Source organism: Sander lucioperca, chromosome 19, assembly GCF_008315115.2.
Source record: "Sander lucioperca isolate FBNREF2018 chromosome 19, SLUC_FBN_1.2, whole genome shotgun sequence".
Lineage (NCBI taxonomy): Eukaryota > Metazoa > Chordata > Actinopteri > Perciformes > Percidae > Sander > Sander lucioperca.
The window spans coordinates 11,746,298-11,807,245 of NC_050191.1; the positions used below are offsets into that span (position 1 = coordinate 11,746,298).

Sequence of the window (60,948 nt, forward strand, 5' to 3'; positions counted from 1 at the left end):
AAGACATTGTTAATAAAAAGTGAAAGCATGCAGATTATCCATTAAAAAGCCTTGATGAGGCAGGTTTACCCTATAATATGTAATATGCACGTGAAGGCCACATGATCATCTCCTCTATCACCTACAGTGTCAGTAGAACAGCCTGCAGACTAAAACACTGCAGATAATGTAAAGTGATAACACAACTGTTCTCTGCTTCCTCCTCGTAGGTAGAGTTGATATTTGGATATTCACAAGTTGAAATCGACAGTTGAAATTTTGAAATTGACGCGAAATGTCAAACGATGAGTTTTGTTGTTGAAATTTTTGGTTGTTGTTGTTTAGAGTATACAAATTAACACACACACACACACACACACACACACACACACACACACACACACACACACACACACACACACACACACACACACACACACACGGCAGGATCTGAACCCGCGTCTCAATGTTGACGGTCTGTATCCTTAACCACTGGACCATCTTAACACAAAGAACCAGAGAGAGAAAGAAGATCAGACTGAAGCTGCAGAAAATTAATCTCCATCAACATACAGAAACTAAGTTTACAGACTGAAACATGTTTCAACAGATTTAGAGTAAAACAGATTCACACTGACACATGTTCACACTGACACGCTCACACAACAAAGATCTAATTCCATTTAGTTTCAAATTTGCTTAATCTTGATAACCTAGCTGGTAGAAAATATGTTTTACAGTCTGAAGGTTGTGGGTTCAATTCCACCTGTTTTTCTTTGTGTTTTCCTTTGTCAACCCTCAGAGGACTGTTTCATAAAGGTGTCTCTTATTTTGAAAAGCCTGTCTTGAATGAGCCTGACAAACTAAACCAGGATCAATCTGTTTCATAAAGAACCTCAGAGCTGATCAGAGCCTTAGACATCTCAGAACAGGAAATCAGTCCAAACTAGACAAAAGCTCTGAAAGTGGCACGTTGAAGGTGACTTTACTTGAAGGCCGAAGAGTAAAAGCACTGTATCAACTTTCCTAACTTGTAAAATGACTCATATCTCAGCTCAGCCAAAATGTATGTCAGCTTGAACCTGTCAGCAGCTGCTGCTGGAGCTCACACAATGTTTATGGAACGCTCGATCACATTAAACTTATTAAAAGATCTTTTGGACAAAAAGCAAAATTACTCTCACTAAAACAGATTCACACTAATTCTTCTCTATTTGACACACAGACACCAGCTGGTAGAGAAGGTGCTTTACAGTCTAAAGATTGGGGGTTCAACTCCTACCTGGAATCCACAGAGGGCTGTTGCATAATGTTGTCTCTTGTTATTTTCTCTTATGTCACACCAAATGCATGATTTTAGGGGAATTGTTGGGTCTCTGTAAATATAGTGTGGTTTAGACCTACTCTATCTGTAAAGTGTCCTGAGATAACATCTGTTATGAATTGACACTAAAAATAAATGGAATTGAAATTAAAATATTGGGAAAAGCCTGTCTTGAAATTCAATTTCAAAAGGCAAAAACGATGCTACCATGCCGATATAATGCAGTTTTGTGGTTGATGATGACCTCAAAAGATTTCTGTAAAGTTTCATGAGATATAGTGGAAGATAGTCTGCAGTAGATTGTCAGGAGCCTGTCTGGGATTGGCACATGATTGCTGCTTGATTTGGAAAGTAAGCGGCTGGTGGCGGCACTCTATTCCTGTTTAAAAAAATAACTTATAGGACGTTTTCATATTGGCAGACATTCTCAACTTTTATGTATTCTTTTTTTTAAACATTTGACTGAAAGACACTCCCTAGACGATAGAAAACATAGTAGAAATGCTTTGTGTTTGAATTTGTGCTGCTGTTGAACATCACCACCACACAACGACACTAAAGGTTTACATTCATGCCTACACATGTACATTCATTTGACGTGATTCTGATGTTCTTATATAATGTAATTATTCATCTCATCCTTCTGGCACTGAGTTCACTAGTGAGCTGGAGCCATATTTATTAAGAGCAAAGTTAAATAACTAGGTAAGGTAAGGATAAGTGACTGTGCACTAGTATCCAATAGGAGCAATAATGTCTAAAGAAACAAGGAGATGCAATCAAGAACAATCACACAAACATGCTTTATTGGCCAGTATTTTCTAACCAAAGACTTTAGCCTTGAACATCACTTTTGAGTAGCTTTATAATCATTTATGAAAAATCAGAAACTGTCAGTTATGCTTTTTACAGTTATCCCTTGACTGCAGTATGGCCTTCTCTGTTTAAACAGTGGCTCACCATTACTGGCACTGTTTATATACTGATTTACTGCATCGAAATGTATTGCATGAGCTTTCCATACTAGGATAGCATAAACAACAGTTACCCTGAACTCTGCAGACACACAGCAAGACTTCCAGGATGAGCTATTGTTTAAATATCATTCTTTCTATTCTGGAAATTTGTCAGTGAAAGGTGAGATTAAGAGAGCAAGGGACTTCTTTCAGGAATGAAAGTAAAATTAGGATTGCAAATCTGTAGCCAAACTTTATTTTTATAAGTCTTTTATTGAATTGGTTCTTACTTTTGCCATGATTGCTCGGTACGGTAACCTGAACATCAGGGACAAAAACCCTCTCAGCCATATTGTAAAGGTGGCTGGCAAGGTGATAGGTTTCCCACAGTCCCCCTTGATGGTTATTTTGACCAGCAAGTACTCCAGCAAGCACTCCTGACTGCATATCAAGTTTACCATTTGGGTTAATAAAGTGACTGAACTGAACTGAAACTATAGAAAACTCAAATTTTTAAGATGTTTGAAATTCAAATGATTGAAATATTATTTACCATTGGTTCATGACAGCAGGTCTTGTAGAAACACGAGTAAGGGCAGAAGCTGGAGTCCATATTTGGTCTCAGTAACACAAGGACAGATTTTCTTTGTGTGAGGATGAGACTTTGCCTGGTCCTACCAGGTTCTCATACATTTCATTTGTACAGAGAGTCTGGCCACTCTCCATTGACAAGTGTTAACTTCCTTCAAGGCGGGTACTCTGTTGAAGTTTAAAACTATTGGATCTGCTCAGAGCCACTCTGGATCTGCCATAACCAATTGCCAACGTTTGGTCGTGACGTCGGCTTAGCATCGCTAACTTTCGCTTTAGCTAACTCCTTCACCACTAACGGAGTGAACTGGAAAATCAAACTTTGCCTGAAATAAAACTATCAGATGAGAATCATAATAGAAAAAGGCATGACAATCAGTCTGTGTGACAAGAAAATAAATTTAGATTTTGCTTAATTGCATGTTTTTTCATCTGGGACACAAACGGCACGTTGCAACCTTTTATCTCATGCAGCAACTTCACTGTTGGCACAATGCTATAAGGCAAATTTGATATGCTGTGCATGTTAAAATATGACGCAGACGCGCCTGACCTGCGACCCACTGTCTCCTTTGTCCACTCGTCTCCTCTCTAATTATTATCCACTGTATCAGCAACACACCAGGACAGTTGTCGTGATTATGCATCAGCCGCTGAGGGCTGTCATTGGTTATGCAAGCGCTCTGCAGCGGTGCTGAGTGTGCTAGTAGCTGGAGCCGGAGCTCCTTAAGGCCCTGCGTGGCCTGAAGAGGCTTTCAAACACACGTGGCTTTAGAAGAATTATTAAGTACTTTGTCCCTTTGAGAGATGTTATTTGAGTAGGCTTGTAATGGAAAGTATTCTTGAGACGGAAGAGAAAACCCACCTGGGGATTGTACGTTTGTTATTAACTTTTCTTTCACATTGAGCCCGCTTATTATTAACGTGAAGACCTCAGAAGTGTGGTAATAGTGAAAGAAAGTTTACATTAATCACATACAGACAATATGATCAGCCTTTTCTAAGAGCAGAAAATCACTTGTGTATATTGATTTGTACTTGTTTCATTGTATTGTTTGTTTAAGATTGTTAGGACAAAGTGCTGCGATACATAAGGAGGCCAGAAAAGGAGGAGAGTATTGTAATTTTCATTTCTGCTGAAGGGAGGGTCTGACTGTTTTCGAAAAGCATGGGAGGGGATGTTTTTCTTTCCCTATATTCATCATACTTTAATTTATCCTTCCCTTGTGAGATTTATTCAAAAAAGATATCAAAATTGTAACATAGAAATGACTATATGTCTGCCAGTTCTGCACATTTTCAATACATGGGTGATTTGAACTTAAAGCTTTGGTAATATATATTATCTTGCACACAAAACCAAATTCTTTTATGAATGAAGCAAGAACCTATAGGCAGCGTAGTGTTCTTTTGTTTCAAACATAAAAAGTAGGTGGAATATTTTGTGTAACGTGACAATGTTTCCCATAGTGAATATGAATGTTCTGTTTTAATCGAGTATATCATTTAAATGCTTTTCCTCTTTTACTTATGGTCTAAAGAAAATATAAAAAAATTATAGTTGGGGAGAGTCTTGCTTTATAAAAAAAAGTGAAACATAATGTTCAGATCTTCTTCCCACCCCAATCATTTTCATACAGTCGCTCTTTATTTTTCTTTTGCAACTTTACTGTGTAAATGTTTTGAGCTAATTTGTATTGTCGCCTAAATAAACAACATGATGAGAAGAAATCCTTCCAATTACAGAACACATTTATGTGTTTTTAAATGCAAAAGTGTACTTTTTTTCTACTGCTACTTCTCATGCTTCATTATATGCATCATCAGGGCTATTTCAGGATCTTCCCACAGTTGCCACTGGCTGTAATCTTTGCTAAAAATCTTGAGACTCCGACTGCCCATTTATCACTGAGTATTTTTTCTTATTGGAGCTATTATTATAATATGAATACCCTGTATGATTAAAGTGGTTTTGTTTTTTAAGAAATCTTGTTGCATAATTATGATTTTGAGTACAATCACAATATCATCAGCAGTGTTAATGTCATTAATAATCCCTCTACATTTCACTGTCCAGAATGTTACATGGCTGGTTGTGTATGGATTTCACAGCAATCACTCCAGCTCATATCTGGGCTGATTATCTAACCGTCGTGGAGCTTTGCGACATGGCCGGGGTGTGCGGGGGCATGGAGAGCCTGGCAAATTTTCCTGCAGATCTTCTTGGAGGACACCTAATCACAAGTGACACAGGAGCAGCACTGCAGATTTGATGTTAATCCATCCTGAAGTCAGAAACATTTCTAAGGCTCTCAGCGGTTCTTTCTAGATAAAAGGGCACAATTGAAATTGTGCCATGAAGGCTGCGATGGGATACCTATTTCAATTATTTACACTCACCTTAGGCTAGGAGTAAGGAGTAAAAAAACTGGACTTTAAGCATCCAAATAATTTACTGTCAAGCTTTAAGATCTGCCACAACACACAGCAGCTTGTGTCTGTGCAGGGTTTCCCTGTTGCTCTACTTGGTATTGAATATACTGTATGAGCTTGTTCTGTTATGATATGCATGTTACAATATTAGACCCTTTTTAGGGGGGGGCTCAATTTCTGTGCTTCAAGTGAGAGTTTGCGAACTTGTCTGTCAGTGACAGAGGACAAACAATAACAGGTTCAAAGGGCTTGAAACAGGTTTAATATCCTGTGTGGCTGTCGCCAATGCTATGCACCTGTAACCCAGTCAAGGAAAGCGTAAACAGAAACGTAGTTTTAGCCAATCGGAGGTGGTTGTGCCACTCTCCCACCTTTGGCTGAATCTAATCTGTCAGAGGGAGAGCGGGAGTGCGGGAGGTCAGGTTTAGTTCCATCACAGTGTTAATAGTGTCAAAAAAAGTTAGCTGACATTGTTGTTCAGTAGCTAGCTCCGAGATTATCAGCTAATGAAATAACGGATTTAGCAGGGGGGGTTAACACTTGCACTGTATCCGTGTCACATTCTCATTAGGGGCTGAGTCCCCCTAAAGGTTTGATAAAAAGAGAATGAAAAAAATCCACACCGACCTCTTTTTTTTGGCTGTCAAAGCAGAGTTGAGGCTCCAAGGTTGACATACACTGTATGACAGAGCTTTCCTGAAGCCCTGTCTACTCTGGTATAAGTGAGTGTTGCTTTTTCAGCTTTGAACTCAATGTGCTGTGACGTTGCAGAAATAAAAAAGTCTCAGAAGGACTAGGTAAGAATAACATTTAATATTAGTGAACGGCCCGATTGCTTGTCCACCGATAGCTTATTGCTGCTTGCTCATCCAAATGACTTCACACTTGACACTTCCTTAGGTCCTGAGCAATACACCTGCCATGACATAGTTGCATCCCCTAGCATTGCTACATTATATGCGTCATTTGCTAACAGCTAGCTTTTTGGGACCAGGCTATTTCCGGGACCGAAGTGTTTATTCTGACGATTACATCGCTGTAGTTTAAAATGTTCGGGTTTGCTACAATAGAACATCTCCGGTCTCTCTTTCTTCATCGGTTCTTAAATGTACGGCAGCGAGCGACGGAGAGCAAGGTGTGACCAACAAGCTGTTGTACATTACACACTACTAATAAATATTCCCCATAGATCTCTAGAGCTCACACTCAACACTGAACTTCTTTTGGTTCTAGGCAATACACGCGCCAAGAGTGAAGTTGATCGGATGAACGGCAGTTGAGATAATCGAAAGACAGGCAGACAGACAGACAGAGACTCCTTCCATTTTTAGCTAGATTAAGATGGTGTGCATAAAATATGGAAAAGAAAGATTTTTGATCAACCACTTCAATTCTTCCTTAAAGCCTGAACGAAGATATTAAGTGATTGAATGACTGTAAGGCTTCTGAACTCTACTCTTCTCTGACGTACGTGTTTTTTGATGTCTAATGGCTGTGACGCTCTCTTTTGATTGTCTCTCTGCAGTGCAGCTCTATTAAATCAGCCTGGCAAACCTCCCCATTAGTCATTATTATTACGTTGATTATACACTGATGGTCCAACACCAGATACTCTAATCAGCAAAAGTCTCACATGAAGACCTGCTGTTACATATATATTTTCCATAGCTTTTATTCACCAGGTTTGGTGTGTTGAGACTAAGGATGTCTTACTTGGCAGCACATTTACAGACAGTTTATAGTTTAAATAAAAGATTATTGAACAAGGAGAAAAGAGAGCAGCAGCACGCACACTCATTTAACGGTTGTTCCCTGGTGAGTACACATTTTTAGTCTGTTGAGAAATTAAAAAAAAAATCATCTGCAGTTGCATTCATTTTTCAAGACCTTCCAAGACTGCCTCACCGACACTGTAGGATGACGTTGCAAACAGAAAGTCAGTGAGTTATACATTCAGTTAACCATAAAATAGAGTTCAGCTGCATTGACAAGTTCAGATAATCCTTTACTATATTATACTATAGTCCCCTTTTGTCAGTATTAGACTATGGTGAAGTAATTTATACGCATCTTCATCTCTTTTGGAAAAACTGGATGTAGTCGATCATGCTGCCTTGTGGTTCGTAACTGGTGCAAACACATCATCGTAACTTATATGAAATGGTTCGAGAGATCACTGTGTTTAAGGAGAATAAACCCATATGTTAATTCTTATTGCAAAAGCTTTACTGGGTAAATTACCGCAGTGCATATCCAGTTAACTGACTTATCACTAATGGTCCCTATCACTTGAACAGAGCTGGGTAAATCTGCCTTTAAAGTCAGTTTTTACAGAACAATTTATTGCTTTCAACAGTTGCCATTATTTGCCACGATTCCATAAACCTCTGATTTCTGTATGTTTTGCGTCTGTTGTTATGTTTTGGTAGGCAAATTAAGGGTGATTGGGACATTTTTTGAATTTCCACCTTGTGTATGCTTTCTTGCCATCAATTAAAAAAAATGGATGACACATGATACATTTCTGTAATACTGAAGATGTTGCCTAACAATTTGAGGAGGAAAAAAGGTTATTCTATTCCAAGGAGACAAGCATACCCTTTTGTGTAAACTGACCTAAAACCCTATCTTTTTGTAACATTTGGGTGAATGGGAAAGCCCCTATCATTGATTTAGGCTAGTGTTAGAATATTTATTGCACAATTTAATTAATACTTTGATATAATGTCTCACGCACATTTTCCTTTTCCTGTTCATCATTATGAATTAAGACTCCATGTTCATTTCTGTTAACCATTAATACTAAAGGTTTAAAAATCCATCCACAATTCATATAGCTGTTTATTTGTTTTTTCCCTGTGTCTCCCTTTTGCTGTCTTCCTGCATCTCTCTTCCTGTTTCACTGGTACCATTCTAATCTGCAGTAGATCAATCAGTTAGGGATGGGTTAAGAGGTCTAGGCTAAACTTAGTGTTATGTTTGGTTTGGAAAGTGTATAGGATAGCTGGTCCAGCAAGCAAAAACACAAAACGGCGAGCAAAATCCAGCTACAGTAGTCTATGAATATGTTAGTGGTTAAGTAGGGGTCTGCACACATGAAGAGTTTGGGAATCACTAATCTAGAGCATACACAATGGTTCTCTATTGCAAGGTTGATCATATTTTTCATTAGCAAAGCCTTTTAGCACTGTAGCATCCACCCATAATAAAAATAACCTAATTCCAAAAGTAGAAACATGATATTGACAAATTGTTTACTGATTTTGTTGCAGTAGTACATCATATTCATGTTTCCATCAAAGACTTGTGCAATATATTAGCTACATGACAATTTTATGACCTTATGATGAAAACTCCTTACCTGCATTGCACATGGATGTATTAAGAGAACAGCATTGCATGGTCAACTTCCTGTTTGACGCTTGCTCCGCCCACCTATGGGATGTCACACAAATGAGGGCATGCAATTTTGATTATGTAGTTTCACAGCTGAGCTGAGTAAAAAGGTTTTCATCAGGCGAGAAAATTAACCCTGTATAGTTGTACTGTCCCATTTGACTTTATGTCCAAACACCTTTTATTCACTATGTTTTTTTTGTAATGGAATCTGTTCCCGTTTGTAAGTAAGTAAGTAAGTAAGTAAGTAAGTAAGTAAAGTTTATTTATATACCACTTATCACAGACTAAGACACAAATTAGCAGTGCTTCACAGGCCAAATAAAAAAAATACATTAAAACAAATCGATAGTCAATTAAAATCACAATAAATCACAATAAATCACAATATATCACAAAGGCAAAAGAATACAGCCAATGTGGCTAAACGAACGCCTGACTAAAGAGATGCGTCTTTAGATGCTTTTTAAAAATATCAACAGAGACCGCCACTCTTAAAACATGTGGCAAAGCCTTCCACAGTCTAGGAACCACTGTTTCAAAAGCTCTGTCATCTTTAGTTTTCAGCTTTGTACGGGGAACAGCCAGTAAGCCCTGGTCTGAGGACCTTAATGATCTGCTGACAACATAAGGGTGCAGCAGATGTTGTTATACTTGTATATGAAACTTTTTAGTTTGCTGCCAATCTTGACCAGAACTTTCTGGTAGAAGAGACATTGTATCTCAATGGGACCTTTCTGGTTATATAAAATGTAGTCTCACATTGCCAGACCTTCCTCTACAGCGCTGCGGAGGAGGGTCTGGCCTAGTCCACGCAGCATTCTGGGATGGGTAAAAACATGTTCTGGTTTATTGACATTTCTTTAAACCAATCTCAATTGTCATGGGCGGTGCTAAGCACTGGACGGAGCAACGGTGCCTCTGCAAAATAGCCTCGGGAAGGAACTTGTTTTGGTGGAACGTGCTCGTTCAAAAGATGTTTTAGTAGTACAACAGAAAACTCAGATTGGACAGATAGTCTATCTAGCTGTCTGGATTTACCCTGCAGAGATCTGAGGAGCAGTTAGTCCTCACAAATCAACCACAGTTTAGAATGCCAATACAAAGAAAGCAGAAGCTGAGGGACATCTGGCCAAAATGAGGGACATCCGACGGAATTTCCGGCGGCACCTGAACAATCCTGGAAATGACGATGTCGTCGATATAGACTAAATAAAATGAAGACCAGTGCATGGGTCATCAATTTCAGGTTCCATTGTTCAATCCATAACTCCTCCTGTCCAAGTGTCCTTCAGCTAAACACTGAACCCCATCTTCTGGCTCAGTGAATGTGACACGTATGATTTAAAACAAAGAATTGAAAAAATATATATACCAGTAACAGCCCTAGGGAAATGAATCATCCAGCATGTTCTGTACCAAACATCAACTCTTACAATTCTGTATAATAGTAAGTGCTTCATGTTGTTCATAAACAGTAGATAATAGTTCTCCCAGCTTTACAGTTTCTCTGCAGCACATCAGTGATTGTAGTGAAATCAGTAACATGGCTCCCGGTCGGATTCTGCATGCTGTCGCCAGTGTTCCCACTTGTTCTTGTCTCAGCTGACGGCATCAGCTGATCAGAAAAACATCTCGCCAACTGCCAACAGCTTGTTTGGCCACAAAGCTGGGTTCATGTCTGAAGCCATGCGAGCAGAATGACTACAGAGGAGATGGTAGGTGGGGGGGGAAGGAGTCGACGGCTGCAGAGCCGGAGGTCACAGTTATGTAACACCACTAATGTCAGACCATCACATAAGATGAGACCCTCCCCAGCATCCCTGTTGCTGGATGCCATTTTCTCTTTACATCAGTTAAAATAATCACAGTACAGCCAATCTGAAACTTTGAAGCCAGCCGCTTCAAACCAGCGTGTCCAGCGGATTCAGGTGTAAAATATAGATGGAACAAGGTCAATGTGTCCTGACTTCTATGGAAACGGTTTTTGTGTGCAATTAAATCCTATCTATCATCTCTGAAGTGCCTATTTCTGATTGATTTTGATTCCTCCTGTGATGGCTCACTTTTCACAAATACCACAAAAATAGCAAAAAGAAAATGAAAGAAGCGTCAATCTTAGTCTTTAAATGCCACCAACTAGGAAATAAATGATCCCCACTGAGAATAGGTGTGCAGATTTTGCCTCATTTTTGTCCTAAAAAAACACACCACCATCCCTTCTAACATCCTATATTGTTATATATGGATTTCAGTTGTAATGGATGTGGTTGATGGCATGCAAGTCCATTAACTGCTTTATTTTGGGTACATTATTACTCAATTGTTTGATTTTATTCTTAGAAATCATGTTTTGGCCATCTAAACGATATAGAACTGAATTTCAAAGACAGACAGACAAACAACAAAGAGCTACGGAGCTTTTTGGCTTCATCTCTTTTTGTTGAAAAAGTAATTGTTCAGTGAGTTAGCAGCAGCTACTGTTCTGAACTGAAACTGATCAGCAACAGAAAATATTCATGTCCTGATTTCACAAAAAGACACAAGGAGAATGATTATGAAACTGAGTGCCACCATACATATAGGGCAGGAGGAATAATGTAGAATAAACTGCTCATCTTTAGTTAAAGAAATAGTTCAACATTTTCGTAAGTATGTGTATTCGCTTTCTTGCCTAGAGTTAGATACCACTCTCACGTATGTACAATAAATATGGAGCTACAGCCAGCAGCTGGTTAGCTTAGCTTAGCATAAAGACTGGAAAGGGGGGAAGCAGTGACCATGGCTCTGTATTTTTAATAGACAGACATTAAAATTACATAAATCGTCTCATAAAAAACCCTCAAGTATATATATATATATATATAGGAGTATGTATGACGGTCGTATATGTTGCATTGGAAATCGACTTATAATGTTGTTTAGATATGAGGATGTGTTGGTTTCGGAGGTCAAGGATGAATCTTCAAATTAAATGAATTAATAAAAATGTAAACAGGGACCTGGTTCGTGCTGTGAGGAAGGACTGTGATAGAAACATGTCAGCAGTGATATTTCAATGAGACAAAGCTCTACAGGCATTGACTGCTTTGATAATGTGTTACTTATTTCTACTTTTGAAGTGGTTTATGCAACATCTTATAAATGCTGCAATGTTTATGTGAGACAGAGAAGACTCAATAAAGAGAATAACTTTTTTTTTTTTAAGTATAACACTTTCCAGCAAAGGAGAAATAATAAGAAGACAGAAGGACACAGAGAAAGAAAAATTCCCATTTTACAGAGTGGGATTGATGTGTGATGTGTCTGTTTGATGACTTACATCTTGATGGGTTTTTCTTTCATGAGTGGCAATGATTATTGTGACATAAGTGTTACTTTGCTGTCAATCTCAAGAAAGCAAATAGTGAAAGGAAAGAGTAATTTTGACATGCCAGTTAGTAATACACACCATCTTGCTTTCTTCAGAAGAGATGGTTTTCGGCACATAAAAAGACATTTCCTCTTTATGTGATTTACAACAGAGAGTGGAGCAGGCCATTAATGGTATTCTCCGCTTGTGAAATCAAGGTCCTGGCAGTAATTTCAGTTTCCTGTGAAAAATGACTTGGCTTAATGCAATGCAATGGGAATGAGGTATGAGAGGATCTGAATCTTGGACATTCAGAAGTGAGGCTCTGGAAATATAAAAAACCCATCACCCACTAAACAAACATTGTAATCCTCTCCACTTTCATTTATTCCTGTGAATATGCTCTGCTCCCTCTGAAAAGGACTCACCCAGAGATTATTATGTGGAATAATGACAGCGTATTCTACAAGTTCCCAATCTTAAGAGACAAAAGCGTGACAGGAAAAGCTTAAATGAAATGAAGGATGAGGTGGTTGTGTTTTTGCAAATTTGGTAGAAAAAAAAAAAAAAAAAAATGTCAAATGCCCCCTGGTTATTCAGAGTGTAGTGTTTCTTCTCCTCCCAGCCCCCTTTTAACCTTCTTGTTCTGTTACAAACACTTAAACAAAGTAAAGATGACCCTTTCCATCTAGTTTCTTGGTGATAGAAATGGCTTTGTACGTGTGATTAACAGCCATACTGTAGCAGAGAGTGCTTCATATACTGGAACTATACAACCCAGGCTGCACTATAATTACACAGGAGAACATTTAGTCTACATGTGGCCTTGCATATTATTTTTCCACTCATCGGTCACCTCTAAAGAATCTTTAATTTTATCTGAAGTGAAGAAAAGCCTTACATAAGAAGACAAACATTTACATATGTCTTTAAATGTTATATTAATGTGTCATTAACCTTTTCTTGTGTTTATACAAGGCAAAAACGGAGCAAAATGGTTAAACATAAGCATCACTTCAGATTGAATTTTTCTTCAGTTCATTTTGTAACGCTTGGCCGTCCAAGCATGAAGAACTGCAGCCTGTCAGATGTCATTTGTGTCTTAAACTCATAGATCCATGCTTTGTCTGTAGTTTGCTGAGATTACACAGCTCTAAGAAGAGCTCATCAGTGGGTTTTTAAACAAGACTGAGAATGTGTTTGGATGGCATTGTAACACTTGGATAGATAACACATAACCAAAAGACTATATGCATCAGAGAATAAAAATAAACTAACAAAAACACGCAGGGCTGTAGCTATAGAGGACAGGATGTTCTCAGTGTTGTTTCAGAGAATTTGGTAAAGGGGGAGTAGTTTAAATTATATTACACAAAACAATGGTCAAAGTTAAAGTTGCCTGTTTTTAGGCTAAAAAAAATAAATATACCAGTTTCTCCACTATAATTATATGATGATTATTATGCTTATTTGGTGGCTTAAAAACTATGATAGGGTTATACTGGGGGACTTTGAACACTTAACCTCAGTATTTCCAAAATCCTGGACACAGCCCTGCTTATGATGCCTCATAAAAGAATTAAAAAAGACCATCTTGTGATGGGATCACACAAGCCACAACGCAAAATTGGGCCAGGGGTGTAAAGTGGGGGGACTCCTTCCATACTTCCTATCCCTATACTTTCAGCAGCCCTGCTCAGACCACAAACATTTTCGAACTCTGCGACAGTGACAAAATCTGGTTGCAGACAAACACCTGGAAAGAGCTCATAACTGCCTAGGTGCCTCCAGGACCACATTTTGATAACACATACACACACACACACACACACACACACACACACACACACACACACACACACACACACACACACACACACACACACAGTGAAAGGTGAAAACTATACCAGCATCGCTTTCGCGGCTGGTAAAAGGCTCTCACATTTTTTTCACTAGTACTACCCATGTTGTGAGAATATACAGTATACGATTGGAGGTTTATTATTGAGGTCTATGTTATTTATTTATGTTTTTATCATGTTATAGTAACTGAAAATACAAGCAGTTTACAAAAAAAAGTTTTACAGCACCAGTGGAGCATTTATTACAGTATTTGTTTACATCTGGATCACAGATGTGCAGATAATCAGGACTCAGATTCAGGTTCGGAGCATCCAGCAGGAGTGTGTTCTTTGGTCATATGTTCACACTTTGAGTCAGAATATGTGCAGAACAGAACATGTAACAGAATATTATTGGGGTTGTCTTATGAAACTGGGATATACAATTGTTGTTCATCTGCATGATAGTGGTAATTGAAAATCTGAAGCATGATATTGCTGACGAGAATGCACAAGAACTTTTGTCCTGCAAGACATGAACAAAACTAATCAAGCTCTCTAGAAATCCGTACATGTTAAACATTTATATTGTTATTATGTGTTTGTGGTTATCGTATAAACCAGAACGACAGGTGATGTAAAGATAAAGATGAGCTGTAGAGGAACACTGTGTCTGTAGCCTATGTCAGGCCTCGCAGGGTGGATGAAAGGTAATGAAGGACATCAAGATCTCAGCTGATTGTTTCTCCTTCGTGGTGGAGCGGAAGAGTTTATGGTTTGCAGCTATAAAGGTGCAAATGTGACAGTTATAAAAAAATGTAACAGGGGTGAGTAAATTTAGTCATGTCGCCCTAGCTTTAGTTATGTAATAAAGGCCACGCTAAAAAGTTAGTCATGATGAAAGCAGTGGTGACACAGTCACCAGAGATTTGCTGCAACGGTGTCCGAACAGGCCAGTCTACATGGTAGGTGTGTGTCTTTGTGTATCATTGTTTTCTCCTGTTTTGAATTCCACAGAGCTCCTATTTACAGCAGAATGAATGTTAGTAACACTTGTGGTTGTTGAAGGCATCTCTATTTGTCCAATATATATTCCCGGGTGGTACATGTGCTCATTTCACCTGCAATCTGTACAGCATTAAATGTGGACTGTATCAAGAATGACACACATACAATCAGCTGTCTGTAATATTGTATGCTATTACTGAACCACTGGAACGCTTACAGTATTGGCTGCATTCAGTATCAGGTACAGTACAGCAAATCTCTTGTTGGTCTAACCTTGACTGACTTCTAGCTTTTCCATCTGTGATGTTCAACACTGTGTATGTATGTGTAAAACAAGGGAATGAGTCTCTTCATTGCTAAAGCCAGAGGAGAGCTAGACATGTTTAAAGTGCTGTTTACTTTGTATAATATGGAACACTTTTTCTAGAGAACTGCACTCTCAATGCTTTAACATGCTAATTTTGAGCCACCTGCTTTTGATCTTATTCAGGACATGATGCTTACATGGAACAAGAGGAACCTGGTTATTCATATCCCTGTATACATGTAAACATACTGTATGTACCCTGTATACAGGTTCATGGTCAATTGTTTGCAGGTGTGTCTGATTTTTTTCACCATCTCAAGGATTCTGTTCAGAGACCTGGATACGGTGTTTACATGCCACAATATCCTGGTTTCTTTTGGAGTACTACAAGGTAGAATATGAAGGTTTCTCAAAACCAGGATAAGGCCTTATTCACATTTCTGAAATTAGGACATAATGTTCTCATTCACTGTTCGTATTTATACCCATGAAAAGTAATGCACTGCAATGTAATTTGTATATAACCCACGTACAGTAATCATGAGCCAGGACGTGCAGCGCTGACGTACTATAAAGAGCGACAAAATCTGTGTAGGGTTTGTGGTCGAGGTGGATGGATGGTTCAAACAAACAAACACAGGATTTGAATAGAGGAGACCACTGTTCGTGTACTGTGTGAAAGCAAAAGTCATGTTTATTTTTTAATTTTGTTACCTAACTTACATACTTAACCTACACCACGCACATAAGTTATGTAACAAACGTACTGTTTTCTACCCAAACCACCATCTTTTCCTAAACCTCACCAAGTAGTTTTGTTGCCTAAACAGGTCCTGCACTGCAGGTGATTGCGCACTGATCGCTCATCTTGCTGGACATCGGCAGGATAACACACGTACTATTGTGAATACTGTAACTTCGTAAGATATCAGAACTGTTGTATGAGAATACGTTGGATGTTTACATCAATCAAAAAACCCGGTTATAACCAGGATATGAGAGCACACACTGTAAATACACTAATTGACACCATTATGGCCACTTTGTGTAGAATGTTTGTGATTATAGCATCTTGATAGCATCAAATTATTCTGATGCCATGAGTTTGTGTTTGTAGAAAAATACTGGAGAAATTTGAAACGAGATTAACAGCTATTGTGCAATCAATAATTAAAAATATATTTCGCGGTATTTTGCTGATTTAAATCCAGCTTTGTGTCATGGCGCCACAGAGGGAAGCCACACACTGTTCATCTAAACAAACTGCGCACACTGCCATGACACAGAGCTGGATTAAATCAGCAAAATATCTCTTTAAGTTATGTTTTTTTTTAACTAACAGAAGACAGAATGAGGAATTATTTCAACACATATAATTATTGAGTATTAAAATGACTGCAAAATGTCTGCTGAATTATTTTGGTGTCTTCTTATTTTTCATGAAGTTTTCAGCAGGTCTTGGCTCATTTGAACACTTATTACAGTAGATTTCTCAACAAAGTGAATGTTTTATACACCAGCAGTACAGTATGCCATGATGGAAAGTTAACACTAATAATTTCAAATAACTGACTGAATATTAACATACAACAATAACAACAATATCATAGTTAGAGTTGACACTCAAATGAATACATTAATGAACATTTTTTAATTAAATCATATTTTATTATGATTGAAAAAAAAAAAAACATACTGTAAATGTGAAGACACACACAGAGCCAACTGCAGTCCCTCTTTCAATGCATGAGAGATGCCGAACAATGTTCAAATGAGAAGCCGCCTAGGCCAAAATTGAATACTTGACATGCACATACATGCATACACTCATGGATATACATACACATGCATGCATAACATGAGAATGAGTATGAGGGTATATGAGTGTGAGTATGTACTGTATGTATGTGCATGTTTGAGTATGTAGAATGTGAAGTGTTTGTACCAGTATATCCAGTATGTATGTGCAAGTCAACCATTCAATTGTGGTGGCTTCTCATATTTACATACATTTATAAGAATGTTCCAGTCGAAAAAGAAAAGATGAAAATGTGATTGGAAGTGTTGTGATATGACTAAAATATTGAGACACTGTAACATAAAACTACAAAAAATAAAACAATGACCATGTAAGAAAATGACTAAAACAAGAACAAAAATTAACACTGCATAAAGACCTTAGTTGGCTGAATCAAGTGTGTTTAGGTAGGGCTGGAGCAAAGACCCCCTAAGTGAATGAGGTGCAAACTCTGAGGTCATTTATTAGTGAGATGTACTGCTATTACTCTCAATCATTAATAACAGAGTATCGAGTCAAACATCTCAGAACACAAGAATGAATTAATTAGGGCGTATCATTTACATAACATGTGATGCCATTAAATAAAAAATAAAATAGTGCCCTAATGCAACAGTCTTCCAAGGTGCAGTAGTGAATACGATATGACTCTCTCTACTATGCACAAAGTCAGCTTACATGTTCCAAGTTAAACTATCAGAATATAGTTGTTCTATAAGAAAACATATGCTGAGCAACAAGCACATAACACTGTGTGATGCACAGGAAGAAACTATGAAAAAGAAATTCATAGTGATGAGGTCTGAAAGGGTGGGCAGGGAGGCCTAGTGGTTACAGACACTGTCACAGGTTTGATCTCCACAACAGCTACAAGTGTCCCGTCCTTTAGCAAGACATTTAAGCCAAACTTGCTCGATCATTCTTCACCAATCATTTATTAAATGCCGTCAATATGAGTTTTCTCATGGGAGGAAAAAAAGATGAAACAGACCAGAAAGTTTGGCATGAACCTGCACTTTAGTTACAGACACACAGGAGAAGACACTGAGAATGTATATATTTAAATATTTCACTGTAAAAATAAGCTTTCCCTCAACCCTCAACACCTACAAGTTAAGTGTCCAAATATATACACCTTTCAATTTCACTGCAGTGAGTATAATTCTTACAACCAAAGATTAAGAGTCTTTTTGGAAAAAGTGGATTATTCAATAAAATAGTTCTTCATAGCGGGGCATTATATACAATCCCTCTTAAAAACATGTCTCACAGTGTACTTTGTCCCTTTTTATATATATATATATATATATATATTAGAACATGAAATTCTGTCTTAACAAAGAAAATACTGAATTCAATATTATGACATTTAATATTGGAATTCAGAAGTGCACAGAGAGCTGCACACGTGTGTTTTTCCCCTGTCTTCTAACAGCAACAGTCTCAGAGTTTGTGTAATGAATGCTTCTCAAACAACCATTAGAATTATTTCTCAGTGACATCAGTTACTATGTTAGTCCTACATGGTTTGTGCTGAGATAATGGAAGTTAAATACATGAATCTGGAGACAGCAGCAGACTCTTGCCAGAAAGAAGCACAGATCAGGAGTACTGCAGCTCTTTAGGGCTGGAGTTGCGTTCCCCTGATGTCCTCAGATAATCTAGTACCACAGTAGAAGGGCCCTCTTTTGGGACTTGACTAAAGCATGAAGTCCTCCAGGTTTAGATGGAACTTCTGCGTTTCTTGAGTCTTCTGTAGGTGTTGATGCTGTGCAGACCAGTGGAAACTGAGCTGATGCCTGAGTGGCGTTGCATGCTGCACACGCAGCCATTAGAGTGCAGGGTGTTGGAAAAAGCCTCTCCCTGCTCCATGTAGGTGTCCGAAGTGGAGAGGTCACGTGGGATGATCATGGGTATGGAATATTGCAGCTTCTCTCTACTCTTGTACCAAAGGCAAGAGCACATGGATTGGAAGTGGAGCACTTCGGAGTAAACGTTACGTAGACCCCGGCTCCCCGACCCACCCCCACTACCTTCAACTGCAGTTCCTCCGCCGCACACAGATGGTGTGGAGGAGGAGGATGCCTGGTCTACGGAACAGTGAATGTGTCCACCCGCCTGACCGTTATGAGCGAGGAGAGCCCTCTGCTCAGCATCCCTCTTCTCGTCCTCGGCGTTCATGGTCATGAACCGCAGCACTGCCAAGTTGAGGAAGGCTCCGATCACAGCCAGGCCCGTCAGGATGTAGATGAAGCTAAAGACCACATACTCCGGCTTGTTCTGCAGAGCGTGCTCATTCTGCAGCGCTACATAATCCCCGAAGCCGATGGTGGTGAGCGTGATGAAGCAATAGTAGTAAGCATGAAAGAAGCTCCATCCCTCAAAGTGTGAGAAGGCCAGCGCCCCCAAGCACAGTGTGCTCATGCAGGATATGAAGCCGATGATCACCATGTTGACCATGGAGACCTCAGTGCGCCTCATGCCAAGGCACTTCTTCAGGCGGTGGAGCAGGTACCTGACGAAGGTGTTGATCCGCTCACCCACGCTCTGGAACATGACCAAGGTGAGCGGGATGCCCAGGACGGCGTAAAGCATGCAGAACACCTTCCCTCCATCTGTGCTGGGGGCTGCATGGCCATATCCTGATGGAAAGAAGGAGAAAGGAGCAGGGTTACTAGGGCAGAACTAATTAAATCTACACTGCAGAGGACAGGGGTCTGAGAAAAGAAGGCTGGAGGCTGGGAAAGATAGTCAAACCCAGAGTAGACCAATATAAATGATTTGTATTTTTTGAGCAGCACTTCTTATAAATTCAGAGACTCTTCATTTCACAGCAGCAGCATGCAATTGAAGATGAGAATGCACAGCAGTGTAGCGGAAAGGGACATGTATTGATGTTGTGTATGGGAGAGAGAGCCTGAATAATTTATTGACAATTGGTCTCTGCAGAATGACTTCAGCTAATGAGTAGATTTGCACCTAATTAGTCCTTACATTTTCCAGATCAAATAGACAGTCCTTTTATTTTGTAAATCACTCTTTGTCATGCAGTCCTTTGAATCGTTGGATTATCAGAGGCCTACAGCAAAATAAAATAAGTTAACAGTGTGGTTTGTGTGTGCGCTTCACTGAGTCTTCTGGACACAGCCCGATAAAAAACAAGAATCCAAATGGGCCCACAAAACTCAAAGTTAATTAAGCAACTCCATTGGACAAAACATGTCATGTCAAAGTTTAAAGAAGGAGCTTTTCAGTAATTTGTTTGCCATGAAACAGAGAATAGCTAATAAATCATTTACTATATAGACATATTGTCGTATAGTCAGTGATTGAAATGGCTGCTTGGAGAATACTAGCAAATGCTCACTATCAGCCAATTTAAGATACGGCATAACTCATACTGACTGAGTCATTCTGAATGCACTCACATTGTGGAGCTCGTGAATTTCAAGATGGATTTAAAATCCCTTTTCAGGTTCACCTCCATTTCAGGTTAAGCGTCAACCTTTTGTCCCATAACGTCATCCTCTCACTCCTATTGTCCCACAGGATATGGCGCCCTTGCATGCAACATTATTACCCGCTAAGATATATTCCACACATGTGGACCTGTTGCACATGGGAGCTGAGAGATGATGGCCCTGATAACAATGGGATCAGCAAATAGAAAAAGGTTGACCAACAGTTTGAATGTAATTACTCTTGGGGTTGATTTAATTCTTTTGGCTCTGGTTTTATTGTCACACTGATCCGTGCGGTTGAGCCATCTGTCTGTCTGGTGCCAAATCTGTTTAAAGCTTTTCCAGTTGGGCCGCCAAAATGAGAGCCATTACAACTGATGTATCTCCTCGTGGAAGGAAAAACCTGGCCCGCTCCCTGAGCGAAGAGACATTTTGCTTTTTTCAAATCTCATCCCCTACAAAGACATTTATCCCATTTTGTGATGACAGAGAGATGACTGACAAATACTTTACTCTGAATAGTTATTGACCTATTGCAGTCTATTTTACCACAGAGACTTGTTCTCTGGCCAGTTGATGACCTTAAAGATGAAGTGTTCCTAATTTGTTAATTTAAATAGATTTTAAACTACATGATATTTTACACAAGTATGTTAAAATGATGCAACTGTTTTCTCATACAATTGAACTCTCAAAAGTTAGGTCAGATTGGTCGGGTTTGCATTCGTACCTTTATGACATGGAAAGGCAGAACCTGATCATTTGAACCATTTATATTCGGTTTATTCAATAGTTTTAGCTATCGTTTCATTCCTATTTTTCAAATTATTTGCGAAATGCACAATCGTTCCACGTCCCCCTGCCACAACTGCAGAGTACCCATTTATGTGAATCACTGCTGTCCTATACAATATGTTAAACTCTTACAACATATGCACTACAATGCACTACCTTTAGTAGTGCATTTCAGAGGATCTTTGACGTTATTAATGTTGCTGTACCCAAACTGCCGGCTATCGGCTAGTAGCTAACATCAGCGGTAGCTAGTAGCACGACATAATGATTACATCTCCTTGGTTCTCTTAATATATTCAGCATTTATTTTGCATTTAAACAATGAGGAACAGCAAAAACACGATGTTTAACGTTAGTAAATATTTTAGACAATGAACGGCGAGTTCTCCATGTATGCTTGTTTCTATAGCTATATAGAGAAGCTCATGAACGAGTGTTGCTACGTCAACTCAACCAAACTGTCGCTAGTGCGCATGTCAATCGTGATGTCATTGGCCGAACAATGCGGAAGATCCAGGTATTTTGTATTAATTTTTTGGGGCATTTTTAGGCCTTTATTGACAGGACAGCTGAAGAAATAAAAGGGGAGAGAGAGGGGGAATTGCATGCAGCAAAGGGCCGCAGGTGGGAGTCAAACCCGGGCACGCTGCGTCGAGGAGTAAACCTCTATATATGGGCGCCCACTCTACCAACTGAGCTATCTGGGCGCCCGATCCAGGTATTGTTTGAGCTCCATGAGTGCTTCATGCGCCATTGAGCAACTCTCATTGGAATGAACGGGGCTTTGCACCGAATGCTGTATTCTTTTAATACATCCATGAGTGGGGAGAGACAGTTGGAGCATGCACAGATGCTTAACACGATCTGACCCCGGTTAAGGTGTATAGATTCAGGAATACCCCGGTTACTAAGGAAGTTCTCTAGGTCTGTTAACCAGGTTATGAGAACTCAGATTGTAACCGGGGTAAGGTGTTTAGATGGCACCTTCCATTTATTTTGTGTTGGCATTCTAAACTCCAGTGGATTTATGAAGACTATGGTTAACTGCTCCTCAGATCTCTGCAGGATAAATCCAGACAGCTAGCTAGTCTGTCTAATCTGAGTTTTCTGTTGCACGACTAAAACAACTTTTGAACGTACACATTCCACCAAAACAAGTTCCTTCCTAAGGCTATTTTGCAGCGGCACAGTGGCTCTGTCCGGCGCATAGAGCCACCCATGACAATTGTGATTGGTTTAAAGAAATGCCAATAAACCAGAGCACGTTTTTCTCCCATCCTGGAATGCTGTGTGGACTAGCCAGACCCTCCTCCGCAGCGCTGTGGAGGAAGGTCTGGCAATGCGAGACTAAACATTGGTTAACCCTAGCTACCTTAAAATGGACCATGAGTGAGTTTTATTTACTATGAATACATTTTAAAAGAGAAAGAATGTGTTACTTCTTATTTAAAAGGTTACTCTTGTCTCATTTTATAAAGTATATTGTATGTCAGAGGCTATGAGTAAATAATGTAAATCCACTCATTGACCATTCATCAAAGAGCAGGACAGTGTGTTCAGGTGAGCACAGAGGCTGAGCTGCAGGCCTGTTAGGAGCTGTCAACAGCAGCAAGCAGCTTATTGAGACACGGAGACGACCAGAGTGACAGTGGTGCTCGTCAAAAGCAGACGCAGGAGCTGGAGGCGACAAGGCCAGCAGTCCCGCGTGGAGAGAGTGGAGAGGCCCGCATGACAAGATCACCCTCCCCTGTCCTCCCCCGCTCCCCCACAGGAGTGACAAAGTTATCATGAGACAGGACGTCTCCGCGGGTTGTCCTGGTACGCAGCGGAAAGCCACCAGGGCCACGCGCTCTGTTTACATGGATTCCAGTCATTGCCACTGGGAGAGGAAAAAGTGTAGCCTCACCGCTCTAAAAGGTGAAAAAAACAGAGGTACAATTGACATCTGAAGAACCCCACACTCTTGCACAGTCTGAAACTGAGGCATTAATACTGAGCAGGTTTGGCTGCAACTATTGGCACATATTTCATGGCTAGACAGGGAGAAACACAGAGGAGACATCTGGGAAATTACAGGCTTTAGGTTTTTCCTAAGGAGACAGTAATTCCCTCTAAAATTAGCTCAGTTTCTCAATTTGTAAGGATTGTTGCAAAATATAAAAAGGAGAATCAAAGACTTTACTGCAACTTGGGGCTGATTGTCTCATAACCTAATTTCTATAATTATCATGTGAAAGAAAATATGGAAATTGCATAACAATGAAAGGGCGATAAGAGCTTATAGAAGACTTATTAGGCAAAACTAACAAGCAGCAGAGGCTTGGGCTAATAAATGTCAACAAAACACAGGTGCACCATAATTTAAACTCTCATTCTCATCTCGCTGCTGCCTCTCATTACATAATCATAATTTACAGCCAATCGTTTAAAGCCTCTAGCAACAGGTTCATTTAAATGTTTCAAAACAAATCATTTCACAGAAAGGATAAATATTCCCCTATGATATCCTTTGCCATTCTAAAATACTACCAATATAATTTAATATGATATAATATAATTTAATTTCAAGTCTTGAACACATTTTATGCCCTCTAAATCATTTCACAATTTTGAATCCTCTTGTTCATTTTAGCAAAGGGGCGTACAGCTTTATTCAGTGCTGTGCCATATAAACCCTCTCAGATTTTCTAATTAAATATTGTCTTCCAACACTGCTCATCTGTAAGAATGCAAATAATACCATTGATGCTGGCTGTTTGACCTTTTGGTCCTGGGAGTGCTAGTTTGTCTCCAAAGATGACAGCTCAGTGCATACAGTTCCTTTCTCGTAGTATTTGCCTCTAAAACACATCGCCCACTGCATCCAAAGTCCTCATTATACTGATTAATTAGGCAGGGATAAAACAGGCTTTGGAAATACATCAAAGAATGGCATAATGTGCCTGTCAGGGCTCCGGTTCTCTGTCACTCAATTCAATTTTCATTGATTACCAGGCACAATTTGTTCTCGCCAACATGATGAGGAGCACCTATTCATCAAGCACATCACCTCAGCTAATGGGACAGGATTGTGAAAGAGATGGCACATATATCACAGGCTAATTTATCAAGAATTTTTAAAAGAATGAAGAAGCTGTTGAAATCCATCTGTGAGTAAAAAAATATATATAACATGCAAGCAAAAAACCTCAAAGGTGAAATTTTAAATCATGAAATACAAATATGTGCACACCAGTGGGGCCAGGATTACAAATTACGCAATGAAACATGACATGTTATATACACATACATCTAACAAAAAGTTTCCACAGAGTCTCTGGAGAGGCGACTTCAGGATGTGGATTCGGTAACTGAAATGCTGGTGGCAGCGTTGCTCTCTGGGGTTCAGTGGTGACTGATAATGTCCTCAGACATCTCTGCACCCTGGAGACTGGCCAGTGTCACACTGTATAATACACTCATCAGTGTGTGTGTGTGTGTGTGTGTGTGTGTGTGTGTGTGTGTGTTTGTGTGTGTGTGTGTCTATGGGGCAGGGTTTCACTCCAGACAGAGTTAAAGGTGAAAACAGTAGCTGACTGGATACTGTTTTATTTGCGTAGTGGCACAGGTATAATGAACAGATAGCATCTCATGTGTTGATTCCTTTGGTTGCGTATTTGCTGTTATGCATTTGGTCTTTTTTTTTAAGGGCTCTTGTTACTGCTTTAAAACAAATGTATTGTATGTAAAGCTTTTTGACATATATGATCTATCTTTTTAACAATCATTTAAGTGTAAATGTGTCTTTTATTCATCTGCTTTTAACTTATTAACTATTATTATTTTAACGGATTTTAAATCTTTCCAAAGACACCAAATATTTTAGAATTATGGGGGAATTTGTATAAATGATTAGCAATTTATCTAGACGATTTCCATTTGATTGAATGCTGCAACCATTGCAAACCATGGAGTCTCGGGTTTGAATATGTGTCACTAAGTGAACATCATAGAGCTTCTTGTGATTGGTTCCTGCAAATGTGTAACGGAAGCAGGATAGATAAACGTACAGGTTTCCAGCCTGAGCTGCAGGGCAAAATCAAATCGCCGGCAGATCGTGCTGGGTTTACCCAGTCTAACCTACTGTAGGAGCAAAATAAGGTCAAAACTGTATGTTTGATTGCTTATATGTTGGATCATAAAATGAAAAAAAAAGTATAAGAAATTATGATGAAATAGTTTTCTGTGCTTTTGGTTATTAAAAAGCATCTGCTGCTGCTTGTAAAGCGTATTGCTGTAAGTGCATAACTGAAGGTGATTCAGAAATTTTGATTAACTCAGAGCTTCTCTCATCTGGATTATGGCAGTTACATACTGTGAGGATACTGTTTAAAGAGATTTAAGGGGGGGAAAAATCAAACAAAAAAAGTGTAAAAGTAAGCAGGATAAAAGAGGAAACTATGTCCTTGAGAAAAAAAACTGATGTTTAACAGATTTGAGAACCAAGACACTTATTCATATTATAAAATACACATATTCAAGAGGAATTCTGACTGTTTTTGATAGATTAGACACCAGGGTTGAATGACATTTAAATGTCAAAAAAACCCACTGACAACTTAAATTTGAAAAACTGTACAGGCACAAATCCACCCGTCAGCAGTTAGTTAAAAACTCCTATTGAAGCTGAGGAACTGGAGTAGACGTAATCATTTACAGCTCTACTAAGAGGACATTACTGACAGTATGTATCACTGTAGTGGTCAGTAAACAAATTCCTTCTGCAATGCTGATGTGTGCTCAGAGGTGTTACACAGAATCACAATATTCAGCCGTATATGGCTAGCCTAGTTCTTCACCGTACAGGTGGCCCGAGCAGCCGTCCCGGTATGACGTCACTCTTATCAGCATTTACACCATCCCCTAAAATGTTGCGCAGATTGGGGAATGTTCTGTACAACTGTGCAAATAAACACAGATCATGTCATCCATTTGGTACAGGCCGTCTTTGAGCAGCAACCCACTCTGCTTCCCAGCATGCCTTCTCCACAGCTGGCTTTCATCTCCAGCTGTGTCTGGCCAAAGATAACATTACACGACCTGACAAAGTGTAACTCTTGTCCACTTGTAAGCATCCAGGATTTCCACACCCAAAAAAATGTTACATTAAAAGTCGACTATGATCCTGTATTTCCCACGACTGATGTCCAGTCTCTATCTGAAAGGTGGACCTGCAGACCCCTATTAATTCTCAGTCACAGACACCTCAAACTCCAGATGACCCCGTCATTGTTTATTCAGGCACTCAAACACAAGCTCTGGTCCTCCCGCCTCCCTCCATTACTCCGTCCGGCTTTTGACCCACAAGGCATTGCTGACAGCTGCTGTGTAATGTCTGTGTGTGTGTGTGTGTGTGTGTGTGTGTGTGTGTGTGTGTGTGTGTGTGTGTGTGTGTGTGTATGTGTGTGTGTGTGTGTGTGTGTGTGTGTGTGTGTGTGTGTGTGTGTGTGTCTGTGTGTGTGTGTGTGTGTGTGTGTGTGTGTGTGTGTGTGTGTGTGTGTGTGAAAGAAAAGAACTCTAGGACTATGTTTAATTGGGGAAATAAATATCAATATTTAAAGTCAGTTATGAATCTAGAAAAAAGAAGCATATTTGCCTCATTGATTTTCAATGAGTCATGAATTAAATAGAAAGCCTTTTTGCTGTTTTAATACTTTCAGTGCAGTATTATTCAGTCAGGCAGCAGAGGTGAAAAGCTGAATAGCAACATATGGTATCAGTTAATCAAGTTATTTGTCCTGAAAAAAAAAAAAAAAAAAAAAAATACAATGTACCCCAAGACCTACTTAAGCAAAGTTTGCCCCTATTTGCTTTCTAAGTAACGAGCGATTTGCTTCGCTAGGCATTTTGGGATAGCAGGTGATTTACATGTACAGGACTGACCAGCGACAAAAACAAAAAGGGAATGGTCAAAGGTTGAAAATGTTTTACTTTATGCAAATGAAAGAAAAACCGTGATGCCTTTCAAGTTCAGCCTTTAGCAGGTAGATATAAACATCTATGGGGGAGAAGATTATTATTGCAGCCACTTTTGTACATCCCTTATCTTTTTAAATAAATAAAATTGCAGGTTTAAACAGGACCGATGGCGCTAAATGTGTTCTCTTTCAGTGAATTTTGCTGCACTAAAATAACATCCTATTACTTTTGTTCTTGCTAACGACAAACATCAGTCATTATTCGCAATGCCACAACAGTTCTTGTAGCAAAAATGTAAACATACAAACTTAGTATTATGTGTTTGAACAAGTGACTAATACTGTTGTTTTTCTGGTGAAGACAGTTTCTATAACCAAATGTAGATAAACAAAGATTTTAAACTTTTTTTTTTTTAGATTGTCATTAACCAAAACAAAGCATGTGATGGATGAACACTATCCTTGGCAGCTTCAGCAAATTTCAAATTTCTTCCCATTAGTCAACGTTGGTTTCTTTTAACCATGACTGTGAAAGCTTATCCTTTGCGGTGTCAAAACACTTACATGTATTATGTTGTACCTATTGTGTTTGGTTACTGTGTGAAAAATACAATAAATAATTAATCACAAGAAAAGGAGGGCAGTTACAAACAACATATTTTGTAGTTTAGTGTGGATGCCTTGTTGGATGAATGGTAACATGTGGCAGGTGGTAACTCTTTCACAATGTGGCACAGTTAAAGTTCATATTGTATAATAGAAAATTTATACAATGATGGTTTTGAAAAACTAAACCAAATTCGGCAGGTCAAGAGGGTTGTCGGCTAATGGCAGGGTTGGGGGTTCAATCCCCGGCTCCACCTGTATATGGCGTGACAGTGTCCTTAAGCCCTGAACCCAACAGCTTTGATCAAGATATTTAAATTTGACCGGGAGTACCTTTAAATTACATTAGACATCAGTCATTTTGGCACTATATACTGTTTGTAAATTGGCTTTCCAACTTTGATGAGAATATTTGCAGGGATGTACTTTGTTATATTCAGTAGTTATAATCAGGGCCATTTAGCTTGCTATACTATGGTGGGCTGATAGAAAATAATAGGTGGCCAACTTGGGCGTTCGGTAGCCCAGACCACGTAGAGAGCCCCACAAAAACCTGGCAAAACACAGCTGGCAACCAGAGGGTTGTCAGAGTCAAAATCAGATGCAAACCCCTGTCATTGTGCCCTCAGGCCTCACCAGATTATGGCTGTGTGTTTTTGTATGGGGTGTTTGGATGTGTTAAATTCAGAAAATGAATGTACCCATGGGCAGTGCTTAATTTGTAAAGTGGGAGGTCCCAGAGCGCAGAAGGGGGGTGGATCCAGCGACTCAAAACAGGGGTCGGAGGTAATGGAACAAAAACAAATGACACTGCCTACGTAGCTTTTCTGACTAAAAAAACCTAAACAACGCTATGTGTACATCAGGGCAATGTTTATTTTTATTTCAGAACATGCACTGCATCGGTGCGAAATGTAAAAAAAAAAAAAAAAAAGAAATACACTGCAACAATCGTTTTCACAAGCAGCAATTATCCATCGGATAAATTAACCAAAAAAACCCACCGTGGTCTCCACATTCTTGATCAGCAGAAACGGTTTTTGCTTGTTTGGGATTAGACTGGCCAGCCTATTTGAAAAAGTTAAGCAAACTTTGTTGTCTTTTTGACATTTTTCCCCTGAGTGAAATGAGGCTATTAACAGCAATCTCAACCAGCACAAGTGCTTGTGTCACTTGAAGTGCAGCGCCGCGCTGTTGAAGTGCCTCCCCTCCCTCCCCCCCTCTCCCCCCCTCCGTCTTACCCTGAAAATTCACCTCAAAACGCATCGAAAATGCAAACACAAGATTTTTGTGGAACTTCAATGGGGAATAAATACTTTAATTTCGATTAATTTTTCATGGTGACACAGAAGGTGCCAGATCCAATAAAAAAGGTTCTGGATCCAACGTTGGAGGTGCCAGAACATGTTCCGGCGTGTTCCGGCTCAAATTAAGCCCTGCCCATAGGGATTAATGAAGCAGTATTCTTTTCTATTCTAATTTATAAAGAACAACCTGAAGCAGGGAAATTGGGAGGTTGTAAAGCAGCATTTCTAAGATTGTGGCTTCCCATTTGAGTCAGTGGAGGGAAGATTGATTCATCCTAAAATAAAAAATAAAATCCAGCATCCAGATTTTAACATAATCAACTCCATAACACGCCTTTTCATTGGATGAGCTTAGTTCTGAAATAAAATCTAATCAAGTGATACTTCTCACCATAGCCAATATTTAGATGGCAGTCTTATTCAGAGCCATCTATCAGCATTAGGCTTGGTAGCTTGCTTAGAAAATAACGATTAAACACACAGTAAGTGTTGTAAGTTGTTTCGGATAAACTAAAGTAAATGAGCAAATTAATGTAATGTAGGTCAAGCTATGAGCTTTTGCTGGCATCAAAGCATTCACAAACTGAGAGAATGGGTAACTTTCAAGAAAAGTCACCGTAATTATATGTTCCACCTCCGAGACACATCTGTGCAGCAGCACGGACAGGTCTGCGGAGTGTGTTTGTGCTTGAACACTATGAGAAGAGGGGTGAGCTGTAGGCGCACGTTTGGGTGGGCGGAGCTCATAGCCTGCGCTGGGCCTTGCTAGTAAAGATGTCAGCAGTGTCAACTTCGACATTACTCTGTTGTTGCTGTCAACAGACTGTAAAATAGTAAGAATAATCTCTCTAATCAAACTTTCATTATAAGCCTTGACAGTGAATGACGAGCTTGTGAATGAGTACAAGGGAGAGAGAGAAAGTACGAGATGTATTCACCACAAGCGATCTGATGTAACGCCAGAGGAGACAGCACATTGGCAAAGTGTCTGTCTGGGTTCATGTTAACTCGGTTACCCCTGTGTGGGCTCCACATTGGGCCTGGGAGCCTGTGCTCTCGTCCAGCTCACAGCTGAGGCTCAAACGTTAAAGTATCACAAGCCTGAATAACAAAGCGACCAGCAGTTAGATAAGAGAGCTGTGACTCTGCTCCTTGAAATGTATGGGTTGCAGAAAACCCTCTCATTGCCACGCAATACACCCACAACATTCACATTTTCTATAGAAGCAGTTCCATCAAAAGCACCAGTCTGTGTCTGTGTGTGTCCGACCATCCTAGTCTTATGTTTTGCTTTCACTGTGGAAAAAAAAAAAAAAAAAAAAATCAGGGTCTATTTCCAAAAGTACTCCTTAGGTTCCTTTTTAGGGGATATGAGAGGAAACCTTGGCATGCCTCAGTTTTCCATGAGGTCAGTAAGCAAGGCATTCCAAGCAAGTGTGAGATCTCTGGGAGGGTTAGCTAATTAAATAAATCAGGTGATTTATGTACCTGAAACACAGTTGATATGGACTGGTTTTAAAAGTCACAACACAGCTGGACTAAAATGGGGTTCACATACACAGATACTGTACACAACGGGGAAGCAGGGGGAGGAGGAGGAGGAGGAGGAGGAGGAGGAGGAGGAGGAGGAGGGAAGGGTAGGAGAGGACAGGAGGGATGAAATATGAACGGAAATAAAGCAAGATGAAAGGATAAGAAATAAAGCTGAAGGAAAACAGAATTTAAATACATAACTCACTCACTGGCGTAAATTTATAGAAAGATCCATTAAAGAAGGCACATTTAAAGCTTTAAAACTCAATTTAGATGGTAGGAAGTCTTTAATTTGTAGTCATTGCTAATGTAGGATCTGCGATTTCTTTCCAGGCTTTAGGAGGTCAACTCAAATAACAGACGTATCTGTTTCAAGTGCTCCATTTGGGCTATCTGTTTTAAAAGTGTGCCTGTGTGGGCACGAAGAGAGAAAGAGCGAAGAGAAAGTGAGAACATGTTGTGTAATATGATACTGGAATCTTTAGAGAAAAAATGCTAAAACCCTGTGTTCAACAGCTGGCAGGAGTGCAAAATACTTTCCTTTCACTGCCAAGAATGATAACAAATTATGTCAAAACAAGCAGAGACACAAAATAATGACGTGAATGCTGAGCCAGTGTGCCCTATTATTTGACCACCATCTCCATAATGAGCCTAGACCAGAGATTCCCAACCACGTGTAAACAAATAAACTGAGGGGATAAACAGTCACTTTAATTGTATCCTGATGGTATTTTTCTTTAGACATCTTCAAAGTGAATGTTTAGGCTATTCCTTCAGATTTTCAGTAGTACTTTTTGAAGAAATGCAAATTTAAGTTTTTATTCTTCACTGCAAAGCGACTTTGAGTACCTAGAAATGCACTATATAAATGTGATGCATTATTAATATTATTTCCATTTTTTATTTTTATTTTTATTTTTATTTTTTATTATTATCATCATCAATAACAGTGACTTCACGCAGAGCCTCTGGCTTAGGGGCCCCCTGAGCACCTGGGCCCAGTAGGCATAGTTGAAATAAATAGCAAGTATCGAAATAGCTACGTCAGCTAAATATAATGGATTAATAGCTAACCAAAAATATTGAATAAACCGTTCAAATAGCTATTTCAAAGTATGGAAGTAATGGTAAAATAAAGCAAGAAATAATCAATAAATGGCTATTTAGCTAAAAGTAACATTAAGGGATAAATGGTTGAGCTAGATAAAAGTATTAAATAAACGGTTTAAATGGGTAAAGAGTTGAAATGGTTAGCCAACAGTAATGGATAAACAGTAATAGCTAAAAGCTAGGCAGTAGCATAGTACCAATGCAAACTTGACAAAACTGAGCTTAATATTGAGAGTTCAATTGTTGAAACAATATATAATTGATAACGTTAAATATCATTCAGTTTAAAGTAAATTCAAAAGAACAAATTAGGGACACGTGTTGAGGAAGGAGTTTATCTGACGGGGCTGCGGGGGCAGTTGGGAAGCACTTGCCTAGACTACAGTGGGCATAATTAGTCACAGATGTCACTGCTGATGATGGTGGTGAGGATGACGAGGATAATTTTATGTGGAATATAAAAAGAGCAGAGACACACTTACATCTAGGCTAGGAACTGGGCCAAGTGTGAATCAGGAGACGATTGCTAAAATTCACACACTATTAACAGCCTTTGATCCAAATGCACTCCAAACAAGCGTTTTGTATGCTCACGCATGTGATGGTAAACAGCTGATACTGTAGAGCATGAACAACATTTTATGGTTGTTGATCCTGACACACTGGAGGGGGGGGTCTCTGCAGTCCATTATATGAGAAATTGCATGTGAAAATAGTCCAGTTTGGTGTCAGAAAAAGAACAAAACTTATGTGACAAGGCTGCTATAATTTGACATGGTTACTTCTCGCCCTGCCTTGGTGATTTCTGGTAATGTGGACTGCAGCCAGGTAATGTTTTATTCAGTTGAATGCTCTTTTTAAAAATAGCTGCTGCTTGTCTTGCTTTCTCTATTTCTTTTCCCTCACCCACATTTATTTTCCTTCCAGTTCTGACTTCTCTCTCTATATATTTCTATGTCCCATCAGTCTCTAACTCAAAGACATATTTGCTCTTTCTTTGCAGCCACTTCAGCACAGTCACCTATCTATGTCACCTGATTCCTTTTATATTTATGCGTACATGCTCTGGCCCCCGTTCAGCTCGTTCAGCTGCTCTCAGGGAACAGATGCTGTCCTAAACTGACATGTGCTGGTGAAAGGGTAGGCACCACAGATCAGTTTACACAGCAAAAAGAAAGACAATATAGAAAACCCTGGATTAAATAAGAACAAAAGCAGGCACAATGACAAACATAAGCGCCTGGTTACACAAAGAATTTGAATTTAAAAATGCAACCAGAAATTACATCCTGTACATATTGCAGTGTCCTGTATATCCTTGTCATTCATATGTTGTTGTTTTTGACTTGAGCCCATACAGTTAACCAGCCCAATTGACAAATAACAAGAAACTACAGTACAGCAAATATAAGTTTGAGGAAATTTAGAAACTGTGTATGTTACATGATTTGTCCACGAAAGAGAAATGTCTGTTTCAACTGTATAATGTCCCACTCGGCACTTAAATAAACCACAGTCACCCGGATAGCTCAGTTGGTAGAGCGTGTGCCCATATATAGAGGTTTACTCCTCAACGCAGCAGGCCAGGGTTCGACTTCGACCTGCGGCCCATTGCTGCATGTCATTCCCCCTCTCTCTCCCCTTTCATTTCTTCAGCTGTCCTGTCAATAAACCACAAGCTGAGCTTTAGAGGTGCTGGTAGTTTTTGTTACTGTAGGGCAGAGTCAGACTAGCCCAAGCTTCCAGTATTAATGCTAAGCTAAGCTAAGCTAACAGTCTCCAAATGGTAGTTTCAAATTTAGACATGAGTGTTATCGCCCTTAATGTCAGGAAATGTCTAGCAAAATTTCAGACTTTTTTTGCCATGGCTTTCTAACAGTACTGTTTGAAACTTGGCTAACTAGCTCACATCGAAGGAAGGTCCCATGTTACAATGAAAACTGTTGAAATGTTTTAGATTTGAGGTGTATTTTTTGTGCAATATGGTGAATAGTTTTGTTTTTACAAAAGGCATTGTGTTCCAACTTGTTAATAGCTGATACACTAAATGTAAGAAACCGTAACCACATATTTAAAATAAAAATATATTTTACTAAAGCCAAGCACGTGAATAAGGAACTCGTAGGAAACACTTTTAACCCTTTTTCAGCACCGTTCAAGTCCCGGATCAATTGAAATAATTTATTTAGCTTTTTTTTAAACTTCGAAATGTGTGGAGTCGAGTCAGAAATGGTTAGTTACAGAAAAGGAGGCTGATATTAAACTCTCACTGAAGATACACACAAACAAACCCATATCTCTCACTCACACACACACACACACACACACACACACACACACACACACACACACACACACACACACGCACACACACACACACACACACACACACACACACACACACACTCTACTGGAGACATGAGTGCCCATAACGTCCTGGTGGAGCTGTCTGACTGGGATCGTTGCCACATTGTAAAGCTATCATATGTCATGCAATGTGATGCATGAGGCTAATGCTTGCACCTGGCTTAATGACCAAATGCAATTAAATCAAGTAATTGATCTTATTAGGGTGTTATATGAACCCCCTAACACTGGCTGCTGCTCCTGGCCCTTCTCTGTACTGTCTGCTGTTTTTCTGATTATTTTATTGTTCTGCTGCAACACTGACAACATAGCAAACAACAAAAGCTATTTGACTTAATGCTGTTTAAAAAAGAGAGCCTAAACTGTCTTTCACAACATGGACTCAATGCTGATTGAAAAGGAGACACAAGGAGGCTTCAATAGCAACACATTTCTTTTTCAAGTGCAACATAACTTTTAGAAGCTTTTGCTCAATTTCCTCAAACTTGCATGCACTCTTTAAGTAAAGTCTTATAATGGTAAGAGGTAAATACACGGCCAGTTGCTCACAGACGTTTGTGTATCTGTAAGCAGAGAGTGAGGCCGCGTTTCCTCAGGGTTTCAACAGGCCCTCGTTCACTTGCCCTAAGCACTTGCCCTTGGGGAATCCCCGCCGCCATCTTAAGTTTCGTTCCATTTGTCTGAAAACCTGAAGTAAACTTAGTGAGATCGACCATCGGTGGGCTGAGGAAGCGAGTGAACAATGATGGTCACTCCAGAGGTGGCTATCACCCACAATGAACTGCAGTTTTGGATTTGGTGCAAGAAAATACATCCATGGTTAGGTGGCAGTGATGTACAACCGCTAAAACTCCTGTTGCTGACCACCGAAGAAGAAGATGAATAAATTGAATACATTTAAACTTTTGTTTACTAAAACATCTAATATAACTGTCAGTTAATATGCACTTTATACTTTTTATTTACTAGTTTTATGTGCAATTTCCAACATTATCTGTAAATGCATGGAAGAAATTCTGTTTTTGCGAGATATAGCCTAAGCATTAATATGATTAATTATGGTACAGATCAAAAACTTTCTTAATCCGAAACTCATGCAGCTGATTACCAAGCCTCATTAAAATGAGTCTGCACGTATTGATGACATGTAAAAAGCAATAATACTTTTTATAAATATTTGTATAGCGCCTTTCATACAAGAAATACTTTACAATAAGGAAATTTCATGACATAAGCAGACATAAATGAACATAAAAACGGGGATGGAATGCGATAATAAATAGAAAAAATAAGATCGAAAATAAAAACACTTGAAGCAGTAGCGCTAAGCCTACAACTGGCGTTCGATCCGTATAGTTTGGGCTGAAAGTGAACAAGGGCAGGTGCGTTCCATTTCAATCCCCCGCCCCCCCCCCCCCCCACCTCCCCCCCCAGCCCACTTTCCCTCTGCTCTCAAAGTGGCCTCCATGTGACGCATGCTATTACTTCATACCAAGGGCTGAGGGGGAAGTGAAGGAGGGCATGTTAAAACACTAATGAAACGCAGCCTAAGTGTCCATCCCTGTTGAAGTGACCTTAAACAGGTTGCCGTTTCTTCTACCTTTCATCCCATAATTATAATTAATATATAATTAATATTACATACAAACATGTGTCCTATATGTGGGCAAACTTCTAATCAAACCATGTAGAGTGTTATACTTTGTCCGAACTATTCCTGAATGACCATCCAGTTTTCACTGTGTCACCTTGGTGAGGTAACCAGTGCCTCAGGCTGCCCATATGGCGGGAGCATCAGCTCCACCTCCGCTCAATCTGCAGGTTCACCTTACCAGACCTGTCTGAAAATCCATCCGTAGCATTTGTTTTAACCTACTTGGAGAAGTGGATGGACAAGCGCCATCGTGACCATGATATCTTTTGATTAAGTTTCAAGCAGGTCATTTAAAAGAAAACATATCGTTTATTATCATGCATCTTGGACATACAGCAGGAAAATGTGTGTAATTTGGCTTACTTTTTTTTTTTTCAAAGGTCTTAACTTTAACTTTTGTTATTTGGGGATATTTATTATGTAGCAAACTCAGACAGTCTGGAAGATAAAACCACTATAATTAGGGCACGCAAATGTCACTTCAATCGAGTTTATGTTCCAGCCTGATATTCATTAGGAGCCCAAACAGCCAGACTGTCCCACTGATTCAATAGATCATGACACAGTTACAATGTGTCTAATATGAATTCAACAATTCGTCTCGTGGCACACAGCAGTTATTGTAGGCAGTTTTTGTAAAGCAAAACCATTAGCTTGTCTAGGGACATACTGTATGTACATTACATTTCATTTAAACTAGAGTATGTCAAAATTAACTTATTTTCTTTCTGAAGGGTGACACAAGAGCATAGTAACCAAAGAACATAAATATCACTAGCCTTTACTTTTTAATGCTGCAATGATAGCCGGTAGGTTTACTGGTAAGCACCAAAGAAGGAGTTTAACAGCTCCCTGCTTTGTATTTGGATCACTCCAAAGTGGGAGATGCTGCCTCATTAAAGAAGAAAAGAAAGTGTATTAAAAACAAATACATATGATTACTCAGGGGCTTCATTAATCCATTTTTACCATAATTAGACATAGGAAAGTAATATTTGGTGACTCTATAATAGTTTTTCACAGTAAAGAGCCATATTCTTAGTATGCATCCATTAAGTGATCTGCAGTTAACCGGAACAGACATAGTGAACCAATGCTGGGCAGAGATAAGTCAACTTTATGTACCCAATAGGACATTCTTCACTATACTGATGGCAGTTAAAGTCAACAGTTAACCAAAATAACAAAACAAAAATGGTCCCTGACTGTTATGGTTTATAGGCCTTTATGCTATGCTTGGGTTCATTGAGACCCGATCACCAGACAAGAAGGTGGATGTTGGACAATTCTGCAAAACCCTGGATTACATTCAACAATCCTTTTACATCAAATGCTAATGTTTTTAAATATTTGATTTCTGGCCATGGCAACTACAGCATGGTTAGGATTAAGGGGAATTTGTTGGACTTTTTGAATGAGGCCACTCTGCAATGCAGATGTCTTCTGCAAATAAGGTGAACCTGGCTCAACTTTCACTGCAAAACAAGGCACTGTGTTCACTAATTAAATATGTGTGACCACACTTTCCTGGTAGATGTAATGTGAACACTGCACTTCTACTCTTTCACTCACAATCATGATAACTTTCCAGAGGTGGTGGAGGGATGAAAGGAAATACATGAAGATCTGGATGGATGTGATGTGGAGCGGGGCTTCCGATGATGGAAGGAACCCTGGGCACTGGATGTTGTTATGTTATGTGCAATGCAGGAGCTAATGAGGATCCTAAATAAACAAACTGCTTCAATACTCCTTGATGCAAATTGCCATTAACAAATATTCTAGTGCTGTTTTCCACCAACAAACAACCAGCATGTGAATGACGCATCACCGCTGACAGCTGTGATATTAGGACTATTCCACAGAAAATACGTTAGCAGCCTGTTGTTTTAGCCCGAGGTTGGCACAAGGTGCTTGTGTTTTTTTTGGATGGATATTAAATGTGTACTCATAAGCTCACACTCCGATGGCGGCCCTCAGGGGTAAACACGGCTCACCTATCACGGTTATTGTTATTACCATTAGGCCTCAGTGTTTGACAGTCTACTTCACACAGGTTGGCTTGTTGAGAGATTAAGCAGATGCTGGAAACAAATTAGAAAACAAATTCCCCTGGGAGACAGTATATATGCCAGGTGAGCTACAGTCGCTTGGCGCTGTCTGACCGAATCATTCCACTGCTCTGAGCCAGTTGGATTAGCATAACGTTAATACAAGACCTGGGTTAGCAAAGCATTCAACACCAGGAGAAGGCTGGAGCCGTCAGGAGCCAGTGAGTTGTGAGAAAATCACTTCAGGTTGTTATGATAAGGACGGCAATGAAAGCGCTCCGTTTTGTCTGTGAACCATAAAGTATTAGTATTAGCTTCTCACCTCTCACCTCAGTATTTAGACGCTTTCCACGCTGACGAGGAGCCAACCATGCTTGATGTGGAAAGATTCGTTTTTTTGGCACATGTATGTACTGAGGCAACTACTGAGGCTCCTCCACCATCCCTGGGTGCTGGAAAGACAGCTCAGTGCTTTTGGCACATAATCAACACCCAGCTGGATGGTATAAGACCCCCCCCCACCCTCCCTGCTGTCTGAGAGAAATGTGTGTGAGAGCTGCATTTCATGACATTGTGAGTTCCTCAGGGAGAGTTTCTCTGCTGTGGTCGTGTGACTAGTTGCGTATCGGCTTTTAATAGTAGTGGAGGCTATAGTTGTGATTGGGTTTTTGTTCCCCCATAATGCAGCTTCAACTGCTATTTTGATTAAATTTGTAATTTGAGGCAGCTGACAATAATTTGGGTTTCATTTATCGGGTGATTGTTATTAAGATATTGGTTCTCACAAACTTGGCATTGGTAAAACGAGCCGTTTGTGTGTTTGTCGTGACTGGATCAGTACGGTGGCTCTATACAGTAGCTCTAATGCTTAACGAAAGGGGTAAAAAGAGTTCAAACACACAAGGACACACAGATACACACCACACGCATACCAATGTATACATAATGAGCTTCTCGGTGCAAATTTCCCATCAGCATTCAGACATTTCTCGAAGAAATAAACGCAGACAATTTGCAGATCAGTGTGGGCTATAACATTGTGTCTCTTAAGCATCATTAAGGGAAACTCTAGATGCTTTTGCCAGTGCCTTCTCCAACATTTCTGCATAATTTGCCAAACAATACACGTCCTTTTAGTCAGTTCATATGAAATGACTTTGCTTTTGTTTGGTAAATGCTTTTATAGCCTATGAACTGCAGCATCATGGACAACAGAAACATTTAATAACAGAGACTACATTTCTGGGGAGACAGAATATTGTTGAGTGTCATAAGTGTAAGTTGATTATTGACCTGAGCCTCATTTTGTTAAACGTACAATATGTAATTTTCTGCCGCTAGGGGTCTCACAATCAAAACAATGGAAGGTAAACATGGACTTTTGATACGTTGTGAAGTTGTGTGGAATTATGGGAGTTGTTGGGAGTTATTGGCAGTTTTCACTGTTAAACACCAATGTTTATTTATGTCATTGTTATAAAATAGCTGCAATTTCCCCAGCATAATTATGTTTTTCTTGATTTGATTTGTATTGTTAGCTGACTAGTTAGTGAGCAAGCAAGCTAACACTAGCCAGCAGCTAAAACCACCATATCACAATATATTTCAAATGTCAATGTCAACTTTTGGATGTTTTCAACACCGGGGCGAAAGGGGTTTGTTGTAACATTACTCTACGATGCAGAGAGACGGGTGCGTGTGGGGATGGTTGGCGGAATCGCTAGGGTGGCGAGGACTTCCAAAGGCCGTTGTTGTGCAGAAGATCTCCCCTTCACTTTTTTTCTAATCTTAACTTGTCTATTTGGTGCCTAACCCACCTTTTGTCGGGTAAATTTAACTGTAAAACAGCTAAAACGCGAAGGGGGGAGAATTTTGGCAGGGAGGAGATTTTCGGCACTAACACCGGTAACGTGAATGGAGACGTAACGTTACAGATGGCCGCTGTTCTGACTCAGGTGCCTGGGGTCTGATATGGTCTGTTTCTCGATAGTTTAACTGCCGTTAGCATAGTTAGCACAAAGCGCTAGAGTTATGTGCTGGCCAGGTTTGGATTGCTGTAATGACAGTGGCTGGCTGCTAGCTAGCTGGGGGTCTCACTGTGGATGTATCTCCGGGGCTGTTGTCAGCTCTCATCCTGACTGAAGTCTCTTAACTTATTGGTGGGTTAGCCCAGTGCTGTTAACTGTTGTCAAAACAATCATACTAAAAATAACTTTTTGAGCGTGTTAAACGATGTTGTAACCTTATGTTACCAACCAAACATTAGAATTAGCTACTTGTCAACCAGCACATTGTAGTAACGTTAAGCTGGATCGATATTGAAATGTATCAATAAATGAGGTCTCTGCTGTATTACTGTGTTGCAAAATGGCACGTAATAAATGACAAAATAATGCCGTGTGGCAGAAAAAAAAAGCAGTATAACGGTTACGGAGTATAACTCTGTGACACTGTATGATTTACAATTACTCTAACAAACTAAATAAAAGTTAACATACTAAGTGACGTGCCTAAATTAAACAAAACAAGGATACACCAAGGCCCTGATTAAAAGCAATCAATTAAAATGACTTTCTATATGTATTATAATCAAGCAGTTATAATTACTTTTAAATATAATGGTATGTGTTCAGTTTTGACTGCAGTATTGAGTCCAGATGTGTAACAAAGTCAGGGCGTTTTCACACCTGTAGTTAGTTTGCTTTGGGCCGAATCAGTTGGTGAGTTAGTAAACTTGGAGCGATTTGCCCTCGGTCGGTTTGGTCTGGTTTCACACCTGGAAAAATCCAAGCGTACCAAAATGCGTCATTACAAATCAGGCAAGAACATCCAGCCCTCTTATTGGTCGGATATGTCTGGGGGCGGGAGCAAGAAAGTAAATACAGGAAGAAGGTCCTGTGTTCTGGTCTAGTGGTCAAACCGTCAAACCAGCTCATTCCATTAAAATTATCAGACATTGTTTCGCAAGAGACGTGACTACGTCTGCTCTGGTCACCGAGACTTCGCTCTGCTCTGCCGGCGTCTGTCTCCAATTTTAGCGGCAGCTGGTTTGACCACGCAGATACGAGTGACGGACGGGAAGCTTGACTACAGTCTATTTCTGTAATAGAAACACTGCAAGCTGCTACAGTTTGCTGCTCTTCTGCATTGCAGATTGCTAAACACACCTGACTACAGGAGACATTAGCTCAGACTTACGGAGTACATATAGTTGGTGCGGTTTGAGTACGGATCACGTTCTCACCACAAACGAACCGCTCCAGAGTTCGAATGAAAGCGTACCAAGACCTCTTCAAGCAGGTCTCGGTACGCTTGTTTGGTCCGCTTTTGATGCGCACCAGAGTTCGATTGCCGCATTCTCACCTGCCCAAACGAACCGCACCAGCGGGGCAAACAAACTCTAGTTCGACTCAACTGAACTAAAGGCTGTCGGTGTGAAAACACCCTCAAACAGCCACTCTCAGAGACAAGGGAATGTGGCCAAATCCTGAGGGGGTTGCCAAACGACATGGTGTCAGGAGTGGGATATCCCAGACACATTGTTCGGACAACTTTGTCTCTAGGAAGTAGCCAACGTTAACGTTTGAAGTTTCGACCGCGGTAAGCGACAACACCAAAATGGCAGATGGATTCAGACATCCGGACCCTCTCGTTTTTGACGAGAACATGGCAGAGCATTGGCGCAAATTTGAACGAGAATACGATATTTTCATTGCTGCCGCACACAGTGATAAACCTGCCCGAACCAGAGCTTATATACTCCTTAACCTCGCAGGACCAGAGGCTATAGAGAGGGAGCGGTCATTCACCTATGCGCCCGCAGTACTAGGAGCAGATGACAACATCGTCACTCCAGCGGAATCCAGAGAGGACCCCGAGTGTCTTAAAAGGAAGTTTAAAGAAATATGCAACCCTAAAATAAACGTGATAATGGAGAGGCACAACTTCAGCACCAGACATCAAAAACCTGGCAAAACCATCGAGGCATAGTGAGTACATTGAGAAATCAGGCTAAAAACTGCAATTTCGGTGCATTGGAAAACAAACTGATAAGAGACAGACTGGTCTGTGGAATAAGTAGCGACAGTGTCAGACGCACACTGCTAACACTGTCCAAAGCAATACACATTTGCCAAATTAGTGAACTCACAGAAAAACATAGCAAAAATGTTCACTCCATTCTTGGCCTACAGGACAGCCTAGAGATGAAGCTGGTCACCTTCAGCAGTGAGGCATTCCACCTAGACTGTGTAAAGGATCACACCCCGTCACAGAAAATGTTTCAGGAATATGTAGACCTATTCAAAGATGAAGTCGATGACTTACCTGTAACATACTCAATGAAGGTAGATCCAGAAATAACACCGGTCGTCAGCCCTCCACGTCTTATCCCAGCTGCCATGCAAAAAAAAGTGGAACAAGAGCGCCAAAGAATGCAAACTCTGGGAGTAATTGAACCTGTGGATGAGCCCACAGAAATTCAAATTTGGTGGCCACACATAACGAGACGGGTGACTTGTGCATCTGCATAAACCCCAGAAACCTAAACAAGGCCCTCATGCGCCCCCACCACCCCATGTTGGAGGAGGTTGCCACTCAGATGTCAGGTGCCACTATCTTTTCCGGCCTTGATGCCAAAAGCTCCTTCTGGCAAGTCAGACTGGATGAGGCCTCATCTCTCCGCACAACATTCACAACTCCGTACAGCCGATTTAAGTTCCTAAAGATGCCGTTCAGAATTAAATAAAAAAATAAAACAAAATAAAATCTTTGCAGGATATCCATGTCCTACAATCGTGGACGACATCATCATCAGTGGCAAAGATCCTGATGAGCATGAAAGAAACCTAAAAATGGTACTGGATCGTGCCAGACAGGTAAAACTGAGACTGAATTCAAGCGAATGCAAGTTTGGACTCAACGAGGTGAGCTATGTTGGGCACACATTCACAGATAAAGGACTAAAAGCAGACCCTAAAAAAATAAAAGCAATCAGTGAAATACCACCCCCAGAGGACAAGCCAGCTCTTCAGCGCTTTTTAGGTTTATTGGTGTTTTTTGCCCCCAACAGCTCCTTCCAGGCAGTGCTGCCTGGAAGGCACTGGTTATGGTTAGGTTTGGGCTAAAACGCAATGCCCATGATGGGCGCTGCAAGGGGCATGGGCACAAGAGGACCACTGGAACCACCAAACTCCTTAAAAAAGCTGGGTTCGGTTATACAAAAAAGCTGTTTAAAAGACAGCCAGATATTAAAAACAGGTTAAAAGAACCACTGGACAGGACAGACAGCAGGAGATTAAAACTTTGAATAAAAGGTCGGGGTTAGGGTTAAGGTTAGGTGCCTTGAAGTCAACGGTCGCAGTGCTGCCTTGAAGTCAATTAGGCAATGGTTATGGTTATGGTTAGGGTTAGGTGCCTTGGAGGCAGAGGTCACAGCACCTGGAAAGAGACCGTGATGAACTCACCGTCGAAGACAGGGTCATCATGAAAGGAAACACGGCAGTTGTGCCTGAACATCTGAAGGTGCTACACATGGGACACCCAGGAGTTGAATCCACGAAGAGAAGGGCGAGGGAAAGTGTTTCTGGCCATCAATAAATGAGGACATTCAGGCTGTCATTATGGCATGCGGCGTCTGTAACAGCCTGAGGCCCCACCAGCAAAAAGAGCCGCTAAAACTGCACACAGTCCCGGGCCTGCCCTGGTCTCTTGTCGCCACAGACATATTTGAATGGAAGAATCACCATTACCTGGTGCTTGTTGATTCATACTCTGGGTGGTTTGAAATTGACCGGCTCAGCAGCCTGTCATCACTGACAGTCATCAATAAGCTAAAGCGTCACTTCTCAGTCCACTGCATACCACAGAAGTTGTACTCCGACAATGGCACCCAGTATACTAGCCAGGCCTTCCATGACTTTGTCCGATCTTGGGATTTTCAGCATGTGACGAGCAGTCCTGAGTATCCACAGTCCAATGACCTCTGTGAGAGGGCTGTACAGAGTGCAACGAAACTGTTAGAGACCACAGAGAGAGACGGGACAGAATTCTACCCGAATCTGCTTGGCATACAAAACACGCCCCGAGACAACACCCTGGGTTCATCTGCACAAAGGCTGTTGTCCTGTCGCACTCAAACTATTCTGCCCATCTGCAAGCAATTGCTGAAACCAGCTGCAAGAATCCCGACCAGCATCAAAGCACAATTAACAACGAAGCAGCGGACACAAAAACACTACTACGACAAGACCAGCAAACCACTACGCCCCCAGGCACCAAACCAAGTGGTAAGACTGCAGCGAAAGTGTGATGAGCCACGCTCATATGTGGTAGATTCTGAAGGGAAGGAATACAGGCGTAACTGACGCCAGAGCCTGCCAGTGATGGAGCCACAGCCTCCAAAGAGCACCACATACACTGATGAAATGAACACAACAGGATACACACCCAATGCAGACATGGACAAAATACAATGGACTGAAAGAACTGAACAAACACCATCAGAACAGTGTCACAGACAACTAAGTCCAGAAAAGTCTCCCACCAGTGTATCCCAGCAACACGTAGAACCGCAGGCCAAGAACCCAGTTCAAGCCGCCACTTCTGTGTATCTCACTAGGTCTGGCAGAGTCGCTAGGCCAAATACAAAATATGTGAACTGAACTAGCTGCTTAAGTCTATTGAATCAAAAATGTCAGAAATAATACTTTGTTCTATGAGATCTGCATAATGTTTCATTCTGTTGACAATGCATTTAGTTGTGGGACACTCAGAGTTAATTTTTATGTAAACCAGATCATATTTGCATTTCTATTATAAAACTGCTATTAGTGCAGAAGTATGTGATTCTATGTTTCTCATGTTCAGGAGCCACAGATAAAGAAGGGGGATGTAGATAGTGGTACTGTTTAACTGTTTTGACCCTTAAATGTTACCGTACTATGAGTGGGTCTTGTGGGATGGACTTCGGGAATAGAATGTTTTTTGTACAGTGGGAACTCCATGCATGTAGATGCTCTCTGTTAGACTGTGGACGTTAATAAAGAAGAATCAAACTTTCATTCTGATACTTTATTGCACAAACGACATATGTTTATAGGCACACTCCTCCTTCAGAGGGTGGCTGAAGAAGCCATTGGACCAGGATTGCGCTGGAGCAAAGGGCCAATGGATGCTGGCCCCAACCAACCAATGGGAGGAGGCGACACCCTGGAGTAGAATAGAATATTAAATGTCTGGACTAGGAGATCGGGGCCATTTTGCGGAGCTTTCAGAGCAAAGTAGTAGTATCTGAATGGGCTCAATTATAGGAGAGGAGCTGCCAATCAATAGAATGAAGTCTACCTTTCATTGGTGAAAACCGCCCCAAAAAGAAGCCCAAATTATCACAAGCTGCCAAATAAAATAAAAAGTATCTTGTTTGGGTGGAAAACCTTCCAATCTGGCAACACTGACTGTAGAGAAGGTTAATATAATCCCAAACTTTTCCTGTAAAGCCTCTCTCTCTGCAGCGTACTAAAAGCAAAGAGCCACAATAGCCACAGCCTTGTTTCCAGCATTGTTCCTGGAATCACATCCCAGCTGAACTGTCTGCACACAGAACAAGTTTTCAATACCTTTCCTTTTCAGGTCAAGAGAGGAGAAACACAGTGACACAGCCGTGCTCAAGAGACAGCCCTTATGACACTTTCATAGCCAGTCCATATACTCTACAAAACACATTACATATCTAATTTTCCTTTGTGTCTCAGTCAGTCAGCGCTTGGTATACTGATAATCTTTGTTACTGATTACAGAAAAAAGGTTTGGATTGAGCTCATTGTTTTTCAAATGATATGCACACAAATATAAACTATGGAAATACTTAAATACTCTTCCAGCATGTAATATTCAATATTAAAGAATCAGTCTGATGAAAAGACTATAACAAAAATGAAATTGATCCTCCTAAGAAGTGTTGTCTGTGTATATCTTCTTCTGTGCCATATAGCTTCTTTGTTGTCCAAACAATATAAAAACATGTTCCTATAAACATGGGCACTGTACTTTATTTGGAGTTAATCCGATATACACTGTCCTGCTGCTCTAAATATTAACTAGAGCACCAAATGTGTGTTAAACCGCTGCTGAATATAGTCCCCAAACAAAAGCCCTATTTACTGCAGTTTTAATCAATGCCCAGCTCTTTTCTTAACGATATTTGTGACTCATTTTTTAAAGATTTATATCTTCACGAAGAACCAAATGTGCTTGCAGTTGAGTACTACAGACAAGGTAGAGAAGTCAGAAAAATACTGACGGACTAACACGTTGTTGGTTTTGCCCTTTTCATTGGGTTCGTTGACAACAAATATAGAATCCTAAAACCTCAATTATCCTTTAAAATATGTAATTCTACAAGTTTTGTCATATAAACTGAGAGAGTACATTTTCTCCACACAATTACAGTGTTAATGTAGCTGTAACACATTTAGTGTCTGGAGTGCTGGGATACATTTCAGTTAATCTCAAAGTTCCAACAGGAAGATTAAGACATTAATTGAGCGGCTGTGTCCAGTCCTTACTAAAAGCTCTGGGTTGTAGAGAGCCGCATAATTAAATATCCCAGGACATGAGATTAGAAGCATTCTTCTATTCAGAGAAAAACAAAGGAGAGAGTTATCATTTCTGATCAAATAAACCTCACAGGAGTCAGGTTGCCACAGTATATCAGAGACTTTACACGTTGCTGTGCTGTATATTTAGACTCTGGAAGAGAATCAGTAGGGACCTTCAAGTGAACAAGATTCAGATCTCACTACTGTATACTATTTTATTTGGTTAAACTCTAGTCAGCTCCCGCTGGATTGTGAAGTCTAATAAATACAAAGTCATGTTTTGTTTAGTGAGTCAGGCAAGCACTCAACTTTCCATTGAGGCAGTGGAGCATAAAGCAGACGTACAATAGGTAAACATTCGCTGGTCATGTGAACGGAGCAGCAGCAGCAGCAATGAGAGTCACTTCTGTCAACTTTCTCAGACGTTAGTCCTTCAGATCCAGAACAGCAACAAGCTCTCTCAGCCAATAATAGCTGAGGATGTTTCTCCCTGTACACTCACTTTGTACCCACAGCTCAGTGAAATTGGGGCCTTTGATGCTAAAATCTAAGCATTATTGTTAAGGTGCTTTTGTATGTTGCAAGTACTGGAAATAACATGCAAAATCCATTAAACACTCTGACAGGGATTTGTTTGCTTTGAGTCTAATTATTTGTAAAACTGTTGACTTATGGAGGTGTCTGTGTTTTATTCTCCCTGGTGGCTCTGTAATATTTACCCTATTCACCAACTTCAGTACAATAATTATGATTACAAAAACAAAGATCCCATTAAAATCCACTTTACTGGAGCGCTGCTGTCTCCATTAAAGTTTGTTGCCCATTAAGGTCCACTTAGTAAACTCAGAAACTTTGGTGAACTTCTAACAAACAAATCAACAAAGTTACCATTATAAGAACAGAAGAGCTTCACAGAATCAGTTTTTTTATTAATTGTATTAGCCAAGAATTTCCTTTATTTCCTCCACAACATCATGTTACAGCAAGAGCTTTTCTTCTATAGACACCTCCTTGTTTGTCCCCATGTATACGCAAATCATTTCTAGAGCATCTTTCAAAACCAGAGTTACAATGTACCTCACAGGTAAATGCCAACAATGCCAATAAATACAACAGGAATTTCAAGGAATGGTCAAACACTTTGTCAAACCATTGCAGTAAGGAGGTGTACAAATGCCAGCCTATACAGGTGGGTATCTGAAAAGCTTTTTGTCCAAGAAATGTCTGATTTTAGGGGTCAACAAAAAGAACTACACCCAGTTTCTGGGATTTGGGCCAGTTGGTAATCTTAACCAATAGGCCTACATGATGAAGGGACAAATTTATATCTGTGCCACTACTACTTATAGTTGCTAAGCTAACACTTCAGCATGTACAGCATGTGTTTTACATATCACAGACTTTGGTTATGAGAGCAAACCAACAGTCTTCATCATAAGTCCGTCAGAAATTAATAGTACCACATCAAAACATTGATTATTATTTTTTCGCTGTTTCAACAGTCAGCTCTAAACCGTCCAATCTTTGAACTGCTACAACTATTACATAACATATTGTATTTTGGTGTCAAAGGCCAAACACAGAAAAAGTGAGTAGTCATAACAGAGTATCACAAGACTTCTCTTCTTCACACGTAAAGCTGTCTTTGTTTTGAAGTTTGTGATCTTCATGTAACCTTAAGACACTACACTGAAAATTATCTAGACATTATCCGGCAAAGCCGTTGCGAGTCCGATTGTGAGTTTCATTGTATGTCCGAATCAGTCGAATCGAACAACAAATGATGTTAACCCTGCCAGCTCCCTGTTACAAACTGTGTCATCACCGATTGCAACAAATTCACAGTGAGCGAGTGGCTGTGCTGATGACATCAGCTCGCCAAAAACCGGAAGAAAACAAACAATCAAGGGTGAAGAAGGAGGGCGATTTACATTGAAGACTGCAATGAAAATGTCTAACTGGAGAGAGAAGATTCTGTAACTTCTGTGGGTAAAAACACCCAAACTAAAAACGCCGAAATCAGACAAATTCAACGGCAAGAGACTTGGTTGTTTATGACCATGTTATGAACAGCTCGGTGACAGTGTAATCTGCGTCATGTCCTTCCTATGGCACACTCTGTTCAGGCGCCACCCCTTGTCTAAATCAAACGGAGTATTTCCAGTAAGTGAGAATGCGTCTGACACGGACAATCTCCTGTTGTGTGCTACATGTGTGAGAGAGAAACTCCGGAATATGTCGGGACCGGATTCCTTGGACATAGTCCGGAGTTCATATGTGAAAACGGCTTTAGTGACACAGCCATTGCATTAAGGGGGGCGAATCAAACAAAGAGTCAATCAAACAGTCATCCTTTCAGCTCTTCAAGTTGACAGACCTGACTCAAAGACAGCCCACTGTCCAGTGCTCTTGCTAACATGCACCTATATGTCATGCACATTTTGTCCTGTGACCTTTGGGACCTTGAAACCTGTTTAAAGTCTGTTGTGTAATTTCAGAAATTACCACAGAGCCGTCTTTCTTTTCTTTCGTGTTTTTTTTGCAAACAGCTCTATGTTTATGTCACATTACATCTCAGTGCGTCTGCATGATGAGTGAGGAGGGCAACACCTGACTACAGAGCACGACACTGGGTTATGCAAGGTAATTTTAATTTAGGGCCCTATTATGCAAGCATCAGGGAGAGTTACAGTTACCATATCTCCCAAATCACGTAAACACAGCAGCAGCTACACAGCAGGGCCCGGATCAATTCCCCCCCCCCCCCCAATTACACTGTAAACTGAAACGGCTCTGGTTGATTATGAACCATTGATTCTCAGTTGATTCATTACAGATAGACTGCGTGAAGCATTTTCACGCTGTGATTTTTCACTTCTTTTTTTATCAATTTGAAGTATGAGTTTTTAGTGTGTGACTGTGAGAGGGCTGCTGATATTAAAGTTCCATGAAAGAAAAAAACAATCAAAATCCTCTACACTATTTCTTGGCTCGTTCAAATCAACATAACTTCAATGAGTAGCTGAGCTCTGGTCTTCATCATGGAGCACCACAACAAACTGCCCAGGGAACATAAAGTCTGAAGTTGTGTTAGCGGCTCTGTGTGGCTGTATTTACTCACAGCGGTGCTTTGAGCTAAATGATAACGCTAGCATGGCAACATGCTGATGTTTAGCAGGTATAATTGTGAGCAAGTTTACCATCTCTGTTATTTGCCATACTATTACAAAACCAAAAATGTAGTCGATACGATGATCGGAATGTCATTAGTGTCACAGGTTTTTGATCATAAACGAAAGTTTGACACACTGAACTTTTGACCTGATGATGGCGCTGGATAAAAAAAAACTTTAAAAGTATTACCAAAGTTATTAAAATTCATCCTGTGGTGGACATGGATGTCTGTACCGAATTTCATGGATAGCTGTCTAGCTGTTGAGACATTTCACTCTGAACCAAAAATGTGAACCTCATGGTGGCGCTATAGGAAAAGTCTGAGGATCACCAAAGTCAGGAGGATTCATCGTGCTGGAACCATGAATATATGTACAAGATTTTGTTCCAATCTATCCAGGTTATAGACAAATAAAAAAAGTCTAAGAAAGCTCTTCATTCTGTCTGATGTGATTATACTTGATGAAAGCAACAGCGCACAGTAACCGAAGCACGTTTGAGCTATTTTCTATAGTTTGTATATGTTAAAATAAAAGCTTTTGATGATCCAAAACCAAAAAGCACTTTAACCCCATACCTTCATACAGAGCCATAAAAGCCTCTATCATCTTAATGAAACTTAGTCAAAGTTCAATCACTCCCTTTATTCTCTCATTCATTCTCATCTCTCTCCGACTTCTACCATGTGGGCGTTCACTCTAAGTAGTCCAACCAGATTTTGCCACGATCTCTCTTAGCCAATCATATCCTTGCTGTCAAACTGTAAAATCCGTTCTCCTCTCTGCTACTGTCAATTATATTATTTTAATACAAACAGATGCGTCCCTCCTCCAATCCGTCACCTGCAGTCTTCATCATATCAGCGCCCAGTCCTGCTCCACATTCCATCATCCAGGTCTTCAGCAACTCTATTCACCACCACCACCACCACCAGTGTCTAGGATTATCCTGAAATGATCACGGCATCACTACCCCCCTAAATATACCAGGTCACTATGGGGTCTAAACACCAAAGACTCTTCTCAAATTCTTTTTTTATCATGCACTTAAATATAAATTGATTGTTCACTGAAAATGAAATATCTCCTGATTAAACTGATCCCAATATATCACCAGGTAACTGAGTGCAATACAGCTGTACATTTATTGTATTGTCACCTTGAACAGACGCTCCACCAGCTCTCCTCTGAGAAGTGCTGAAGTATCCATTTCCCTCAGTCTGTCTAACGATGGAGCCCATGTGGAATAGCTGTTAGGAGTTATATTCTTTGTGCACCCAACCACTTACTGCACTAACCTCTTAAGCTGAATGAATAATAATGTTACTAATGCAAGTAATTACCATTAATAATTCAGGATGTGACCTCTAATTACGCAACAGCTGAAGATGAATTCATTTGCCTACATCAGTGGTGGCAACGGGAAAATTATGATATTTTATTTATTGTGAGTCCACATATAGAAACATCACATGCACTGACCCAGAGAGGATTTGCGGCTCTTTTTCAGCGACAGCCTGCTTCACATTCACATACTAATGTACTTCCACACTTGGTAGACTCCCAATACATCAACAACTGAGGCACTGCTGGTGACGGAGCAACTAAACTAGAGCTGGAAGGGCTTCAGCTCTCTGATCCAAGCCACATTTAATGTGATGGAGGAGAGTTGCCTGCAACCCAACCAGCAAATTTCCCTCATAGAGTCCAAGGCTTAACCACTGACTGGATGCTCTATGCTGGGATTACAGCGACTCGTACAGATTGCATGCCCTGAATGCATTTGTATTCACTTCCTCGTTCTACAATTATGGTGTCACAGACTACAAATGCCCTTCAATCGAAACACTGAGCTCATGTCTAACCAATCTGCAAGAGGCACACGGCCAATTGATCTTTGAACAAAAACTATTTAACAAGAGGTGATTCACAATCATTAAAATCCATGAAAGATTCTTTTTTCTAACTACAACCATATGGTTACTTTAAAAGGGTCCTTTCTAAAAAACGCTTTATTTATGAGCCTAGGAAAAGGTTAATGACTTCAGAGATTAGATATTAGACAAAACATTATAGGCGGAGTGTATTTTTTGTAATATTCCTATTCCACAACTTGAAAGATTAGTTAGACGTCAAAGGGTCAGTCCACCCAAATTATAAAGAAACATTGTCTCTTACTTCTGGTGAAAATAAATAGGTACATTTCATAAAAAAAATGACTAAAATCAACATTAACATGTCTTTCCATAAATAGTGTTCTCATTGGTCTGGATAATCCCCAGAAACAATTTTTGGTAAAAGGGATTAGAAAGTTGTTCCACTGAAAATTGCCACAAACAAAATCCCATTTAACTCCATTGAATTGGGCAGAAATCAAAAGACATATTTAAAGACCTCGACAAAGTAAATGAAACCTTGGTTAGACACCAGTGGAGATAACCAAGATATTTTCCTTTTAAAATTTGGGTGAAGCAACCCTTTAAGTTAACTTGAGTAAAAAACAAACAGAAATATCAGTACTGGACAATTTGTTTTCTGCAAATGGCATCCATGGTACAGTTACGCTAAGTGAAAGATTGTGTTTCTACTGTAGTAAAAAAAAATGTATTGTCAAGGTATGGTACGGGTAAGTAAGGTAACTAGAGGTATGGCAAATGTATAGTTACGGTTACAAAAAAATCTGAACGTTAATCGCAGGTTTTTTTATCCTAAGTTAGACATGATACACCTGCTATCCACCACCCTGCTTGCTACACCCTTACTTTCTGCCTCACTACAAAAAGGCCACACTATATCTTGCATTGGCACCGAGCGTTATGAGCGTAACCATCCAATGTACAGTACTGTATATGCACTGCAACAGTTTCTGTAAAGACTCTTTGCAAGAAAGTAGTTCAAATAAACGCTGTTCGGTCTGTTTCTGAAATGAGATGATGACACAGAGGATATGAGCCATGTCTTATTTGTTAAACAGTGTTTTCATGTTTTGCATTTGTCATATTTGGTATAGATGACCTTGAACTGCAGCCTGGGCGGTGAGTGCTGCGGTCACATACACTGACTTGACAATGACAAGATGTCATTCCTCTGGATGTGTGTGTTTGTATATACAATACATTTCTAAATAGTGGCATTTGGACTGACTCATTGCCTCTTTTACTTTGTTTTTCATACTGGTAACATCAGGTTATGTTTTCACATCAACTAAAACACTCTGGTCCTTGGGGGTGTCCTGTTTTGGAGGACAGGAAAGAAGATGTTCACGTCTATTCTGATACTTCGGTTGGTAACATAAATAGTTTTAGCCTCTCTTTTATCATACTTTTTTAAACTCAGATTTAACTTCAAATAAAAGCTTAGCAAATAAGATGTTACACCCTTGTATTGTGGCTCAGCATTTGGACTTTACTGTAAGCCATGGCATCTACATCTACAGCGTTAATGTTGTGTGCCAGGAGGCCAGCGGAACAGCAAGGGTCTGGTGTTGTCATTAATACTTAATGGCAGGCTGAAAAGCCAATCACTGTGTTTGTAGCAGCCTCAGGGCTCACAATTACAGAATGAGGTTACAGACACCCGGGGTAGGGTTTGTGTGCAATTAGTCGCCTGCATCTGATAGGGTTACAAGTCACAGGTCACTACTGACAACTGCCCGGTCACTAAACACATGGAGGAAGGCTCCGATAGGAGGTGGTGATAAGGACAGATGAAAAGAAGATGCCAAAATGAGACTGTCTGACTTTGATGAGAATAACAAAAATTCGATCTCCCTCTTACAAATGAAAAAGTTGAATTTAAAAATAAAACGCAAGACATTTCTCAATTCAATACACTTAAAGCGTAACTCTCGCCAAAATGCAACCTAGGGTCTTTTTGTGAATGTACCCCCTGGTCCCACTTTGTCAAAAAAAATTAATTATAACTATCTCGTGGCCTCAAGATAGTATCTCGTGGCCTCAAGATAGTAACTCGTGGCCTCAAGATAGCTATCTCGTGGCCTCAAGATAGTATCTCGTGGCCTCAAGATAGTATCTCGTGGCCTCAAGATAGCTATCTCGTGGCCTCAAGATAGCTATCTCGTGGCCTCAAGATAGTAACTCGTGGCCTCAAGATAGCTATCTCGTGGCCTCAAGATAGTATCTCGTGGCCTCAAGATAGCTATCTCGTGGCCTCAAGATAGTAACTCGTGGCCTCAAGATAGCTATCTCGTGGCCTCAAGATAGTAACTCGTGGCCTCAAGATAAGTGTATATAAAAGGAGAATGCACAATGGAGCAGCTTTTCTCCCCAAAGCAGAGAGTGCATCAAGACATTTAAAGGAATATAAATAATAACAGAGTTGGTAAATAAACAAGTATATACATGTAAAAAGTATAAATATAGGCTATAAAATATGAAGAAGAATTATAAAGGACTATGGATATGCAGTCTCACGGCCGCGGGGGACCCGCCACAATAACGGGATGGTGGAGGTTGGGTTTGGAGAAACATAATGTGGAAAGGGCGCCTTACGCGCCGGGAGACGGCCGCGGGGGACCCGCCACAATAACGGGATGGCGAAGGTTGGGTTTGGAGAAACATAACGGGGAAAGGGCGCCTTACGCGCCGAGAGACGGCCGCGGGGGACGCGCCACAATAACGGGATGGCGGAGGTTGGGTTTTAGGAGAAACTCTCTGCACTCCCTGCTTTGGGGAGAAAAGCTGCTCCATTGTGCATTCTCCTTTTATAAACACTTACCTTGAGGCCACGAGATACGTATCTCGAGGCCACGAGTTACTATCTCGAGGCCACGAGATACTATCTCGAGGCCACGAGATACGTATCTCGATGCCACGAGTTACTATCTTGAGGCCACGAGATACTATCTTGAGGCCACGAGATAGTTATAATTAATTTTTTTTACAAAGTGGGACCAGGGGGGCTCCGTATGAATGTACCCGAATCAAACTTTCGTTTAAAAGCATATTTAGGACGGAAGCGCCACTTTTAAGATTTACCATATCTTCGTTTTTCGGTCAAATGGCCTTTTGAATGGAAGTGCTAGGGGCACTTCTATGATCGCATCAAAATCACTATTTTTAAAACACTAAGAAGGCTCGACACAACATGAAACTTTTCTCCAAGTATCACCAGGGTCTCTGCACATGAACTCCAGCACTGACAACATTGTTTGTGTACACAGAGTTTACTAAAAAGAAAGGTTTTGAACAACTCACTGTAGCTGTTGTTTTTCCGGTCGCCGTCCATCGAGCCAGTCAAAAATAGTCGAGGGTGGAGAGTAAAGATGGAAAGCTCCTAAAGCTTAGTTCCATATAAATGCAGGGATAATTTGTTGTTTTGTCGTTAGTGAAAAACAATATTGACCTTGTAGTTGAAAAAGGAGCCTCATATAAGAATGACATTTCCTCCTATGGAGTCCGTTCATTCGCATTCGGAGATCGCCTATTTTTTAAAATGGCGGATAGCGTAAACAACAACTGCTAACGTGAGTTGCTCAAAACCTTTTTTAGTAAACTCTGTGTACACAAACAATGTTCTCAATGCTCGAGTTCATGTGTAGAGCCCCTGGTCATACTTCGAGCAAAGTTTCATGTTGTGTCGAGCCTTCTTCATGTTTTAAAAATAGCTATTTTGAGGATATCATAAAAGTGCCCCTAGCTCTCCCATTCAAAAGGCTATTTGACCGAAAAACAAGAATACGGCAAATCTTAAAAGTGGCGCTTCCGTCCTAAATATGCTTTTAAATGAAAGTTTGACTCAGGTACATTCACAAAAAGACCCTAGGTTGCATTTTGGCGAGAGTTACGCTTTAAGTGTTTTGCCACTACAGCCTCACTTGGTCTGTAATGACCAGTATCATATAGTGGCTAATGTTAGTTAATGCTAGCATTTTTAAAAAAAAAACTCTCACAGACATCTTCAAAGCAACTGATTTAAGAGAAATGAAGGCAAATTCAATGCCTGTAATTACGACCTGTGGCCACAGTGGTCGCTGTTAGCCAAAGGTAAACAATGCATTTTTTCGGTTTACTTTTTCAATATTTAAAATGTCTGACTCAGTTAAGCTTGGAGTTGTAGCTATAAGAAAGATACAAAGAGCTGAGTAAAGTTAAAATTAAACTCATTGCAAAGGCTGTGTAATAAAGTGAGTAAAGAGCTGGGAGCCTTGTGGTGTTGCAGGGCCTTTTGGAGCAGGGATAATGAGTAAGAGCACAAGAGAAGAGGCAAATGGATGTCTCAAACCTTAAGTTTCCTGGAGCATCTTCTCTAAAAACAACATTTAGCTATGAGCAGCAGAATTTTATATTTGGAGAGAAGCTTGTCCTTAAAAGTCCTTCACTTGGCGGCTTCACATTTGACTCTGATGTAACCCCTTTTCAATGCTACAATTCAATGAACTGCTATAGTATAGTATAAAAGGCTCTGATGACAAACTGTCTGGGTTCAGTTTAAAAAAAGGTCTCCTTTCTGCTCAGTTGGCGTGAAGCAATACACACAATGTCAACACTGCAGTAATAGGGCTTTAAGCTGCCACCAACACCTCATGCTGATGTGAAAACCTGTCAGTAATATTCAGTTCATGGTATTTTTAACCTTCTTTGCTGTGGCTATAATAATCATACTACAATCCTTTTGAAAGGAAGTTTAAGAAGATGTTATATCAAGTGTTGTAAGGACCATATTATTCAAATACAGCTGTGGGGATTTATTGTAGGGTTCACCTGTTGTACTTAATACTGAGTTTATAAATAATATGACATTTGATGGTATTTCCTCCATCAGATAGATAGATAGATAGATAGATAGATCGATAGATAGATAGATAGATAGATAGATAGATAGATAGATCCTATAACTATAAGCATGTTTTCTATGTATAAAACATAGGCGGTTTAGTACTGCTTAGCACTGCTGCCTCACAGCAAGTAGGCACTGCTGAGTAGCCTACTGGGTTTGATCCTTGTTGCTATATTTGACGTATTTGATTATTTCCATTCTACTCTACATCATTTAGTCTATACTGACAGCGTTCCACATCCGGGATTGTTCAGGTGCCGCTGGAAATTCCACTGGATGTCATTTTAGGCCGGATGTCCTTTAGCTTCCACTTTCTTCGTGTTGGCATTCTAAACTCCGATGAATTTACGAAGACTATGGTTAACTGCTCCTCAGATCTCTGCATGGTAAATCCATACAGCTAGCTAGACTTTCTGTCCAATCTGAGTTTTCTGTTGCACAACTAACACAGCTTTTGAAGTATACACATTACACCAAAACAAGTTCCTTCCCGAGGCTATTTTGCAGCGGCACCGTCATTGCGCTGCCCAAGATGATTGTGATTGGTTTAAAGAAATGCCAATAAACCAGAGTACGTTTTTCTGCAATTCTGAAATGTTGTGTGGACTAGCCAGACCCTCCTCCGCAGCATGTGGAGGAAGGTCTGGCAATGCGAGACTATACATCATTCTAGTTTGCAGCTACTTCTACTCCACTTAGAATACATTTATCTGGCAGCTATAATTGCTTGTTTCTCTGCAGATTCAGATCTGACACAAACAAAATTAGACGTTATAAAAGAAGATACATTGTTACAGATTAAACTATGTATATAAAACTGAAAGTGGACAAAATACAACAGTAAGAATAAGCATTAAAACAACAAAATATGCTACAGTTTCTAATCAACACTCACTGCTGCAATTTTTCTGCATTACAAGTACACTACTTTTGTTTTAATATAATGCTTTTTCAATGCAGGACTTTTACGTGTTATTTTATATCACAGTATTGCTACTTTTACTAGTGAATATTTAATCAACTTAGTTTCTAGGCTATCTGAATGAAATTGCATGTTCTTAATTGAAGGGGATTTGTGGTGTCCCACCTGTAGTAGGCAATACTAAGTTTTGAATATCCTCAATCTGTGGTTGACCTATTACTCAAATAATATAATGTTCATATAAGTATGTTACCTATTGTAAATGTTTGTGGGATCTACTACAATACTCCCTTTATGGTTTAGAGTCTTGCAGTAAATCAGTTTCAGCATGCTTGGCTACCAGTAACCTACAATGCATTTCATATGGGTTTACAGTCCTAGAGCTTGCCTCAAATTAAACATTTTTAAACTTTTTTCTCACAGTAAAATGAAAGCCAAAGTTCCCAGACATGATTTCAGTGATGCTCTCTTACCAATGGTGGTGATCACAGTGATGGCGAAGTAAAACGAGCCGGCGAATTTCCATTGCATCCCGGCTTTGTGCGGCTTGAGCTCCAGCACCACATTCTCCAGCTCGTCAAAGTCCTCCGTGGACAGGTTGAAGGTCTTGAGCAGCTCCGCTTTCCTCAGGTGCAGCTCCCTCCTCTGGGTCGTCTCCTTTCGGGATTCCAGCGCGTCGAAGATCGCGGCGCCGACTATCAGGTAGGTGAAGGTGCAGATAATGAGGGCGAGGGTCCTCACGTTTTGCCTCTTCATGGTGGCGTGGTGCGTGTTAGGGGGACGGGCAAAGTGTCAGCGCGGGTCTGGAGGACGGGGAGCTCGGCTGGCTCATGGCTGTGCCGCTCTGACGGAGCAGAGAAGCTCTCTGATTACTTTATGAGCCAAGGAGCTGTTCATTCAGCACCACGCCCCCCTCCCACTAGAGGAATCCTCCCCCTCCACCCATCCATACAACCCAACCACCCATCCACCCACCCCTCCCTTCTTCCTCCTCTCTCCCATTTCCCTCATATCTCAGAGAAAATATTGTGTCAATCCCAGTTTAACCCTCATTGCAATAAATACTGTGTGGACTAGTGGTGGTGGGATGTAACGAAGTAGCCCATTACTCAAGTAGGCTACTGTACCATTTATTTTTTTTCACAGTTGTTTACACAGTGCTGATATGATAGTAAATTCACAGTATAGTACTTTCTGATACTGATTAGTTACAGTAAGCTAAAATAATTTATTTTCTCTTAAAATTAAATTACTGTAACATTGGACAACAATCACTTAGTAACCACACTACTACTAACTACATACGGAGGAGTAGCATAGTGAAGATAGCAGGTAACTTAATGGTTCTCATTTCTGAATGTACGGATGAAAAATGCAACCTAGCGGCTCAGGTTAGCTGAACTCTCTGCCCAGCCTCCCTCGTAGCAAATGGTCAACCATCATGGCCCTAGGGACAACTGTCTTTCCTCGTCCTTGTCCACCTCTTCCTTCTCTTACTCTCACTCCTTGACTTCTAGCTCATGCTTTACAATTGACCTCCATTTTCCTCCAAAACAGGAGAGCTCATCTGTGGTCTCTGATTTCTAAGTGAACAATTAAGCAACTAGTGTTTACACCTGTCAAAGTGGGTGTTGCCAATTGGTACATATAGCTTGGCATTGTGATTGTCTCTGCTCTCCAAAGGAACACAAGCGATTTTGATTTTAAATGTTGCCTAATGTAGAGAATGTATGTAGTGTTTTGCAAAAGTTTGATTGAGAATTTAGAGTGTAAAGGAGAAATTGTGCTTGCAATTCTGCAGACTTGGTTTTGGGATTTGGTACATGAGTTTCAGGTTTTAGCGATTTCTAAGTTTGTAAACATTATTGTGCCCAAACTATAGTGCCCAGGAAATTACAAAGACGTGTTTTAAAGATTTAAGTCTTCAGTAGGAAGCAATTAACTTGGGACTCGGGACCACAGCCCACAAAAAGTATTTTTCTATAAAAACATGAATGCATAATTGCTACTATTTCTACTGTATTATTGATATAGATAGGCTCAGTTTAATGGTTCAATAATAGAGACATAATCTTTCTGTATCTTGATTAAGCAAATAACCATTGAAATCATTTCTCTCATAAATATGCTTTTTTTTAATATACTGTATAAAATCAAAAAGCGTTTGTAGACATGAAAAGTGATATAGATGTTATTTATTCCCTTTATTATTTATCCCTTAGTCTTTACCTTTCAAAGAGCATTTTATTAAAGGTCACATTTTGGATCAAAGTTTTACGGATTTATTGATATATTGATCGGGCCGAGGCCTGCAGCACTCCAGTAAGTGAGGGAAGGATTTATGCAGGCTCAGTCACAGTTGATTTGACTAACCCGTTTATTGAAGCCAGGTCTATTTTTGTCCTGCTCACAGTGTGGAACAACTGGAAAGATTGTCCAGGATCTATAGAGCAGGTGAGGGGCAGTACAGATGTCATCATCTGTCACAGGTTGGTAGAGGGATGGTTATAGATATGTTTAAGGTGGTGAGTTTTAATTCTGGATGAAAATATACTCAAAAGCAGCAGATGAAAGCATTTTATTACCCAGGGCGTTTCAGTAGAGCAACAACAAAACTATGCCTATGAGACTGTGTTTGTGCAAAAGAAAGCATTTGTTTAGGAGTCAAAATCAGCAATAATGAAGGAATAAAAAGCAGTGAAATCTGATCAGGAATGCCTTGACCTCTTCACAGCGCCATCGCCAAACAGTGTCTCCAACTGACGCACAATGCATCAGAGAACCACCAACTGGAAACCAGTGACACTGAAGGTCATGAAATTTGGCCCCAGACTTTCACTTGACCTTTTGTCTCTCTGAGTCAAATCATCATCGCCATGAGTTTCTCTTTCAGCTTAAACACGCATTCAATTCACTCCACACATACAACACTTGTCTTTTAACAAGATTGGAAACTTTCATAGGAGGTTTTGTTTACTCTCAAGTTTGAAAAATTGCTTCTGGTATTGCCTTGATGCACAGGGGAAAGATAAGGTCAAAGAGCAGACATTTGAAAGTTCTTTGGAGCCAAAGTAACAGCTGGATTCTGTAAAAATGTAGTGGTGAGTCATGTTGAAAGCTTTACTCATAGATGGAGAAGTTACTTTTCATTTGGAAAAAAAACCCAAACCTTCTCTCAGCAGTTAATGTAAATGAATAATGGGGCTTTTTTATACCACCAGCTGCTCTGCTCAAGTAGCTCAGTGGTCACCAAAACAAAGCTGCTGTAGTCCTACATGGTCTTAGGAATTGAAATGATTTAATACAAAGAGCAAACAAGTTGATGTCATATCGACTAAAAAGTGAACTCCTTGCTATGTGATACTTTTTTTGGCCAAGTTTTGGGGAGTTACAGTTACTGAATTGTTACAGTTACAATCTGCTAACAGTGGTGACATCTTAACAGGTATTAGTGTCATGAGAAACATGCCACTCTGCAATGCCAAGGTGGTCAAAGACAACGGAGGAAAACCACTTAACGAGAAAAATGTTTTTAATATGGTGCTCTGTTTTGTGTGTGTTTCTCATGTTGGTCCTGGGTCTGAAATAGAAGTGTTGAGCTGTAGAGTCCTGCAGGCCTGCAGGGCTTC

General features: G+C 40.1%; 1 protein-coding gene across 1 annotated transcript; it reads right to left on the reverse strand.

Annotated features, from left to right (window-relative positions):
• Positions 1 to 17,983: 17,983 nt before the first annotated feature.
• kcnk3a (potassium channel, subfamily K, member 3a) lies at positions 17,984 to 58,860 on the reverse strand. The gene is made up of 3 exons (XM_031322551.2): positions 58,661 to 58,860; positions 57,793 to 58,163; positions 17,984 to 19,627 (listed from the first exon to the last, which is right to left on the reverse strand). Exons 2-3 carry the CDS (start codon positions 58,073 to 58,075, stop codon positions 18,708 to 18,710), a joined length of 1,203 nt encoding a protein of 400 aa, XP_031178411.1. The 5' UTR covers positions 58,076 to 58,163; positions 58,661 to 58,860; the 3' UTR covers positions 17,984 to 18,707.
• Between the last annotated feature and the right edge of the window lie 2,088 nt (positions 58,861 to 60,948).

Coding starts and splice junctions, on each gene's coding strand:
- kcnk3a (XM_031322551.2), bottom strand. CDS start 58,075: ATGAAGAGGCAAAACGTGAGGACCCTCGCCCTCATTATCTGCACCTTC. Junction 19,628..57,792: donor CACTGTGATCACCACCATTG/GTAAGAGAGCAT, acceptor TCTTTCCATCAG/GATATGGCCATGCAGCCCCC.